The 72,089-nt window shown below is 40.9% G+C and overlaps 3 protein-coding genes and 1 long non-coding RNA gene across 4 annotated transcripts; 2 read left to right on the top strand and 2 right to left on the bottom strand.

Annotated features, from left to right (window-relative positions):
- The first annotated feature begins 233 nt into the window (after positions 1-233).
- fbxw9 (F-box and WD repeat domain containing 9) lies at positions 234-4,813 on the top strand. Its single transcript, XM_044332342.1, has 8 exons — positions 234-1,034; positions 1,126-1,273; positions 1,773-2,790; positions 2,978-3,126; positions 3,243-3,446; positions 3,562-3,627; positions 3,915-4,031; positions 4,427-4,813. The coding sequence occupies exons 1-7, from the start codon at positions 946-948 to the stop codon at positions 3,987-3,989; spliced, it is 1,749 nt and encodes a 582-aa protein (XP_044188277.1). The 5' UTR covers positions 234-945; the 3' UTR covers positions 3,990-4,031; positions 4,427-4,813.
- Positions 4,814-6,999: 2,186 nt separating this feature from the next.
- LOC122966455 (deoxyhypusine synthase-like) lies at positions 7,000-16,624 on the top strand. The gene is made up of 10 exons (XM_044330694.1): positions 7,000-7,165; positions 9,029-9,228; positions 9,408-9,563; positions 9,688-9,809; positions 10,368-10,464; positions 10,627-10,713; positions 11,216-11,321; positions 11,413-11,516; positions 11,855-11,980; positions 13,146-16,624. The coding sequence occupies exons 2-10, from the start codon at positions 9,034-9,036 to the stop codon at positions 13,239-13,241; spliced, it is 1,089 nt and encodes a 362-aa protein (XP_044186629.1). The 5' UTR covers positions 7,000-7,165; positions 9,029-9,033; the 3' UTR covers positions 13,242-16,624.
- Positions 16,625-17,763: 1,139 nt separating this feature from the next.
- LOC122966456 lies at positions 17,764-25,096 on the bottom strand. Its single transcript, XR_006398398.1, has 2 exons — positions 24,453-25,096; positions 17,764-24,319 (listed from the first exon to the last, which is right to left on the bottom strand). It is a non-coding gene; the product is annotated as an uncharacterized LOC122966456 (long non-coding RNA).
- Positions 25,097-36,135: 11,039 nt separating this feature from the next.
- On the bottom strand, positions 36,136-66,696 carry LOC122967438 (Na(+)/H(+) exchange regulatory cofactor NHE-RF2). Its single transcript, XM_044332100.1, has 6 exons — positions 65,775-66,696; positions 64,443-64,736; positions 44,541-44,762; positions 38,873-39,026; positions 38,674-38,792; positions 36,136-38,571 (listed from the first exon to the last, which is right to left on the bottom strand). Exons 1-6 carry the CDS (start codon positions 65,979-65,981, stop codon positions 38,407-38,409), a joined length of 1,161 nt encoding a protein of 386 aa, XP_044188035.1. The 5' UTR covers positions 65,982-66,696; the 3' UTR covers positions 36,136-38,406.
- Positions 66,697-72,089: the final 5,393 nt, after the last annotated feature.

Below are 72,089 nucleotides of genomic sequence, written 5' to 3'. Positions count from 1 at the left end.
TTCCTGTTGGATTTAGGTCAGGGGTGTCAGCATATGATTTGTAGGTCTTGATGAGACGAATAATTGAGTTTTGGTTCAATCTCTCTACGACATTCCTACGGGTCCTAGGGGGTCAAATTAAGGGTTGAAGTGGCGTAATAATAAAGAAAGAAGAAGAAGAAAGAAACAAACACACGAAATACAATAGGGTCTTCGCCCCTTTGGAGCTCAGGCCCTGACAATAGGGTCCTCGCCTCGACTACTGTTTTACAGTAGTCCTCTGCCTTTTGGGCTCGGTCCATAATAACAAGAATTTAAGAACTATGTAATTCAACAGTTGGTGGCGATAGTGGTTCGAATGTTGGCAATTCGTCATTAAACCGGAAGTAGAAGAAAAAGAAGCTGATTTGAATTTGTAGTTCGCCTTGATAACAGCTGACAAATGACAGTTGATAATCCTTCATTACATGGGATTTCAGTGTTAATTTGGGAACCAGCAACATGTTTATATCGTAACAGTGGTCACCAGCTGACTCGGGCGACGACTTTCGACCAACGACTGGCGTTGTCAAAGAGAGGCAGGGCTTGTTATTAGTAACATTTAGCAGTAGCTTCTTGAAGCTAACGGTAACTTGCTGTGTTACAGCTTTAGTTCGTCGTTTTTGCTTTAACGTGAGGTTCCTTATATGAAGTTGAGAGACATATATTGCCGGTAGCTAGTCAATGAAACCGAAAAGAAAAGGACTGTGGATTGTGTTTATGGCAAGTCGCTTTGTTCATGCACCATTTGTAATGTTACTAATGTAGCTTACGTTATAAACCTATAACAGCTAGCATTTTGTCAGTTTTCACTCTCAAAAATAGTTGAGGTTTTATGTATGAAATTACATGAAACCAGCAATAGAGAATAGAGGTAAAGTAATGTTGCTTTAAAGTGCATAAGTTAGTGTACTGAGAGGAGAAAAGATGATGTCTGAGGCAGGGACAGATGGTGAACAGGGCGGACCCCCTGTGAAAACCCAGATAAGTGAAGCTTCCAGGCCTGACCTGCATGGGTGAGGCTTTCTTTTATCCTATATTAACGTGCTGTTCATATGACAAAATGACATGAGATTATTAAATAAATCTTCTTCATATTCCTTTCAGTCTTCTGCCAGGTGGCCATGCATCCTCAGCAGATGTTAGCCCCTCTCCTGCTGCAGAGACCAGTGGCTTGTTGTCATTACCATGGGAGATGGTGACCCACATTGCCTCTCACCTTCCTGCTGAGTGTGTCATCACAGTGCTGCCAAAGGTTCACTTTAAAGATTTTTTGACCCATAACTTCCAGAAAAATCTTTTGGAGTCAAAGTTTCTTGCTTATTTGTGTTGTCTCAATGACTAGATTATACATTCACTTATTGATCCTTAAGTTTGTTGTTTTAGAGTTTACTGTTTGTTTTCCTTGACAGTTTTTAATCTATTTTATCTAGTTTTTAATCTACTTTATTTTATTACATGTCCGTCATTATTATTTCTTGTGTGCATTAGTCTCATTGTTTTTACTGTTTATTGTCTACACTTGTTCTGTCTTATTATTGGCCTATCAGTCATCTGTCTTTGAATTGCACTAACCTGTATGAAGTGTTATACAAATATAAGTTTGATTGATTGATTAAAACACAGGAAAGCAGGTATAAGTTTCCAGAATCAAACTGGCTTAGACTTTCATAATGATAAGTTAATATAATCAATTAAGCCATATCTTGATGATGAAGGAAACTCTCTTGAATCCCCCCTCCTCATTTTTTCAGGTCTGTCATGCACTTAGCAACGTGGGCAAAGACAGCACTGCTTGGCAGCTCCGGGCACGCAGACTAATAGGATCCCAAGCTGGCTTTCCGGTGGGGCCAAGGGAGGAGTTTGACTGGCCCACTGCTTGTCTGGAGATGGAGCAGCTGATCACCTGCTGGATGGGTCAAGCACACCTTGTGGCCAGACAGACCCAAGAGGATGAGGAGGAACAGGAAAGAGTGAGGCAGCAGCAAAGAGCAGGGCAGGATGGAGAACCAGTAGCAGAGGCACAGGAAGCTGGGAGAGAGGGTGTTGTAGAAGGAGTCGCAGTGCAGGAGGTTGCATATGGTGTTGATGAAGGAATGGAGGTGGCATTGGAAGGTCAGGATGGTGAATTGCAGCCTGCTGCAGGTGAGGACCAACTGGCAAGACTGAGGGAGGAGTTGGAAGAGAGACTAGAGGATGATGCAGGGGCACTAATGGAAGGAGAAAGGGACCACAGGGTGGTGTTGGTTGATGATGAGCAGCAAGATGGTGCTCTTAATCACCAAGAGGACATGGAAGACCCCAGGTATCTGGGTAATGAAAGACATGTAGAGATGGAGCAACGTCAACCCCCCAGAAGTCCTAGCCCACCCCCAGCACTAGAGTGTATCACCCTACCTTCAGGTCACATTGCCCAGGTCAACTCAGTCCTCCTTGTGGGGGGTGAGGGGGCAGTTTGTGCCACAGGGTCCAGAGACTGGAATGTTAAACTGTGGGATCTGCAGGCAGACTCTAGTAGCATGCTGCTACACACGTTGGGTGGGCAGGGCCACTTCAGCACCCATCTGGGCTGGGTCTGGTGTCTGGCATCTCAGGGACCTCTGCTTGCATCAGGGGGCTTCGACAGCACAGTGAGGCTGTGGGACCTACAGGCAGGTGGGGCAGAGAGGGGCCTGATCAGGGCTGGGGCTGCTGTCCTCTGCTTGTCCTGTCAGACGGATGTGTTGCTGGCTGGTACATTTGACAAGAAGGTCAGCATGTATGACACCAGAGGTGAGTGGGTTTAACATAAATTGCATTTCAATTTAGTGCATGTAAAATGTGTGTGCATAAAGTGCCAATAAAAATAATTCCTCAGGCAATATTCTTACAAATTTATGTTATGTTTTTTTGTCTTAGCAGTCAGCTAGCATAGTTCACTTAGTTTCTGAGATTGATTATGTCATAATTTTGTCTACAGCTGCTGAACCACTGGTGAAAAGCATCCGTCTCCATGGCAATGCTGTAATGTGCCTGGCTGCAGATGACAAGTACATCATCTCTGGGAGTAAAGACTGCACTGTGGCTGTCTATGACCGCAGGGCGGACAAAGGCTTGAACAAAGTTCGGGTAGATGGAAGCACACAGACACATTTGTTGTTTCTGAAGAAGTTTGTGTGCAGATATGCTCAGATACACTCTTATACCTGCAGTAGACTAACTCCAACCAACCCCTCCATTTCCAGCTGGGCTCTTACTTGCTGTCCATGAGCCACAGTGACAAAGAGGTGTGGGCTGGAGACAACAGAGGCATGCTCCACTCCTTTTCCATGCAGGCGGGGGTCTTAAAACCTCTGTCCCAGTTTGATGTGGGACACACAGCCTTGGTCACTGGCATCCACAGGACCCCTGGAAGCCTCTACACCTGTTCATCTGATCGTACTGTCAAGGTAGGATGAGGCAAATGCTTTGTTGCTTTGTTTCTTTAGTGAACTCCACCACTGAACATTCTTAAGTTGTAGTTTCTCTCACAGCCTTTGGTGTTTTTTCTTGTCTGTGTTGCAGGTACATATCCCCTGTGCACCTCCGAGGACGTTATGCACTCTGCGTCACCAAGCTGGAGTGAATGGGGTTAGTACTTAATACCACATCTCATGGACATTCAAAATATCAATTGTTAATTAAATTATATAAAGATGAGTTTATATTTAACAACATACGTAACTTGAGAGCAAATTAACAATTTGTACAATGAACAGAAAGTTAAGAAGTATCAGGTGTCTGTGAGGATGTAGTTTGTGGGTTTTCTATGTCTTTTAAATATATTTGTAGTTGATTCATTCAGGTTCATCCTCATTTCTGAAATGTCTTTCTCCCTGTGTCTTCTCAACCATACCCCTCCTGTCTTCAATTACCAGCTGAGTGTGGAGGCTGGAATCCTGGCTGTAGCCTCAGGGGACATGTGTGTGGAAATCTGGAGGCCCAGAAAATGAAAGAACAAGACCAGCACACTTTATGTCAAGACTTGAAAGCAGGTGGTGACAAAGCCTGATGCCATTCAACACTGTATTGGTCCTTCAGAATTTGGAAAACCTGGAGTGTAAGATGTTGAAAAAGGAAAAAAAACAAAAGAAATGTCTCTCTTGCCTTGCTGGCTGGCTGGCTATATCAAGAGAGATGTAAGTAGTAACTTAACAAATGAACACTAGGAGGTAGGACTGGAAATGAAGAGAATCGAGCCCCTTGTTGCACATGTGGGCAAATTAATTTATTTTGCTGCACTGCCAAACACAGATGTTAAAAAGTGTCAGTTGTGCTTAAAGTCTCTAGAGTTTTTAGAAATATTTGCTGCAGTTGTTTAATGGTAATTCATTTTTCAATGCATTTTTAATTTCTTGTTTGGCATCCTTTGTTCACCTTTATTTGACAGTTGAAAGTGTATCTCCGAGGCTTGGATCTAACCACGGCGGATATGTGGTATGAGTCTTAATCAGTAGGCCACCAAGGTGCCCCTTGTCTGACATTCTTCTGCAAACAAAAACGTGTGTGTGAACACTGGCATCGTGTTTATCGCTGATGTTTGTCCCGTGCACTCATTTGCCATTTTGTGCCAGTACTCGAAGCTCTCATAGACACTGTTTGAAGAAGTGTCTGTCTAGCACATTCAAAAGGTGTGGAAACTACAGACATTTAAAGGCTTCACAGTACTTGCATGCTCTCAAACTGACTGAATCCATTACAGTTACTGACATTTTATCAAAAGCATTACAGTTACTTGTCATGTATAGTGAAATAAAGCCCTCTGTGACACACACGATTGTATTTGTAAAGCTATTTATTGGAACACAATCAGCAGTGCTAATGAATATTATTTTACTTGTAAGTGTGTCTGGTCCTGCATTGTTCCACTGCCTCAACAAAGCAGCAGTGTGTATGTATGTGTGTGTATTTTAGTTTTAACAATTATTTAACCGCTTGGGTAAATCTAACTATAAGTAATTTACACAATACTTGACAAATGTAAACAATAAAACACATTAAACAACTATTTCCACAAATGATGTAATTAAATGGCTCAAAGTCTTTGTTCACTGCCCTGTGATGAGTTACGGTGGAGCATAAAGATTGTTTGGATTGGACAAAACAGTTGTTAAGATGTCATATTGTCTACTTCATCTATGCAGCTTTTGTATGTTGAACTCTTTCCCCTCTCAGTCAGCTATAATCTGCTCCTCACCTATGCTTAGTGCTGACTTTAATTTACGTTTAAAGGGCAATGTAAGAAGTATGAGCTGCACTCTGTGAAGATGTTAAAAGCACCAGCCCAGTGATTCATGTTCACTGCTGGCAGATGAATTTCTGTGCTAAAAGGTTTATCTTGTAGTCCTTTGACAGTAGAAAATCATTGATTTCACTCATACAGAACCTGTCCATGTGGCTGTCAGTTATGTGTTAGTCACCAGTAGCACTAGTCTGTACTGAAGACTGTTGAGCAGCACACAGGTGTTCTTAACTTTGAATGGGTTGGATGAGGCAGCAGTCCTGACAGTCAGAGATCTTTTGGGACAAAGGGAGACAGGATGACATTTTACAGGATATAAGACAATGTAATAATCAAGAAAACAAGTTAAAATACTCAGTTGACATCCTGTGTTGAATAACAGACCTGGAGCATGCCAGTAGACACTGTATATTCTGAATCATGTGAATCTTCAAGCATCTTAAGTAGGGCAGTTCAGATACATGGTGATGTGTAGCTAGAATGCATGTAGTTGTTCAGATTATTATATACCTTAATTCTCTCCATGCTTGCCTCCACCTGAAGTTGGTCCAGCAGTTTTTGTGCCTGAACAACACTGTTACTGCTGCACATCTTTCCAGACATTGGCTGTAGTATAAGACTCCTATTACCATATGTTGATTCAATATCCCCCAAAAGGAATGACAAGAAAAGCATTTAGAGCAATAGTTTGCTTGATCCAGAGAGTCGGCTCAGGTTGTTCAAGAGAGCATAGTCAGAGAGGCTCCTGACTCTCCTTTTTGACCCGTACCCCCTTTTTATTCACTGTTGGGGCCACTTCAAAGGCCCTGTGATATTGAAGGTCATATAACACAGTTCTGGAAATGTCACAAACATCACAGCCAACACTCATGAAAATATTACTGGTAAACGCATTATGTTATGCTTCAGATATGCTGTCCTTTAAGCTACAATTATAAATAAGTTTAAAAAAAAGGTATATGATTTGTCGATTTCTGCAGTAATAGCAAGGTGGGACATTTGAGGTCTTAATCTATTAATTTGGTTTTATGTGTTCTTAGTGGGCAGAAGTACAAGGTGTAAAAAAAAAAAATAGGCAAGCATACATTTTTTATTAGATGACTCCAGACAAGGAACTGTAAATGGGTGTGTGACACAGTAAGTATGCAAGAATGTGTTAATTATAGGAAAACAGTTTGAGCACTTCAGCAAGACTGGTATTAACTTAGAAGGACAGAGAATGATGCTCTAGATAAGTATGTTTACTAAAGTTTAGTTGTAAAGTAGAGATTGCACCTTTTTTTTATACATCGTTAGTTTGTTGAGTGGGCGGTTATTTGCAGAGTAAACAATGAACTTATGGATATTCAACACTTTTTAAGTCTAAACAAGCCAGCCAGAATAACATCTACACCACACTGAGGTGTAGGTGCAGGTGAAAGTAGTCCTGCCTAAATAAAAGGCTTAGGTATATTTTATATAAAAATCAATGACATTGTTAGTGAGTATAATGATAAAATAATGTCGCCCTGTGTCAGTAGGGTTTTAGGTATTCTGTGCTCCTCCTTTACATAGACTATACGTGGGATAGGACAAAACATTAGCAGCAACACCTTTTTGACATGGTGTTAATAAAAACTCAGCATTATGAGCTCCACACATAGACAAGACTTTATGGAGACAACAGTACTGATTAATGAGGTAATACTTCAATGGGACTTGCGCAGAATGCAGTTTGGTCAAGTTTGTTCCTTCGCGGTTTCCGTAGTGTGAGTTTCTATGCGGCGTCCCATGCGTTTGTTTACAGGAATGCAAACAACCAGTAATTGTCTTTCTTCTGTCTGCTGACAGCTGCTTAGTACCCAACCACCTTCTTCACTTCTTCACCCATCACCTCTTCAAGAATAGGTACGTTTTCATCTCTGTTTGTGTTATTTAACCAGGATCAAAGTCGGGACGTAACCAGCTCACAGTTAGCTTGTCTCAGCTAACTTACAGACCACGTGGGTTAAGTGTTTTATATTATTTTTTGTCCAGTCAAACACTATACATATTTTTATGCAGGTAATCCTCTGTGCAATGAATTATTGATGTGAGGAAACGAAGCTTTTTGAAGCGTTGAATCAATATGGGGCCGCTGTGATGAAAATGACTCTATTATTAAAAGGGCGAAACCTGCTGGTCAACTCTTGATACTGCATTTGTATTTGTAAATCGATTGGACATGATTTTAGGGTGTCTGCAGGTCTTGAGAAGTCTTAAAAACATTCGATCAAGTTTCCTCTAAAAATCCCAATTAAGATAACAAAGTGTTTATAGAGTCTGTACTAAAACACTTAAATATTGTCACCATTAACAGCTGTAAGCTCGTCTCTAATAATAACAGGCAAAAGTTGGTTTTAGTAAGAGATGAATGTCTAGCATTTTGAAATGCATTTTGAAATCCATTTTATGCGGTTTCTCTGGGTCCATGTCGCACTAATTTAATTGTGTCATTAGAAATTGTTGTTATATACTGCAGGGAAGTACTGAAAATGTGAAATAATAATAATAATAATAATAACTAATTCGAGACCATAAACCTACTGGTTTTCCATCATGCTTTAATTTTTTTTTGGCCAGTATGATTGTGAAACAAGTATAAAAATGCATTCTGTGTGGTATCAAAATATGAAAGGTTTAAAATGCCCACATAAAAAAATCAACCAATGGAATAAAGTGAAATCCAATGCACATTGTTATTTGTATTTCCTGTTATGTATTCATTTACTGTGCAATAATTAAATGAAATAACATATTTTACACCAAAAAAGCCAAACATTTCCAAGTTCCAGCTTCTAAATTGTGAGCATTTGCTGCTTTTCTGTCTTATGTGATAATAAATAGAATTTTTAGATTGTTGGTTGGACAAAACCAGCAGTATGAAGACGTCACCTTGGGCTTTAAGAAGGGGGCATTTTTCTACAGTGGCCAAGAGAGCTTAATGCACTGCAACCCAAGAAAACCACCTGCATGTCTGTTTGCTTGTCTTTTCTTAATGTGCAGTGTGTTGAGCTCTCTCAGCCGCTGTACTGGATTAATTTAGAAAACAGTTGTCAGATTAATGCATAATGAAAATAATCTTTGTTGCAGTCCTGCTCAGAAGCACTCTGTCAGTCCTCAAGAAGTTGTAATTGCTGTTGACCTTCTTCAAAGTATTGAAAACGTACATAAATGAGAGATTTCAGCGTTTGATCAGTTTGCACAAAAAAATTGTGTAAATTGATTTACCGGATTAAATTGAACTTGTTTTAAATTAAACAACACAACACAAAGACCACAAAAACAAAGGGGTCTGACTAGTTTTTCCATTTTTTTGCTCAGACCGGTAAAACTGGTTATCCATTGGTGTATTACAGCTGTGTCATATTACATAATCATTAAATATGCTAAGAAAACTACTTACTGGCTCCCTGCTTTCTGCCTCAGAATCTTCTCTATTGCAACAAGCACATCACAAAATGTGCAGTGATGTAAAGTTCAATGTCAGGCTGTTATATAATATTATTGGATCATACCATCTCTTTTCAACTGCTCATTTATCAGATACATTTTGCTCAACAACTGGGAAGCTCTTGGCTAAATTTTCAGTATATGTCAATCAGAGATCACATTAGATCCATCCACCAGACATGTGACAGTGACAGTGTCCTGCTATTTTTACTTGATCAGGGCTCTACTGGGCATCTCTTTGATGATGACCATCCTCCTAACACAGTTTTGTTTCTGCAGAAGAGATGGCAGACCATGCCCCCTCTGTTGCAATGGAGGCCGTCCTTAAGCCCAGCTGCAGCCTGCCAGAGGACATGCCGAAGATCAAAGGCTACGACTTTAACCAAGGGGTTGATCACCAGGCGGTGCTCAAGTCCTACCTTACCACGGGTTTCCAGGCCAGCAGTTTTGGCTTGGCCGTCCAGGAGATCAACACCATGGTGAGAGGACTGGGTGTGTGGTTTCTTATAAAAAGCTCTAGTAGCCATACAGATAGTTTTGGTTTTATTGGTGCAGATTTTAAGATGTTTGATGAATGGGAACCAAAGCTTTAAATGATAGTCTGTCAGTGTAGATTTGCAATGTTGACCATTGTTGTCTAATAACTGCACACCCACAGATAGAGAAGCGTCTCGAGCCAGTGGAGGCAGATGAAGGAAATGAGGCCAGTGAATCCTCCCACGGCTCGGGCTGCACCATCTTCCTGGGGTACACCTCCAACCTCATCAGTTCTGGAGTCAGGGAGAGCATCCGCTACCTGGCAGAGCACAAAATGGTACAAACTTATACACTATCATAATTATCCAAGTCTGCTCACAGTTAAATGTCCCTGTTGTTTCACATCTAAAACAATTTGACAGGAGAAATGCATTAGTTTCTGTTTTGTTACGCTGTGTTAGGTGGATGTGATTGTAACTACAGCTGGAGGCGTAGAGGAGGATTTGATCAAGTGTCTGGCTCACACGTACTTGGGAGACTTCTCCTTGCCTGGCAAGGAGCTCCGCCAGAGGGGCATCAACAGGTTGGCTGCTAGTGATTCAGTACACCTCTCACATTGACATCCTCAGAAGGATGATGATCAGGGTTCCAGCTATAAACGTGATACCACTCTCATGTCTACATGCTAAATATGAAACTTTAGTCATCCAGTAATCGCAAGGTTAGTGGTTTGATCCCCAGCTCCTTTTGTTCACATGTTGGAAGTGTCCTTGGGAAAGCCATTCAAAGACGACCATTTATGCTAAGCTAGGCTAACTAACTGCTGGCTGTAGCTTCGTATTTGGTGCACAGACTTGAGAGTGATATCAATCTTCTCATTGAGCTCTTGGCAAGAAAGCAAAAATATTTCTTTAAACATGGAAATGTCAGTGGCAATACCATAAACACAAGTGTACTTGTTTACTTATTCTCCATTATACTGTATGTCAACATAACATCATCAATAGCAGATGTGCTACGTGCTCAAAATGACAAACACATGATGCAGGAGTATCATAAGATACCCATCTTAGAAGTCCCTGTTCAACCTTTTCTCCTTCATCTCTCCCACTTCTACCTCCTCTGGCCTCGCTGCATGCAGGATAGGGAACCTGTTAGTGCCCAATGATAACTACTGTAAGTTTGAAGACTGGCTGATGCCCATCCTGGACCAGATGTTGTTGGAGCAGAACACAGAGGTGGGATATTGTTTGTCTATTGCGCCCAAAAACAGTGGAAAGTTTCAGTAGCTGTTAGTCCAATATCCTTACTGACACACAGCTGTGCAGTTAGGATGTTCCAGACTTTTATCTTATTGTTTGTATCATATGACATGTGATTTGTGACCTCTCTTGTTTCAGGGCACACGCTGGACTCCTTCCAAAATGATCCATCGGCTTGGCAAGGAGATCAATAACACTGACTCTGTCTATTACTGGGCGTATAAGGTTAGTTCATACTGGTAGTGTATTGTATCATAAGTGAACAGGAGATAGAATAATAACTATGTATTTACAATTTTACAAAGTGATGTACCAAGAAGACAAGAAAAACAAAGGAAGGATGCGGAAAAATTACTTAAAACTCAGAAAATAAAGACGAGTTGCAGCAAAAATGGTCTTGATTTTTTAAAAGATTGTCTGAAAGTGGTGTTAAACTGAATTTGTGACAAGTCTGAAGTTAATTAAAATGAGTCGCAAGTCAAGTCTAGAGTTGATTTTGTTTTTTAAATCCTGGATACAAGTCAACATTTCTAAAATTCTGTCCACGTTGCAGTATATGGATTATGATTTAAAAGTGCGTCCTGTGCCAGTGAAATCAGCGGACTAGTATGAGTTGATTGAATTTACTAATTCTGTTACGTCTGTATGTACGGTGTATTTTTGTCTACGGTGCCTTTTTGTCTGATCAAATCAGTAAATCAGTAAATGTCCTGTTCTTCCCTTTCAGAATGACATTCCAGTGTTTAGTCCCGCGCTGACAGACGGCTCTCTGGGCGACATGATATACTTTCACTCTTATAAGAACCCCGGCCTGATATTGGACATAGTGGAAGGTAGAAGCAACATTAGTGGTCCAGATCACGATCACCAAAACTGCCTCAGTGTTATCAGTTGGTCATGTCATTGATGTGTACTTTATGTCAGATATTCGCAGGTTGAACAGCAAGGCGGTGTTTGCCAAAAGAACAGGAATGATCATCTTGGGAGGAGGGCTGGTCAAACATCATATAGCCAATGCTAATCTTATGGTAACCAACTTCTTGTGATCTTTGTTGCTTTGTTGGCTCTACATCAGATTTTGTATACAATTCTGGAAAGTTAAGAAAACTCTAGATTGACACAGTTCTGTGAGTTTTAGTTAAAAACCCATGATCATTTTCCATGTTGCAATATTTGTCATTGAGAACAATCTTTTGACTATATATGGACATTATGTAGTTGACTGTTATGGAACCACCGTCAAAACACTTGAGGCAGAACAACAGTCGTGGCCAGCAAAGCAAACCAACTACAACATGCAAAATCCTCTGTCTCCTGGGCTCAGTTTTCTCTCTGGACACACTGTCTCTCCTTTGTCTGTCTCCAGAGGAATGGAGCCGATTACGCAGTGTTTGTGAACACGGGTCAGGAGTTTGACGGCTCAGACTCTGGGGCCAGACCTGATGAGGCCGTGTCCTGGGGCAAGATCAGAACAGATGCCAAACCCGTCAAGGTACCGACATTTATCCGGGCCATATTTGCCATGACCAGACCAAGACTAATGTCAACATTATGTTTCATTTATTACAGATATATCTGCAGATACTCTTGTTTAATAGAAGTTATTTTCAGACGTCTTCTGCTTCACTTTCAAATATTTCTCAGCCCTTACATAATGCACCTGAACTGTTTCAGATGTGGATTTTTTCCTGCATGACTATTGAACATTAGTGCAGACGCAAACGGAATCAGCTGACAAACAGACAGTTGATCTTTAACGGTTAACACACACTGCTGATGTGTAGGTGGTAGGTGAAAAGTTTTCTACACCTACATCATGTGACAGATTTGAACTCCGCTGAGCAACAAATGTTGTCCGGAACCACACTTAAATGTCAGAAGCTGGTGATTTAACACACTTTATCATCTATACTCTTGACCTAACATCTCATTGGGTGTTGTGGCCATTTTAAATATCAATAAATACAACAATTTAAGTCAATTTTATTTATTTATATAGCACAAAATCAACATAAAATAAAAAGAGACAATGCAAACAATCCTGACTTATTTATAGATGACTAATCTATCAATTGTGATCACATTTTTATATCACATCTGATTCAGGCATTGGCAAGGTGATGATCAGACAGGCTTGATGCATACAGTGTATTGAATGGCATTGACTGTCTCTTAGATATAACATACTGCTGAGAAACATCAATAAAACTTCTGCTATTATTTTTTATTATTTATGCCGTCAAGTATCCACAGTTAGGATTGTTTGAAAACAAAAGCAGTGCCTTAATTAGAAGTAACTGTGTTTCATTGAAATAAATTTCATGGGGATAAATGTGTTTGGACATAGTTTGATGGCACATCAGAAATGCAGCCAAATGACGAGGCTGAGTATTATTTTGGGCCCCTGAAGCTGGAAAGAAAGGCTGTTTCTAACTTCCTAACAAAAGGTTTGAGTGGTAATCAGGAGCTGTAGTCCGCGCTTGGGCCTCAAGATGGCGATATCTGCTCAACGTTAGATCCAAGGGTGCAGCTGGGGCCAGGACTTCTGGCATCAGAGCACCAAAAAATGAAAATGAAAACCAGGGACCGCACTCATTTAAGTGTTGTTAGTGTGCAACATTACAGAAATATAACAACGTTGCATTCTTTGTTCCCAGCTGTACGCAGATGCCTCTTTAGTCTTCCCTCTGATAGTGGCCGAGACCTTCGCTCTCCATGCTGACAAGATGACTGCGAGCAAGAAAAAAGATTAAACGGTTGCCTCCTTTAATGCTCTGTTAGAAACACCAACCAGCTTTGATCCTCTGATTCTTCTCCTGTTTGTCTAATTGAAAATAAGAGTTTTAGCTTCTGAACCTTTCTGGAAAAAAACCCCCACATGTTTAAGGTCAGGCAACTAAGGTAACATCACAATGTTCTCATACATACAACGCTGCAATCGAATAACTCACTGAATGGGAGTCAGTGGGAGGGTTTCCTGTCTTAATGCTTTCCATACCAATATTTACTTGTTAAAACAAGTACTGTTTTTTTCTCTCTTATTCAGATAGCTGAAATAACATGGTTGCATGCTATAGCACGTACCAAAGAGACGATGTAGAATGCGTCAGATTTTAGCATGTGTGTGTGAGAGAGAGAGAGAGAGAGAGAGAGAGAGAGAGAGAAAGAGAAAGGATAAATACACACTCAGGCAGTTTTATTTAAAAAGAAAGTTTGAATTTATTTCAGTTTAGTTGTGGCATGATACAGTCACTTTAATATTATTTATGTGAAGAATCCTTTTTATATTATTAAACTTACTGTCAGGGGGGAAGATGTCTTTGTTTAGTTTAATAAATCATAAACTGATCATTTTTCCTTTTATTCAATGAGCGTTTAGTGGACAACTGGTGTTTGTGCAGTACGTCTATGTCAGAAGTCCACAGGGGGGTCCTGAATGTGATCTTTTTGTCTGAAGTGATGAAAAATAATATTTAGAATATTAAATACAATTTGAAAAAAACCTCAGTTGCATCTGAAATATGTCTAGAAACAAAAAAGTGGACTACACGTGGCCACAGAAAGTGTCTTGCTATTGAAGGCATAACCAATTTTCCAAATAGACCACCGAGAGATACATTTATCTATAAACGTATATTTTTTTTTGAGTTGTAAAAAAAAACTCAGATATCTTTCTGTAAACTCGGATTCAGCTTCCATCCTTTTGAAATGTCTGTTTTTAATAAACAAAAAGACAAAACAAACGCACAGTGCGGTGTGATTCTGCAGCCAGAGTTTGTCATTGAAACGTTTTACGAGTCTGTCTGAGATTGTCTGGAGAGCACCTCCAGTCACCTTCATACCGTTTGTGAGATCCTCCCTTCAAAGCATGTACTCCAGCTTCTCGTAAGAGCAACTCTCAACTGATGCATGTGTGTATTGTTACTGCTTGCTCATACACAGACAAGCAGTTATAGGTGGGACTCTCAGCTCCTTCCCCTTCTGTTGTCAGCAGAATCAACCACATAATCTCGTAACAATGATAAAGACATTTCCCATCACAATGCATCAGTCTGCTGTTGTGGGAAAGGATATTTCCTGTGGTTAATCTCTGTTCCCATATCCTTAAGCTTTAGCCAGTGTTATATTCACAACCTGGTTATATTTGCAGCTTTTAGAATGGAAATCTGTGTGTTTAGTAAATTAACTGAACCCTTTGTGGGTTGAGTTGTTTAAAGTTTCTTTTGTAGTGGGAATATTGACCTTTTCATTTTTGGAAACAGAGATGGAGAAGTGGAATTGGAACTGGGATAAGGTCAACTTTCCCTAAACCTCAGCCCTGTGTGTCACACACACACACACACACACACACACACACTCACGAGTTGGGCGTTCCTGTCTTGGTACAAACTGCTTTTCCATTCAGTCCTTCTATCATTTCCTATTGGCGGTGGCACAGTGTGTGTTTACCCAGGGCTTGACAATTAAATTTTTTTTTTTTTTTTCAAAGGCAGCGGTGTATGAATTTTCAGCCTATAGAAACTCATGTTTGTTCTGTGCTTAATAGAAAGATTACAGGGAAACGGAGAGGGCTGAAAAGAGTGAGATAGAGACTCTGTGCATGTGTGTGTGGATGAGCTGTAGTCACGCTATGATAATATTGTGTGGCGTCTGCACAGAGCAGACAGTGTTTGCCCCCTCCTTCTCTGCGGAACAATCAGTACACTGTGTGATGTGCAGGGCCACAGCAGTAATAATGGCAATTATGTCTTCTCCAGGGGCAGATTGGCAGCTTTTTTATGGTGAGAAGCAAAGAGCCAGACACGAAGGGAGAAAGAAGGAAAACACAGGAGGGAGAAGGGGGGGGGGGGCTGACCTGCTGCACAGCTGCAGGGTGGGGCGAATCTGTGAGAAGTGGGGGGAGAGAGAGAGAGAGAGAGGGAAAAGAAAGGAAATACACCGAGGATAGATTTGTGCACATTTGCATATTTATATCACTTTCTGATTAGGTTTGTGTATGACTGTGAGATTGGGTGAGTGCTCCGTCCGGTTGCATTGGCCCAGCTCCTTATCTCCACCTCTGTTTACCTGTTATGTTGCCATAGGAACTCCCATCCTGGGAAGCCTATTGGCCAACCCGAAGAGGTTGAGGCAGGTGAGGGAGTGCAGGTGCGTGGGAGGAAGGAAGAAAGAAATTTTTTAGAGTGAGGGACGAGACAGACAGATAAACATTCAGATACAGAAGGAAAACAATAAAGTAATAAATGTATGAAAGGCGGATGAAGATGATTGGAAGCAGGACAAGCTGAGTAAGACGGTGTTAGAGAGACCTCATGCTGCTTTCTCAGAAACAGGAAGTTGTCAGTTGAACCGCTGTCTCCTCTCCTGACGCAGCTGATGACGACCATGTGTCACTGTTGCTATAGTAACCACGTAGCAAGGACAAACATCCGGATGACAACTTACTGTTGTGACACCATTTAAAAAAACAAAAAAACCTAATTTGTTATAAAAATAATAGTGAGAGGATGTGGTGACAAGTTCCCCTTTTGCCTTTCGGAAGTCCAGGTACAGATGCATAAGAAATGTATCTCTTGTGACTTTTCTCTAAAGGAAATGCATTCGGATGTCACTGATCTAAGATTATTCAGTACTGTAAGAGTAACTTTACCATTATGTCTTCACATTTCCTCCATATTTCAAGGAATGAAAAAAGCACGGCTAAGAAAGAGAATTGAAAGCCGCATGATCATTACTATGATGTAATCCAACTTCAAGTCACTGTGAGATATAAATTTACAATATCAAAAATTACGCAGAAGTGAAAAAATAGAAAAAGTTGGTTTCGCTTTCCTCATTTGACCTTTTAATATGTAATTGAAGCATCACTTGTGTAAATGTGAATTTATATTTTGCGAGTTCTTTCTCTTATTTGAATCTAAGATGTTTTCTGTTTTGACTTTTCTCCTGTTTCTGGTCTGCGCTTCTTTTCTTGATAATGTGAACATGTGATAGGCCTTCCACTGTCCTCTAGTTGATTACCTTGATTTGTAACACATCTTCTTGTTAGTATAAATGCCGGTCAAGTGACTGTTGTTCCTATCCTGATGAAGGTTTGCTGATCTTTATAAGTGGAAAAATAAATGCATCTGAATTATGTGTGTGTGGCTTTCAGTTCTCTCTTTCTTGATGCCTGCCTGCTAGTCAGCATCTCACAATGATAGCTGTGTTTTTATTGACAGTAAAACATGGTGTCATGAAACTTTAGCCTCTTTGTTTTCTTGATATTTTTTTTCTCTCGCTCAATGTCTCATGAAGACTTTCAGATATGCATACGTGTGGGAAAAGTGTCAGACTGTGCAGCGCTCACAAGAGACAAAGGGTTAATGTTGCAGAACTGCACAGCAAGCTCTTTGTGAAGTGACAACTTTTGATCAATCTGATTTTTAATGTGAAACAACAATGGAAACATGCTGTGAAAAACTTTTACCATCAGAATTTAAGGTCAGTAACAGGCAACCAAATGCAAACTTTCATTTCAGGCAAAAGACAAAAACCAGCTTTATTTACTGATAAACACAAGCAAGGAGAGGAACTACTGTTATTCAGTGAAATGTCCTGGTGATCTGTGTTTGGACTGGAAACCAGGAGATTTCCTGTTCTTGACCTCAACAAAGAGAAGTAGACAAACAAGGTGATGAAGAGAAAGTTAAGATATGACCCATAATGCACGTATGCATTCACATACACACACGAAGGATATACTCACTCTCTCTCTCTCTATATATATATACATACACATAGAAACATAGATGTGCTATATGTAATTCAGTCTTAATATTATGTTAGTGATTTTGTTTAATTGATTCTTGATGCTTCGGCAATATTGTGACATTCATGCCATTAAAGCAAATTTGAATTTGATAAAAACTTAATATTTTAATATTGCATTTGTGATGTAAGATTTATTGAAGATATGATTGACAAAACAAGACACAAGTACTGCTTTTGAAAAGAATTTCATTTTATTGTAATGTTCATGAAACCACATTTGTTTAATTTGTACATTTTGTTTGGAAAAATAAATACAAGTGAAGAAACTGCAACACAGACCTTCTTTCAACAAAAAAATAAATCATAAATATACAAAAAAACACAAGACACAAGGCTGGTTTGGCTTTAAATGAACAAAAAACAAAAACAAAACATGAACAAACACTGAAAACAACGACAGAAGTACTTCGGAATCTATAAATATATTTTTTTAAACTTTTACACTGATTTTTCATTAAAAGGAGCTGATATGGTTTCATGCATGAATGTAGATTTTTATGGTCTGTAAATGCTATAAGCAGGCATGAATCCAATTGAAGTGTTTCATTACAAAATATGAATGTTCACATCTGTTGTGGAAAAAAAATGCAGCTGCGGATTCAGCGAGACAAATCTTTAATAAACATTTACATACTCTTCAACACAAACATAGACTTAAATGAAAGTTTCATAACTGTAAGTCATTTCAATGCAGGTTTCTTTAAGTCATTTTAATACAGGTATTATAATGATATTATAATGATAAAGAAGTCAGCTGTGTGTATGTGTGCGTGTGTGTGTGTATGTGTGTGTGGAAATGAGACCAGTCCCCTGTTCCTGCTGAACTGAGCCAGCCGACGTCACACACTGATTATCAGCACAGCAGGCACAGGAGACCGACCCAGCAGGGGGTGAGGGCAGGGAGGGGGGGGCAGACAGAGGTGATCTTACACACACACACACACACACACACATAAATTAGACCAACCCGTACACAAGACAGACAAATACACACTGATGCTCATGCAGAAATCAACAGGTGGAAGCATAAACAAAACATGAATGCACGCGTAAAGTTACACAAATCTACACACACACACACACACACAGACACACAGACACAGACACACACTGCCCCCGAGAGATCCTGGCAGCCGCTGATACAAATGACGACATAAGATAGCATATTGCTCGCCCAACAGGAACAGGAGCAGTCTTCGACACTAATGAGACAGCTGACATTTAGCAGACACTGACACACTGAAGCCGCACAATTTCAACTAATTCAACAGATTACCAGTCATTACAAGAAGCTCACAGACAGTGATACCTACTTCCATAAACCCCTCCTTTACCACAGTGCATCACCCTGACAGTCTCGCACCATGGTAGTGAGTCACCCATGAGCCACACACGCACTTGGCTACGCATGCTGTCGAACTTCAACACATACTGTCACAGCACAGGCCTGTAAAAAGAGTCTAAGAACAGTTTCAAAAGGCAAATTAAGTCATCAGCTCTGTGCCTTTGTTTACACACCTACACAATATCTACAGAGGTATAAATTTAGGCCTTTGCTCATCTGGTGTCGATGTGAAGGGCGGTGGTTTGATGCAGCGCAGCCCCTCCCTGACCTTTACTCTCCCTGCTGCAGGCTGTGGCCCTGTGGCGGCAGAACTTAACCACTGTGAACATGGCAGACACTCACTGTTCACATGTGGGTTAAGTCCTGCTGCCGCACAGCCAGGCTGTGAGCATCTGTTCATGACACAGAGCGAGATGGGCGTGTGTGTGTGTTGTGTGCGAGTATGCAAATTAGAAACATGGGTGAGACTGTGCGCGAGTTAGCGAATTAGTGTGTGAACGAGAAAGAGTCGCTCTTATTCGTGTCAGCCATTGGAAATCCCTGGCAATGTGATTCAGTCCTGTAGTCTCAAAAATCACTCTGCCAGGAATTCCCCTGGCCAACAGAGACCACTAGACAGTTTGTGGTGAGAAGATGTCAAAGCATGCAAGAATACTAATAAATAAATTGACCTCCGGCATCATTGTTACCTGTAATAGTTAACATTGCTGCCTAATTAGCTGTATTGCGCATCTAAAGTGGTCTGATTCGCTACATCTTTGTCATCCACAGGTCATAGCCGCTGCGCTCTCTCTCTCTCAGTCCTGGGTGTACTGTATGTGCATGTTCCTCGTCAACTCCCAGACTTCCCGTGGCCTCTTATAAAAATAGCTTTTCAATGACAGAATGGAGAATTAGGCTAGAAGGAAGTGGCCAGTCAAGTGGCACTCCCTTTAAAAGACGTTTGCTCCGCTCTATTCTGCTTCTGCCCCTTTATCTGTGCCCCTTGTGTGAGGGAAAAAGGCTGGAGATCACTGGGCCGTGTTTCCTCTGCCGCTAAGCTACTGCTAAATGTCTCAAGAAATGATCAGGAATTTTCATGTTGTGTAAAGGAACTGATACTATGTTTTTTTTAGGTTATTGTCTAATTACTGTCTGTCAAATGATACCTGATAACATCCTTCACTAGCAAAAAAACAAGGACAAGCACATACACTCATCACGCCTGGAGCAGAACATATTATTGTGAATTCCTTTTTGTTGAATTTTACATGTCTGGACAGGACATATTTAAATAATTGAATGTCATTCCGAGCTCCAGATCCACACTGAATGCTGTTTTGCCATCCCCTTATTTTCAGCAGCATGAATATTCCACCAGGCACAAGGTATGAGTCAGTGGGACGCTTTTGGGGAACTCCAGACTCTAAATAAGTTTGAGCCGTCTGTTGTCGCTGTGTGCCTGCTGCAGAGCTTTGCCAGGATCACAGTGAGCTTGGGCACCGTCACTAATGCTGTATCATTGTTGTCACAAATCTGCTGCAGCCAGGTCTGAATGTTTGGAAAGAGCTTCCCAAAATAGTAAAAAAAGACCTACTTCTCATTTGATACCGTGTCTTTAACAGAATTCAGTATTTTTTTTTAATACCACTCAACTAAGCAACTTGCGCTAAGCAGCAAACATAAAACTCAGCAGACCGTTTTCTAATTTCCTCCAGGCCAATGTTCTTTCTCTCAGTCTGTGGTCCAATCAGCCAATAACACTAATTTAGAAATCGCTCAGAACACACAAATTTTGGTGCCACTGAGAAGAAATTAAAAAAAAAAAAAAAAAAAAAGTTGCTTCTTTCTCTGTGTGCTCTCTCTTTATATAAAATGTCTCTCTTTTACTCTCTCTCTCACAGATTACAGTACAAGAAGCATTTTTGAGGCCCAGGCTGGATCGGCATAATTTTAGGGCCAGGTTATCTGAGATATTATTATCACATTGTGGCGCAGCTCAGTCTTACAAAGCACTCCACTGTTTAGTCACCCAGTTCATGGAAAACTAAAATATGCACATGAAAGTGTCTGTTTCCACATGGTCACAATCAGAGGTGCCGTCTTAAGAAAGAAGGTCGTTTAAGGTCCCAGCACCCATCAAAGACAGCACGCTAACTCCTCTTTAACTCCTCTCCATCGACCTAAAACCCTCTATCCCGCCATCCTTTCATCTGGCAGTGGCTCATCTCGTGTGTTATTTTCTCTGCCTTTTCATCTTTTCCATCGGTTTCTCTCTTCCCCCTTGCGTTCCCCCGGTCGAACCCGCAGCCGTTAATGTCTATGAGCTCATTCCTTCCCTTCCCCTGTAATGACGGCATTCTGGTTGACGCATGCTGTCCAACACCTCACCTCAAACACTCGCTGTGAGGATCTCAACATGTCTCACTTTTGCGTTTGGCCTGTCTTGTTTTTTGGAGTCCTACATTGGAGCCAAGCAATGCTGTTGTTACACTTTTCTCAAATTGGATGTTTATTATGGTTAGAAATAATCATAAGGTTCTGCAATGTGGGCTGCAACTCATTGGCAGCTCATAATTGTGCCAACGTGTTGCATCCTGACGGAGGCGTGGAATAGGAAAATTAGTATCACTGAGTGACGATCGCCAGCAGATGTACCCTAGTAAAGTACATGGCTTTCGGCCTTGTGTGTGGGTGTTTTAGACCAGCGTGTGTGTGTGTGTGTGTGCTTAGCTCCTTTTAGGGTGTACAGATTTTAGGGTGTACATTGTACGCTATGTGTGTGTTCTGCTATGTTGATATTCGTGCACACGACGTACGGAGGTCCAAGTGTAGACGTGGCCACTGGCTGTTTTCACAGACCGTCTCTCCTCTTCAGCGTGAGTTCAGAATTGACATTGCCGTTTACACAAGGGCAAACAGTTAAGTGGAAGAGCCTCTGTTGAGACAGCTGGATCTCAACCCCTTGTTGTTTCAACACATATCTTCTCTCTCCCTATGCCCTTGTATGCACGCACACACATGCACACACATGCACAGGCCAGACACAATCTGGCTCTTTGCACACAATATGCTCACTATCAATAAACAAACACAGTTATGTCAGTGGACTGCCGGGCAAACACGGCATGTGCGTTAGCTGGGTTCTCACTCTCTCACTCTGTCTCATAAACCAGGAATAGTACAAATACATACCAATCTGACATCATTCGCACCTCCAGGCTGCGAACTGCTTCACAGAGCAAACAGTGAGCAGGGTAACCCCACAGGCTGGCTGTCCGCTGCTATTGTGCACTTTATTAGTAATTACTTATCAAACTGAAACATATGTCATTTTTATATCTTTCCATTGCATCAGAGAATTTCACAGAGGGCAGCTTGTTTCCAACCACAGCTTCATGTGAAATCAATATGTCTAAGTCTAATGGTTCAAGACATTATGTCAACATTGCACAAGGGTTACAATAACGTCTGAATTCCCTCCTTTAAGTGTAAATATGCCACGTTTGCTTTTCATAATTGCCGTCGTATCTATTACGCCTCTTAAAAACACTTGCCCTGATAAGTGCAGAATACGTCTCGCAGAGGAACAAAAAAGTAACTGTGAGTACCTCACCTGAGCCTTTTGCTAAGACCAAAAAGGTGAAGACCTGAGCGAGCGTGAGGAGGAAGGGTGCCTGACGCAGCAGAAACTGTGGTTGCATTTTCACTGCAACTTTTTTGCTTTACTTACATTTTCAAGACAATGTTTTTGAGTCTTCAGTCGGACCAATAACAGTATGAACTCAGAAGTGGAAGAGCAGACATCTTGACTTGGCCTTCTAAAATCTTTTGGATGGATGCTAATTCAACCATCTTAGTTTCTTTACCCCAAATACAGCAAAACAGTTGAAAAATATGTGAAAATGTGTGAAAATGCAGTACGCATCCCACCCACTAAAACCTAGATCTTTGAACCCACACACCTTTCACAGCACCACACCCTATAGCTCCCTGGCTTCCAGACAGAGTGTGTGTCTGGGTATGTGTGTGCATGTGAGTAAGATTGTATTTGTTTCATATTGCGTGTGAGGGTGTAATTATTGCTGGGGCTGTGACATTCAATGACATTCAAACAAGGACTCGTGATCTACTATGGTCTATGGGCCTTCTCTGTCCTTCCCTGCACTTTTCCTGAATCAAAGAGGAACGTTCATTGGCTGACCTGGAATCAGTGGAACGCGCCACATGTGGGACATTAGTCTGAGAATAAAAAAAAGTTTTTCCAGCTCCATATTAAAAAAAAAAAAAAAAAAAAAAGAGAAAAGCTCTAAGTCTCTTCAGGCTGTAAAGCTAGCCTCAGCAGTGAAGAGCCCAGCCCAAGCTCGTGGTCTGCTCCCTGTAGCCCAATGCGTGTAACCCTATCCTCTGCCTGATTCGTTGCCAAACACCCTTACCACCACCAGCCCTGTACTTAGTCCACAGCCGCACTGCTGCCACTGAACCACACATGTACAAATGGATGCAGAAACTGTGCACACACACACACACACATACACACACACCCACTTTTATTCCACTACGCCACGGTTTCCTGAGCCTGGGCCCATTCCTACGGATTGCTGCCGGGCATAAGCCGCCCCACCAAAGCCAAGGCTTGAGCCCTGGATTCCAACCTTCTCTCATCCTTCTGCTCCCTCTATTCCACCTTTCCTACATCCATCCATTCATCCACCCTTTTGGCCTTCCCTGGCAGGATTTACAACGTCATGATACCTCAATGTTAAAGGCAGAATAACAATATCTCCCACCTCTCTTGCCTCTCTCCCATGTCCTTTGCCTCAGAGGTTATCTAATGCCACAGTCAGTTGCATAGAGAGCAAAGCAGAACATCCCCTTTCGTTGGCCCAAATTAACTCTATCATGTCTCTCTTCTTTGCTTCACCCTCATGTTAACCTCATTCAGCTCCATTTTTGCCTTCTGCTGCCCAATTTGGCCAACACCAACACTCCCAGAGGGGAATCAGACAGCAGGACAGCGGACAGGAAGACGGAGGCGGCCGGACCTGAACTGTAGCTGAAACTGGGTTACAGCTACAGTAGCTGCTGGATTCCCTTCCTTTCATGGAGGTTTGGGAGCTCACAGACTTACAGGGCCTCTGAACAATGAGAGGAATGTTTGAGCGACTCCGGCCTCGTTTCACTACTACCATTACGTATCTCGGCTGCTTTTCTAGAACTTTTTATGACCTCTATTCCCGCATTGTGCTGCCAGCGACACCCCACGAAGAAGCACACAGAATGATGGACATGTAGACAGATAGACCACACACGCACGGGTAAACGGATGACAGACGTACACGGCAGCGTACGCAGACAGTTGCATAGGAAGAAAGACAAACAGGTAGAGGCAATTATGCAGTAAATCATTCAGACGGGTGGAGATATAATCCCCAAATCAAACAGACAGACAGACAGACACGCAGACAGGCAGACAGAAATTAAGCCATCCCATTCAAAGAAACTATTTACATCTGACCTTTGTAATGGAGCCGGTCCACAGTGGCAGACCGCAGACTCAGATCGGGGCAATATTCCAGTACCAATATTACAGTACATTTGAATAGCAGGCACATATTGCTGTCACTCCATGTGGACGTCTGTCCTGATCAACAGGTTGCAAGATTTGCTGTGAAGTGAGTGTGAAGTGCCTCTCTGTGGAAGACCAGTGGTTCGAGACAACAAAAAAAAAAGAAAGTCAAAGAAAAGTGTACAGATTTGCCGGGTAATAAAGTCATAAAACAGTAAAAAGGTAACAATCAACTTCTGAGAAGAAAGCTACACCTACCTGAGAGAAAACATTTTTTTTTTACTCCTTTCCTCCCGTCTCATTTTCACTCTCCTCATGCTCTCCAGTGTCACAAAGTTGAACTTCACAGTTGCCGGCCCCTCTCTCACCCTCTCTCTCTCTCTCTCTCTTGCTGTTCTTCTGTGTCTCTTGCTCTTTGTCTTTCTTGTCAGTCTCTCTCCTTCGGCTGTGCAGACAGGAGTGTGTGTGAACGGCGAGTGTGTCTGGGAGCCAGACAGGGTGAGAGTAAGCGAGTGGGCGGACCCTGCCCAGTGCAGGGGATTCCTTTATGACGATGTCAGAGGAGAGGGGCCCTCCCCTTCCTTGTCTCCCCTTTGCCTCCCCTCTCTTCCCCCTCTTCCCTTGTGCATGGCCGAGGTTGCTGCTGTTAGAACACAGGAAAGGGGGCAGGGAGATAATTGGCCACACAGCTGCTAATAAACGAGCAGAGGCTGTTTGAGTCAATAGCAGGCAGGAAGAGCTAAATGTGCAGTGTTTCAATGGACAAACATACTGAGGTGGTTTTGTTACAATGCTTTGTATGTTGAAGATGTTCTGTACAGAGGTGAGAATAGCAAGAAGTTACATGTTTTAAGTCAGATAGTCATCATATCTCTCTATGTCTGACAATGATCAGAGTGAACACATTTATCCTGCTGAGACACTGTTTATAAAAGCACTATAATAGCTGTTTCTTAGATGTCAGAACATGCTTTTAATATCATTTTGTAAAAAAAAATTGGAGACGTTTGTTACCTTTTTTCAAAAATCTAGAAATTCACAGTTGTGTGCATACATACGGATAAGTGTATTCATAATTTAATGATTTTTAATTGCAAAACTTTTAAAAACAGACAGAAAGAAGGGTAAAAACTATAAAAGCAAAGAGAAATATTGACAAGGTTAGAGCTAATAATTAACAGTTGTTGCATTTTATGGTGCAGCGACAAAAAAAACTTATTTAACTTTACATACATATACATCCATAGCGTTGGTCAAAGTCTTAATCTGATCAGTTCAGTTGTGGTAAACAATGCAGCATTAAGTGGTCTTGTCTCCTGTTCTTCAAGCTTTTTTTTTTTACACTGAAAGAGTAACTTTCAACTTGGGAAGGAGTTACAGTAATCTAAGCAAAAAAAGACAAAAACATGGCTGATTTTTTTCAGATTGCTTAAAACTAGACAGTGATTCAATCTGGAAAACATTTTCAGCCAAAAGTTAAGAAAGAGTGGGAGTGAGAGCTAGTGGAATGAGTCAACAGGTGTGCATAAAAGTTTAAATTTAGCAACTCTGTGTGATCAGGGCATCACATCTTAGTCACTGTAGTGACACTGATGTCTGTATTTTACCCATATAAAGAACAATAATAAATTCTCAATAACAGTGATTCAAATCAACTGACAGCAATGGTGGTTTCACTACTCAAAATGAGAGAACAGCTGAAATGTCACAGTATTTATATCATGGTCTTTACAACTTCAGATATGGATAAGGCTGGCACCAGTTTGGGATCTTTTCTGGACTCATATCACACTGATTGATAAGCCTGTAGTATGAAAGTTGTCTCCTGATAGTAATTAATATCATAATCTCTTGCATGGATATTCTTCTTAGTCATGTTATTATTTTTATGTCCCTTATACTACTGATTTTATTTCTATTGTGTTTTTTGTTTTTATTTTTTATGCCACTGTTGTTACATGTGTTGTAAGCAACTAGGAATGTCTCACAATGTGAAACACTGTACCAAAGATAAAAGCAATAAGAATTTGAATTACAAAAAAAAAAAAGATATGGTATAAGGCTATTGTATTTGTGTGTGTTTGTGAGGTGTTCATATCCAAGCTTGGTTTGATCTGCAATCTGCACCTGTCAAACATAGGACCCCCCCCCCCCCCCCAACACACACACACAGAGGGACAGTAACACGAGCTTCTGAGAGGTGCTATTAGAGGCTTTACGACTTCCCCTTCTTCCCCCGAAGCCTTTGGGTGTGTGTGTGTGAGCGACGAAGTCCTGCACAGACAACCACGCCCCTGTGAGAGCGGACGTCACACATTCCACACAAGCACACACACACATACACACTTACACGTATCTTAGCAACACATGCATTCAAGCTTAGTGAAATGACTATGCCAGTAAGACACATGACTACGATACAAGGTTTATCTTCAGATGGGATAATGTTTTGTTTATGGACCTCAGTTTCTATGTTGTCTTCATAAGGGATTAACAACTTTGCATAACAGCCGAAGTTGATGAAGTGTGACGAATGACTTAAACTTTTTGATTGCTGGTTAACAAAGATTAATTGTGTATGAGAGAGAGAAATGTTTCATTGAATTTCTCCTTTTCCCCACTCTCTCTGTCTCTCTCTTTCTTGCATATCTGTACTACTGCATGAACTCTGATCATCTCTACATACCATGTACAAGGTCAATGTGAGACTCAATTGTCAGATGAGCTGATAGAGAGAGAGCTAAATGGGTCGTCCATGTCATAAACTCATCACTGGTAAAAAAAAAAAAAATTCCATCTCCATTCTGTGGTCAAAACCCTGGTGCATGGTATGTACACTCCTTTCTTATTTTGCCTCACAGAGATGACAATTAGCATAGCCGCATGTAACACCAGTACTGTAATGACTGAGATGATGCAGATCGCAAAGAAAGATGCTCTCAAAAGCTTTTCATTACAAGGGGATTTAAGACAACTCTCAGTTCAGGGTTGGTTCTTTCAGTCTGGGTGAAAAATGATGCAAATAAGCCTGGTATGAAACTGTAAAAGGGAGACCATATCGTGCAACTCTCCCACCAACGCCAGTTTATTGAGAGCAAACTTTGGTGCGGAATGTTCTGCAATCATTCCTGCTGGCAGTGAGGGTAGTGGTATTTGGAAAACGGTGCTGAAAGAGAGCTCTGTGCTTCTTCTTCACCTACGGCCTCTGTTCTTTATGGTTCTGTGAAATATTATCAGCTCTTTGTAAAGACAGGTGATATGTAAGCACTGTTGTAAATGTTCCCACTGTGTGTGTGTCTGTCTGTCTGCACGTCTGTGTCTCAACTGATGAGTCCATTCTCAAAAGATAACAGTGACAGGTGTAGCTGTACCAGACAGTGGTGGAAGTACTCAGATCCTTTACTTAAGTATTAAGTATTTAAAATATTATAAGATTGAAATATTGACCTGATGTCAGTGGTGGAAGAAATACTCAGATCATTTACTTAAGTAAAAGTATCATTACAGCAATGCAAAAGTACTCCATTACAAGTAAAAGTCCTGCATGAAAAATCCTACTTAAGTAAAAGTACATAAGTATTAGCAACAAATGTAGTTAAAGTATTGCAGTAAAAGTAGTGGTTTGGTCCCTCTGACTGATATATTATTATATATGACATCATTAGATTATTAATACTGAAACATCAGTGTTAGAGCAGCATGTTACTGTTGTAGCTGCTGGAGGTGGAGCTAGTTTCAACTACTTTATATACAGTTAGCTAGTTTAGTCCAGTAGGTCCCAACCTAGGGGTTGGCCCCCTCCAAAGGGTCACCAGATAAATCTGAGGGTCGTGAGATGATTAATAAGAGAGGAAAGAAGAAGAAACAAAGTTCTGATACACAAATCTGTTTTCAGTTTTTGGACTTTTTCTCTAATCTTTGATTTTTGGTGAAATATTGGATCATTTGAACATTTATTGAAATGAAACCATGCAAGAAGTCTAGAGGGAAAAATCATTGTTTGGTGGAGCTGTTAACAACTCACAGACATCTGTAATGTGACCCTGACTACATTCTGCTTTTTGTAAGATGTCACAAGCCAAAAAGGTTGGAAACCACTGGATTCATCTTTAACAATGTGTTGTATTTTAAAAGCTTGTTATATTATCCATTGTGTCAAATCTTCATCTGAAAAGTAACTACAGCTGGCAAATAAATGTAGTGGAGTAGAAAGTTCAATATTTCCCTCTGAAATGTAGTGGACTGGAGTTATAAAGTGGCATCAAATGGAAATACTCAAGTAAAGTACAAGTACCTAAAATTGTACTTAAGTACAGTACTTGAGTAAATGTACTTAGTTTCTTTCCACCACTGTGTAGTGGGTTAGGTTAGGTAGGGTTAGGGTTAGATAGGGTATTTGCATTTGTGTGAATTAATATGTATCCATTGTGCACATGTGAAATAAAGAAGTCATACATTGCAGCACTGACCTCAGAGGCTGCTCATGAGCTCCAGTGAGACTTGTGGGTAAATTTGTGGTGTCATAGTGGAGTTGGGTCATCTTTACTTAATAGTTCATTGAGAAATATACTCCATAGTATGTTCTGTTCTGGTCTCTTACCACAGAGGTCAGAGTACAGACTTATATATATATGTGCAGGTGTTCTTATGTACATGAGAATATTTCAAAAGGTGTTATTCTGTGTATGGTCATACACTTTACATGCTTATACGTGCATGTATTTCAGTGCATATATATCAGTAAAAATGTGTCTTTAAGTTGCAGTGTGTACTATGCATGCATATATGTATTTGTGTGCGTCAACTGGTCACACGGGACATTCGGCTGAGTGACCATCTTAGACAGTGAGTCAGACAACAGTAAGTGACTCTAATCTGGGCCACAGGGTCTGGGAAAAAAAAAATCAACTTCCATTTGGTTGTCATGGTGAGTCAGATCGAATTATGCAACAAGCAGTGGAAAATGGTTTTGGAACGAGAAAGAAATGCAGGAGAAGGAGAGAAAGAGCTAGTGCCAGCTGATCCGTGAGGTATCAGCTTTACCCAGCTTTAACAGACACGTTGGCGAAGAACAAATTTTCATTAACGGCAACAGTTACTGCAAACTCGTTCACACATAAAGGTTTGGCAGTTTGACAGTCCTCTGCTCCTGGTCAATGAGATGCTCTGCCAATGCCTTGCCCAAGGGTATTTAGATAAGTTCTTACGGGCAAGGAAAGTGTTCACTTTCTCTGCCCATAAATTTTGTCATTTTGAGTGAAATGTCTCAATGACTATTGGATGGATTTCCATAAAATCTGGTACACACATTCATGTCCATCTCAGGATGAATAGTAATAACTTTGGTGAGCCTCTTACTTTTCATCCAGTATCATTATCAGGTCAAAATTTTAATTATTTATGCAAAAATAATGACATTCCCATCAACCTCAGCTACTTTGTGTTTAGTGCTAAGTCTAGCATGCTAATACACTAAACTAAGATGGCAACCACGGTAAACTAATATCTACTGAACATCAGCATGATTGTCATTGTGAGTGTTAGCATTTTCATTGACGTACAGCCTCACAGAGCTGCTAGCTTGGCTGTAAAATCTTGAGTATTGATTCCCTCAATGAGTCCTCCTCTAGTCAGAAATATATTTCTCTTCTTGTTCCTTCACTGTGATGTTTCAGCTTCACTGTGCAGAATGATGTATGGGCAGAGTTTGTCACTCGAAGGCTGTTTTCACATTTGTCTGCTGAAAGTGGAAAGTTTCTCTGTGCTTAAGGGATGAGTGGGTTTAAGGGATTGGCCTACTGCCATGATTTGTGACGTCATAACTAGCTTGGAGTCAGTCGTGGTCCAGTATGCAACTTATAAAAGTGTGATGTGGAAACTTGAAGCCTGCACTGCACATAGACTGAGAATGGACTTTTCAGTGAAGTAAGAGACATATTTTGTCCAGAAATTAAACTTCTGAATTGAACAATATTATTGCATATTCATAGATTCTGGTTGTTTCAATGAGGGAGAAGGAGGAGATTTTAAGGATTTTTTGAAGGACTTTTAACAGTTAATGGTAATTTTTATTGTGGAAAAACCATATGAGACACAATTTACTACACCAAGCAGAGGGTTTTTTTATGTCTTAGAACATGACTGGAGGGAATCTTTAATGTTTCATGCAACTCAGTGGAGCAGAATGGTAGGTAATGTATATAAATAGATATCTTGCTTGGGGGATCTCCAGCAGTATTGGGTAGCATTGCTAAAGAAGACTGAACCAGCAAACTTCCAGCTAGAAGGTGGCCTCCCTAATCAACCTGTCAACCCTTCACCCTCTCCTCATCCTCAGTTCCACCCTGAATTAACAGCTTCCAGCACTTTCCCCCCATTCCCAGCCTCTTCTTACCCTATCCACCCCCTGATCCAGTCCTGGGACATTTGAGGTCATAACTTTTCTACACCTCACGCACGCTGGACCACTAGAAACCAGTCCAGAACTCAGTCATAAAGTCCACAAAAAGATCTGCACGTCCTAACTCAAACCAGCCTGCTAGGAGGCTCCGAAAGGATCCACTTGACTTTGACTGTTCTGTCCTTATTTTCTCCTTCCTGTGCTCTCTCTCTCTCTCTCTCTCTCTCTCTCTCTTTCTCTGGTATTTATGTGTTGGCAGTTACCGTGGAGACAAGACACACAAACACTGTGGCGGTAGACAGGAAGTGCTGTGGAACCACAATGGCGTCACTGCGGCTCAGCACACCGCTCTCCTCTCTCTCTTTCTCTGAGTCTACCCCAGCCAGCATGCATGCTATTATCCTTAGCAAGCTATATGGAGACCACACCACTCTCTCTTTCTCTCTGTGTTCTCTCTCATTTCTCTCATTATTATTAGCATTGCTTTTTCAGCTGTGTCTTCCTCTCTCTTTCTCTCTCTCCCTTCAACTTTATACCACATTAGCTGCTTTAGTATTTGGAAAATCGCTGTCTGATTTGCGGTGTCTGGAATGCCTGGTGTTAGCTGATGTGCTGAAAAGCTGTTGAGCATCGACCCTTTCAATGTTCGACCTGTCCACAGGGCGTTCACTGTCGAAAAGCTACTCCCCTGTTTCAAAACTGGGTCAAGAATGTGTGTGTGTGTTGTATGTTTTGGAGTGTGCTTGTTTGTGAGTGGTTTGTGAGTTTGAGTTGAAGGGGGAGCAGGAAAACATCAGTGTGTGTGTGTTTTTGATCTGTAGTTGTGCATAAAACTATACATATATAATGTATGCGGTTGTGGCTTTACATATCCTGTACGTGTTCCTCTTATATGATCAAGTGAGTCAACAGGTGAATGAGTAAGAGGGCAGTGCCACAGAGAGAATAAAGGAATGTGTGTGGTCCTATTGCAGACTCTTACATCAGACTGGCAATAGTGTACAGTGCACATCCCTCCTGTTCTCCCTCTGTCTTTTTTACACATCCCAACTCTAAATATACTCCTCTGGAAAAACCCCTTAAGAAGATACCGCCCTCTCCCACTGCACATGCTAAAAATACCCAGGCAAGACCACCTTTACAACCCCACCTCCTTGCTCGCTTTTCTTTCTGTCTGCATTCCCCTCATTCGCTTGCCTGCTGCCCCTCTCACTTGCTCTTGCACTGAACGCCAGTTCATGATCCTACACAATCCCAGCTCTCTAACTCATCATTGTGTAATGTGACTCCTTTCTTTTGTTTTTTTCCCTACTCATTTAATGGCCTTTTCTGCTCCAATGTACCTCCTCCTTCTATCTCTCCCCTTTGTGATAGCGGCGCCTCCTTCCAATTCCCCGAGGCTGCTTACTGTTTTTGCTGACACAGACAGCCAGTCATCCATCCATCCATCCATCCATCCATCCATCCAGGCAGCCAAACAGTCTGTTGACTAACCAGCTGACCACCCGGCCGGCCGGCCGGCCAGCTGGCCAGATGAAGAGCGCTGCAGCTATCGGGGTCTGGCTGCTGGTGAAACACGGTGAACAGATGAGTTCTCAGGACACACAAACACAGAAGAAGCAGAGATGGATTTTCTTGCAGTGAGCTCATAGCATGGGAGCAAATCACGGAGAGAGAAGGGAATATTAAAAACAGATATGCTGAAGTTCACAGTGTCATCTATCTGTCACCCCTCTTTGTCAGTTGGAGGATAGAGGTTGAAACATCAACACAAGTTTTTGATGGCAGTAACATTGACATTGATTACTATATTAATAATTGATTGTGCAGACAGTGCTGGTAGCATGTCTATGTGTGACTGAAAAAGAGGAAGAAGAAACAGAAGTGAACCATCAGGAATAATTATTGAGAATGAGATAATGGTGCAACTGGCCTATGGACACATTTTTCTTTTTTCATTTAGGGAACTGTTAAAAAAACTAGTGTACTGTACATGGAAGTGGAGTCATTTTCTGTTTTTGTTTGTGGTGGTCAACGAGAGAGGAAGCCTATCTGTGGCCACATGGTGTTTCTGTTCCTCTCCTCAACCGCTGACATCATCTGGAGTGACACACAGCCGGGTGACTTCCTACATCCCATTAATCACTTGCGTGTTAACAGGCGCACACACTCTCCCCAATTCCTGTACCCCTTTACAGCTCTACACCACAGTCCACCCTGCCTCGTTAGCTTCCCGGCTCCAGCATTGGCCTCTAACGCTCTTTCCCATCTGCCTGCCCACTTAGTGCTGACCTTTGACCTTCCTCATTCTCCCTCATAAAACCTCCAACCACCATGCCGTGCTTTCTCCACCTGCTGCTCACCTGCCGTAGGGGGGGAGGCTAGATGGAAGGATTAAACCAGATGGGAGATGATGTGGCTAAAAACATGCTTGTAGAAAAATTTTATCAAGAAAGGCATCTTGTTTTTAACTGAACCCTCATTTAAAGTCAGAGCGTGTACTTTGGCTTTCCTGCTCTTAAGTTGTGAACCCCCACAAAATATGCGAAACAATCCACAGCCGTTGGAGGACAGGTGATATATCTATTGTGTTATCTCTACTGCGATAAACCTGACATGAAGGATCATCAAGTGGGCTGTGATTGGCTGTTTTGCACTGAACTTCAGCCATTGGAGATGTAAAGCAAGAGAGTCAAAGTAGGGGAAAGTTGCACTGAAAGAAAGTAAGAAAGGAAAGAGACATTTACATGATTTGTTCTAAATTATGGAAGTGATTTTATTTAATTAATAATTAAGATACTATTGATTATTTCTGTGTATTACATTTTGAATTTGAATTGTAAATATATACAATATATAAATAGTAACTAAGCTGATCATTATTTACTGTATTAGTACCAAGGCTTTGGCAGTGTATCATGCCATTAAAGCTGAATTTAACTGAATGGAAATGGCAGGAAAAAGATAGAGAGAGAAAAAGAGAAAGGGAGTCATAAAGCCACTGGGTGGAAGTGAGTAGTCAGCTTTGTGAAGTGGAGCAGTGAGAACTTGCAGTATATCAACTTTTATGATACTGTAAAAACACATATTCTTTGCAGTGAGAATAAATGGTCTGCTTAGTGGTCTGTTTTCTGCTGTTATATTACATAAGATAGCTCTCTCTCTCACACACAAACACACACACAAAGAGCCACTCAGTCAGGATCAACAGTGGCCAAAACACACATTTGGTGTGGGATAAGCAGTGGTCAGTAACTGTATGTAAATCATAGTGTACACACACATAAACCTGCCGCCTCATCAGCGTAGTACTCAACAAGTCATGGGAAAAGAAACCCACCAGTCAGAAGGGACGGAGATGACGAACATAAGGATAATCTTGCTTCTTATTTTCACAATGCAACAACATGAGCTCTGTAGTCAGATAACTCTAAAAGACATATACATCCCAGCTCAACTTTGTTAAACTGGTTACTTTTTTCCAGTTTGTCACCCAAAAAAAGTTTGCAAAATCAGATAAATGCATTTGTTTTTTTGTGCAAAACCAGGTGGCCTTACTATATGTGTAGGCGTCAGACAATAAATGGGTGGTTTAGCAAGTTAAGCCAAGGTGTGCACAAACTGGGTGTGTCTGTGTGTGCGTTTCCGCTAGCCCCACCCATGCAAAGGGTGCTCTTGGGAGAGGGTATGTGCCCGTACTCGTGCCCTCTGGCTCTTCGGCTTCCCTCCATTTTGTGGCTTGCACTCTTCTGTCCCAGCTCTTTGCTATTTTCATCTTTCTAACTTTCAACTTTTCCTTTGCTTTTGTTTCTTTCTTGCTTTTTTTTTTTTTCAAATCATCCAACTCGTTCCCCTCTCTTTTCTTTTTTCTGCCCTCTCTTGCTCTCCCTCTCTCTGTGCATGTTGGTGTAGCTGTCCTTATTTGGCTTCCCTTTGAGTGAGTGGGAGTGTGAGTATGAATGTGACTGTGTGTGTGTGTGTTTCCTCCTGACTGTGAGTCATTGCTTGTCTGACTCACGAGCGCTAACAAAAACACACAGTTGCCATGGGGACGCTCTTATTCCCCCCACCTCCCTCATCTCTCTCTCTCTCTCTCTCTCTCTCTCTCTCTCTCTCTCCCCCTCCCTGTCAGTCTCTGGTTTCTCTCTCCTTGCGGGCACCGCTGCATCCTAGGCAGCCCTGGCACTGGTAAATGGGTGCCACTATTAACTTGGGTGGGATGATGGTGGCTGGGGTGGGGATGTGGGTATGGATACTGACAAAGATCGAAAGGATCCAGAGACACAAAAACAGAATAAAAGTGAGACTGCAAAACCACAGGCGAAAATTGTTCATACAGAAAACTTAAATGAAAGTCCAGGAAGCTGGAGGAAAACAGAAACCTAGGGTGCGAGACAAGCAATCATCTATCATCAATAGTAAGTAGAAATGCCTGCAGTGGCTGAGACAGGCTAAACAGAAAGTGCCCACCTGTGGCTCTATTCTCTGCTTCTGTTCTTTTGCTTTTACTGCTCTGAAATTGCAGACTGCTTTGAACTGGGCCTGTCCTTTGATGTGCTGGCGTCACTAGTCGGCCTTGCCATAACCTCCAGGGAGCCTGATAATGTGCCCACGTGTGGCATTACGTTTCGACAAAGATCAGGTAGGGCACTGGATGTACCCACAGGCTCACGCTACCATGGTTTGGCCTACTTCCTGGATGCTGAATGCTGAAGGTGCGCCACCTAGTGGACTGACAGCACTTTGTTTTTCTTTTGGAGAGATTACCTCTCTAAACACGCAGATTTAAACAACTATTTGAGCTCCAGTTATGTTAAATGATCCAATATTTCATAAATTTGTGTAAAAAAAAGAGTTTTTCTTGTTCCAACACATTATGCATCACTATTAACAATCTTATAATGTCATATTAAATACTATATGTCAGCCATTTTTCTATAAAATTAATACTTTCAATTTTTTAAACACATTTTTCTGATCATACTTCTGTACTTTTACTTAAGTTGACTTAAAATGCAGGACGTATTTGTAAAGGAGTATTTTTACGTCACTGTATTGGTTACTTTTACTTAAAGAATCTGAGTATTACTTTCACCACTGGATGAAAATGTGCAAACGTAGAAAAAAAGTCACATACTGTGTACCTCCAGGCAGACCATGAAGATACACATAAAAGCACACATACACACAAACACACATGCACGTTTGACCTCTGTTTAACCTCTGTGTGGCCTGAAAGCTCACAGCAGCTGGCTGGTGGAGAATTCTGAGAACAGGCTGAAACTGAAACTGTATGCCAGCATAATCCTCGGCTGGAGAGAAAAAGAGACGCGGGTTGAGTAGGGAAGAGGGAAAGAGGAAACTGCAGCAAATGAGAGATACTGTAGAAACAGCAAGTCCCAATAAAAAAAGGAGGAATGTGGGAGAGGGAGAGACAGCGAGTTTCAATCCCGCAAAGAAATTCAACACAAAGTGCTGCAATCCCACACAGAGATATGAGAGCGATGGAAAACAAAATGATGAGACGAGACACAAAATAAATAAAAGATGAGATGACAACAATTTAATATATTCAAAAAACGCCATTGTCACACTTTATTGAAAATGCAACCTGCCATATATACTGTTAGCTTTTACTGTATATACATCAGCCATGATGAAAGAGAGTTTTTGTTGTGGGTGTCAGAACATATAACACGAGCCCTACTGCACACGCATGGATGCTAGATCACAAACTGATGTTCAAAGATGAATCAACACACTCCTGCTAGAGTGTTTGCGCTGTGGAGCAAGTGTAAGAGTGTGAATGAATCCAAAAAAAAAAAAAAAAAAAGAGACAAGTTGTCCACATAGATGACATTTCTCCAACCTGCAGTCCCACTTGTTCTACATTCTCTACACACACACATTGTGCTCTAAATGTGTGTGTGAGCATGTGTGTGACAGCTGCCCCAGTGTGTGTAATAATCCTCAGTAAGCTCCATGGCTCCCACAGTCTCTTTCGCTAGATCCTCCGGAGCATCTCTGACCTCACTGTGTGCACTTCTCCTTCTCTCCCTCCACCACAAGCTGCAACCAGCTCGCACTCCGCTCATATTATTGCTGGTCAGATCCTGAGACTTGAGCCTTAACCTCGTTTTCTTTCCTGGCTCTCAAAAGCTCCATTTTGTTCTGTTGTGACAGATTCATTTCCTCATTGGGAATTAATAAGTTATTGGATTTAAGTGAACTCAATTGATCTTTTTGCTTGATTTTCCACTAACTTTTCCATTGAAACCACTGATAAAGCAAGATGATACTTGACCTTAATATATTCTTATCCATTTATTTTTTTAGAGATATTCACTGATGAAGAGTTCGCTGTAGTTGGCACTTAATGTTATTAGCTCCTCCATAAACTTCATAGTCAGGATGATAATTAATTCTGACTTATTACAGCCAGTACATTTTCCTTCATTAAATCATAAAATACTTTCTACCTTTCTATTTATCAACCTTCTTTCAAATCTCAGTCATACATGTAAATACTGTATAACATCACATTACGTCTGAATGATTACCTCAGTTATTCTTGCCTTCAGAGCCAGCTCACACTACTGAGAATAAATCTTCTTGGGTTTCTTTCCTCTGCCTTACCTGAATTCATTCTTGTTTCAGGGACATTGTGAATTGACACCTGGATAAACATCTACTCTGTTTTTTTATGTGATACCATAGTTGAGGTTTAAATGCTAAAAGTGGCCTCTATTTGTGGTGTAAGTTTGCCCTCTACTGTACACATCAAGTCAAAAATAAAAAAAAATACACCTTACACTGTTTGCCCTGAAAAACTTAGATCTTCCTATCCTCTAGGCTCCAGTTTCCATTATTTGTTTGTAATATATTTAATGTTAGTGGTGCTTCCCTTTGCATTGGAGCACTTCGGTGAAAATAAGTTAGTATGGATACATGTGTTATGACAGAATGCTAAGTGACAAGTCATCTGGTTTGTGACGTGGTCTGAAGATGGTCAGTTGATGAGCTCATGTACATGCAGGATACATTATACACAACCAGGCATTAACATGATAATTAACCAGCAGGTAAAGATTTGAAATTTCTTTTCTTTGTCAGTGGTTCCTATCAAACATCTGTGTGGACTGGAGGCGGACGGTTTCAACTCTTTCACAGTGATCTTCTGCCAACTTTGAGCTTCCTCTGACTGATGGGCCAAAACTCCCAAAATGTCCACAATCATTAATGTCAAAGTGTCCATAAAACTCCTTTAAAATGCAGTCCATGTTGATGTGATACTGTTTTTTTATATAGTTGTTTATACATTTTAAATAAAAAAATAACTCTCCCCCATGTGTTTGAAACAGTTTTGAAAGAAGTCTCTAGGAGTAGGGAGAATGGGATAACTAAAGTAGCGTAAAAGTGACGAGGATCTAGGCAAATAAGTGAAAAACATTTTTGCAATACTCCCATCTTACACAAGCACATGTATGTAAAGCTTTTAAAGCTCTTCCTTCTTCTCTCCTAGTGCGATTTTAGCAAAGTAAACACTTCTTTTTGCTGTCAGTCAGTTGTATTGATGAGGAAATGAGAAAATAAGCTGTTAAATAGTCTTTGAAGTGGCTTAAAAAGTAAAATCCACAATTTTATCCTTTTGTCACATTAAATTCCAGGAACAAATGGTCATCTTGGTTCTTTCTGTAAGAAAACACCTGTTCTGTGTAGTAAGAAGGACATTCTCCCACAGCACAACCTCATCCATGCGAGAGCTCTTATCTATGTGCTTTGGTGTTTGAAGTGTCATTAGAGGGGGATGTCTCAGAAATTGCTGAAGAGCTCATATTTCTTCATCCAGTCCATCTGCGGCGCTTTCTTCTTTTCTTTGGCATGGACCTTTATCTTTTCTTCTGCTGCCGTAGCGCTCAGACTCAGGCCCGTCTCAGCAAATGGGTCCAACAGCCGGCCGGCGTCATCGTCTGCCAGCTAGACAGGAGATATGAAAGACAAAGATGGATTGAGGGTACTGACTTTCATGTGAAGGACCAAAGACCAAACACAGTAGCATACATCAATGTCCACACCCACCTGTGTGCTGTTGCCCTGGCTGCTGAGGTCAGAGTGCGTGGACCTGATGGACTGTGTGGTGGAGCTGCCGTTGATATGAGGGCTCGGAGACCCGTTGGATATGGACGGACCATCATAGTCTAAGAAAACAAACAATCAGTCAATGCAGTGGTGCATCCTGAAAGTTCAAAATCATGCACAGCACACTGCCTTTCACTACCTTTGACATGGCTGACTGAGGGGACAATGCCCTTCCTCTTAAAGTGTTCGTCTGTTTCAGGGTCCACCACCAGCAGCCAAGTCTCATCTCCACCTTTCTTTATGAAGGCCACCACCTCCGCGTGCCGCATGCCCTCGATATTCACACCATTTACCTGAAGAAGACAGAGACAAAGAAAAAGGTTTTTGGTAGGAAGGGAAGAGGCTCTTTTTGACGGCTTTGAAAACTATTGCTGCTCCATCATATCTTCCAAATACAGAGAAAGAAACGAAACAGCAATACTACAGTGCAGTATCCTTGACATTTAACGTCCTACTTTTACTGGTACCACTTCATTTGGATTTCTGCTTAGGAATGATAAAAAGTCAGATTTTCTAGGTTATTGAATCGTTGAGTTATATTCACTTGTATTTTGAATATAGCACCTGAATGAGCCTTCTTCCCCATCACTCTTTTTTTTGCTGAAAGCCTGTACTATCTCATTCACCCAGCAGGTGGAGCCGTGCAACAACATACTGATTTTTTACGTTCAGCATTTCTATCAGAGGCCTGCAACACTCACATACAAAGTTGCTCAAACGCTTGTTATGACTTATGAATCCTTTCAACAGTGATGCAGGAAAGCACGCAGCATTGAATGAAGACTTTTAAGTATTTTCTGAAAAGGATCTGCAACAATCAGACATCATTTATAGGACCAGAAACAGCAAAACAGAGGGCCAGAATCATAACGTGTGTGCATATGACTGACATCTATGTGACAATATTGTCCCTGGCTTCCACACCTAGCTGATGAAACACAATAGCTTGTTACTGCTTGCTCTTATCTAGATGCTGTGTGCATTTGGAGGCCTCTGTTTTGTCTAGACCTGGGCTTCTCTGAGGCAGGTAGCTTCGCACCACGCCAAGTTAGTGTTGGAACACAATCAATTATTGATGGCTCTCCTGGGCTCCGGCTATAGTGCGGGTTTCAGGTGTCAGTGTCCTGAGGGGGAATTTGTTTGAAATTCACTGCTCATGACAAGAGGGATAAGAAGATGGGGAGAGACAAATGTAGAAAATAAGAAATATGTGCATTGAGACAGACTTTATGGGTCTTTCAGGGAAGAAAGGAAGGGAAAACTAGATCAAGAGAGAGATAGAGTGGAAGGAAGGTAACATTGTAAAGGAGCTGGAGGAAAAATTAAGAGTGGGATCAACACATGTGAAGTGAACAGCTCCTCCCTTCTCCTCTCTTCTCCTTCACAAAAAGAAATCTCAAATCTGTTCTTCCCAGGACTCATGACAGACAGAAAAAAACAGACAGATCATCAGTCAGTCGGTGAGACAGACAGTTTGATTCAGAGAGAGCAAGCATCTTAGCATCTTTGTATTCAGCCAAACAACAGGTGTTGTGTCATGTTTCACAGCTCGTCATTAACAGTCCATCCCACACATGACAATACACTCTGTTCTCTGCCCACTGGGCTAATTAATACATGCTGGCGGAACACTACAGAAGCCAGTTTCCCATGGGACTCTTCCTTGGGAAACCTCTTGATAGTAGAGCGTTTGTATGTCTCATCAAAGTCATAGAGGAGTCCAGTCACCTGAAGTCCACTGGTGTACTTTGATGAGGTTTGTGTGTGAGTCTGTGTGTGTGTAAGAGCAGTCACAGACTAACCTTGGATTGATCAAAACAAACTATTTTCATATGCATCTGAATATGACGTGTGGGATTTTTAACTCATAGGTCTCCAAAGCTCAGTTTTCACTTTGAGATTTTTGTCTAATACTGAGAGTTCAGTGGCTGGAAATTGGACCATGCAGCTAACTGTGAGAGTTGATTTGCATGATGACCTGCTGAAACTCCAGAGCATTGTTAAACAAGCTGGTACAGATGACACATGATTCTGCAACCGCACGGCCTATGTGTTGCCTCAAATCAATTCAGAAACTGGTTTTAGTAGATAATTTAATGAAATTTGAATTTAAAAAAAGGACATTTGATGTTCCAAGAACAGCTGTCATGTCTTTTTTCCAGTGGAAAGAATTTTGTGGTGAAGTGTCAGCAAAAAACAGCTCCTGTCAACCATATTTTGGTTGATAGACCATGCCTAGAAAATAATTTTAATCTTTGTTCATTGACAGTGTCCCTACATAAATGTCTATTGATCCTTGCCTGACCAACATTAGATAAACCAAATTTCTGAGTTGCCTTTGTAAGGTTGTCTCCAGTGTTTTGGGCCTGAAATATTGAAAATGGCGAGTCTCTGTACAACAGCGTAGGATTAAGTGTGTGTTTTGTGATGCATGTGGGAGAGTGAGAGTCTCAACTGATCATCATGCTGGGGTCAAATCACTGTAATACTTTAATGTAGGCTATCATGACATTAGTACCATTGGAAAAACGAGCGTTGTGTGTTTGTGTCCTCTTTCAAAAGCACAGTGTGTCTTTTACACTCATGTTTATGAGAGGTTCAGAGTACGCACGGTTGAGCTCAGGCAGAGCAGAGAGGCTGATGAGGCATTCACCGGTGTCAGTGCTTCTGCCAAACATCGTCAGAAAGCTGAGCTCTCATCATAGCCTTTTACCGTGCGAGCTGCTGATACACCTCCAGTGTAATGGGGCATAGTGAGAGAAGAAGACAGCGAGAGACAGACAAGAGGGAGATCTGTCATGGTTGTTCACCTCTGTAACAAGCTGCTGACAGATAACACAAGCGCTGTCTTGACGCATGGTTGCAATTATCAGCGCGTGCACGCACACACACACACACACACACACACACACACACACACACACACACACACACACACACACACACACACACAGACACACAAACACACACACAGACACAGCAGCCAACAAACCCAACATGGGCTCAGATTTTTAAGGTCTGAACAGAAGGAACACACTGAGAAAAAGTTATTAAGCTGGCCTGCAACCAGATTTACCAGAGATCCATAAAAAATACATTACAGCAAATAATACACATTATGTCCATTAGGAACAACTAAACAAACTATTATCTTAATATATTTTATTAATGACTATGTAATTTATATTCAATTCTTTGCTTTGGCAGTTTGTGCACATGTACATTAAACCAATAAAGCTCCTTTATTTGAACTGAACTTGTCCTGACACTGACCTGGACTACCTTCTAACTTCATTTGCGTGTGTGCATGTATATATTAGTGTGTGTACTTCTCATTTTATCTCTCCATGGAGCGATGAAGGGAGGTGACTGACTGTTACTGCCATCAGTGACCTGCTACAGGATGTTCCCACACACTCTCACCAGCCATCTAATGTTGCAGTGGAGCATCAGGACATCAGTTGCTTCTGATGCCAAGTCTGCAACATTTTGTATCTTACAGACTTTTACTTCATATCATACTGATGGTTTTCCATATTTTGGTCCATTGACTACATATTGTGTATTAGTTTATATTACTGTAAACTATTTTCCAAAGTTTAGACATGTTTTCTACCCTCCAGGCTGATACTGGCTTCCATTCAGTTCACTATGAAAACCACAGACTTAAAATCATCCCCAGCTCCTTCTTTCCACATGTCCAAGTGTCTTTGGGAAAGACACTGAACCCCAAATTGCTCCCAATGGTCAGGCCAGCAACCTTGCAAGGTATTTAGCTGCCATCAGTGTTTGAGAGTGTGTAAATGCAGCACTTTACCATTAAGCACTTTACCATTATAGTGAACAATTCTTCGCTTTTGTAATTTCTCCCAGTCTCTGGAAGCTCCACCAGCAAAGACCCGAGAGTCTGGCTGCTGAACAACCCTCTCTTTAATCACAAAATATCTTGTGAATATATTGTGTTTTAACAGATCAGTTAGAAATTGGAGAATTCTTGAAAGCACCAGCAAAGAGACATTTTCAAAACAGGCCCTGCTGACATTTTGTCATGAACTAATAGCTGCCTGGAGGGTAAGAAATCAATCAAAAACTCAGGGAATGATGTCCACTACATGCACACAACCACTAGTATGTTTTTGACCCTTCTAAATGTACTTTGTTTAACCTTTTTATCAGACCCAATTGGAGTCCTGTTAGGCCTGCTCTGGAGTCTGGTCTGGACCCTGATGAACAGCCATTGAGGGCAAAGTTCATGGGAATGAAGGGTGAATACTGTGTGAGTAAACTTAAATGAAAAACTGCTAGAAAAATGATGATGATGGGAGGGGAAAGTTGACTGAACCCCCATGCTCTTTTTCAGCACACATTACACACATTCACATCAGAGAGATGACCTGACATTATATCCCTTCACTACCAATTTCGTCTACCATTTTGAAGATTTGAATGACCTTCAACTTTTATGCGACTGCCACTTAAATGTACGTGGGGTTGTGTGCGACAGAAATATTATTTGAATTCCAAAGTTTCTGCATATTCGCTCTCTGCTACTGTCTTTATCTTACATCCACTGCACACGTGTCTGTCTCTGTCAGTGCTTTATAAGAAGAGACATACATATACACACACTCCTCCTTCCCTCCTCCCCCACGTCTCTCCTCCTGTCAGCCCCTGCGATCAGACTGATTCTTTTCTCCCCTGCGACCGGCCTCTTCTCTCTCTATAGTCTGACACACAGTAAAGATTGAGTCCAGGCCTCAGATCCTGTTATCCTTAGAAACAGGCACCCCATAGCAGACACAAGTGTGACTCCTGCTTTTTTAATTACACTGGGGACAGCTGTAAAAATCTGAGTGATAAAGAAATTTGGCAAACACACACACAAAAAAAGTGCACACAGCTTTAGTTTGTCTCAAACAAGCTGTCGCATTCAGGTGGTCTCCCTCTGTATCACATACTTATTTTGTGTATATATAAACACGATCAGATAAATTAAATGAAAATAAATGTTCTGATGCAAAACCCTAAATGAAGAAATCTGTTGACTCATGGTGATGTTGTGAGCAGCCAGCAGCTGCTTTCCCTGGAAAAGGGGTAGGCAGCACTGTGTGTTGGTGTGCAGTGGAGTAAATGCTCAAGAGAAGCATCTCTACGAGTACATATAGGTTTATATGGAGTTAATGGATTGGATGGTTGTGTGGAAATGTGGGCACATGTGCAAAATCAGGTGAGTAGGCACACAGTGACATGCATATCTATAAAGATACGGACAAAACCACACACGCTGTGCATAAACACACACATACGTGTTACTCCAAAGTGGCAAGATGCAGGGTCACAAGACTCGAAGTCCTCAAAAGGAATTTTCTCACAACCAGTCAATCATGGTACTTTTTCTTTCCTTCAGAGAGCTTTATTCTTACTAACTCATTTATCAGTGATCACCTCATTAGCGTGTGCACATTTTCCTCATCTCCTCATTCCTCTTTCCAGTCCGCCGTGTTGACCGAGTGTATATATGCATGAAAACACTCACTCAATACTCACTCGCTATTTTGTGTTTGACAGTACCTTCAGCTTATCACCACTGCTGTGGAGGCTCTCCCTGATCACTTTAACGTTTCATTAAGCATGCACATAAAAAACTCCTCACTGCTAGAGACAAGCTAATGCAGTCTAATACAAAGTAACACCTCGCAGACAGTGTCATCTAAAATTTAAATTGACTAGCTTTACAGCAATTTACTGCAGGACTTTTGTATTGGATTACATTATATTGTCAGTTGTTCATCCTCCACCTTCCTTACCTCGATGAGCCTGTCTTGTGGGCGGAGCCCGGCGTGGTCTGCAGGTGATCCTGGGTCCAGGGAGCGGATGTACTGTCCGGGCCGAGATCGATCACTGTGGAGGTTGAAGCCGTAGCCTATCTCAGACCGCACCAGGTGGCACAGACGTGGAAGAAGCACGGATGGGTCAACATGGAGCCGTGACTGGGATTGGGTCTGGGCTTCAGTCTGGGTGAGAGTCTCCTGGAAGACAGTGAAAGAAGTATGTTTTTCTCTTTTAATAAGTGCCATTGAGTTTAATTCGTGTGTTAGCATCTCAAATTGTACTACAGTAAATGATTAGTCAGGGTAAAAAGTCTATACGGTACATTTTTCCTACCAAGATCATTTTCTTATTATTTTGGGGTCTGGATCCTTCTCAGTAGGAGCTTGGTTAATAGAGAAGATACGCTAGAAAAATAGGCATTTAAATTGCTTAAAAGCCCATAAAAGAGGTTTTAAATGGTGCAGCATGTGTGGAGGGACAGGGCAAATCAAAATGACATGCTACCTTCTGCAGGGCATGTGACCATTTCAAGAGACAGGTGACTAAAAAACATAGCTGAGTCACTATGATCATTTATAACAACAACCTTTCAATCAAGCCTGCAGGGCGAATATTTTATACAGAACCTTGTGGGTGCAATATCACTCACTGATGATAATAATTCTTGTGTTGTATAAAGATGCAATTTTACAAAATCAGACTTGAAATATTCTACCATGAATGTGATAAAATAGTTTGGGAAAGATTACTTAAATCTTTTGTTGATTTATTTAGGGCTGTAGTCTCCTGGTCGACTGGTCGATTAGTTGGTCGATATGCTCTCGTCCAACCAAATTCTCATTGGTTGAATAATCTCCGTGTTACTTTCATAAGGAGAGAAGTGCTACATCAATAACTTTCCAGGATTAATCCATTATTTCCTGTGGCGGGAGGGACAGACCATTGTTTTCACAGCTTTGAACTTGCCCAACCTAATAGAGACTGCTGGGTCTAACTGTACTCAACGTTTACTGAGTGTTTACTGAACGTACTGAATGTCTACTGAATCAGCATTTCTTGTGTAATAATATCAACGAACCCCTGCCAGGCCAAAAGATATTTTTTTAATGCCAAAAATAACGCTAAATATTGGTAGCTAGGAATAGGGCTTTGCTTAGTATGTGTGCGTAGCGAGTGGGAAAGAGCGTCAGGAAAGTGACGGTGGATGCGAGCGGAGTAGAGGAAAAGGTTAGCGATAATTTTTCAGTCTGGCAGTAAATGTACAGTACAGACTAAAGTGTAACAGTTAATAAATGCTAAAAAGTCAGGTCTGTTGTTTCCCCAAGTGCTGGAAAAGTGAATGGGGTTAGCTCATTAGCCCAAAGTTAGCAACAATAGGTTAGCCTAAAGGCAAAACAGAGAAATGTGAGTTCACTGTGCACTCCTTTCTCTTCCTTTCTCTATGTTGTTATTTTGTGCTGTCATTCGGTCCAAGAACACTGTAGGTGTCACATATTATAGAGTATATTTCATTTTGGAGCGTAACTGTCCATTTGCAGCATATCACCAACAGCTCTAACAGCATGGGTGAAGACATTTATAGAAACTGTATAATTGTGCCTTGAGCGCTACAGTGTGATCACACTGATTTACCACCTACACACCGGGGAAAACAATGTGCAGTGAGAGGGATGATAGCTGTTGGCCAGCTCCGTAACCTCAGCTGATATTAGCAGTGAGGTAACAGACAGGTAAACTGGGTGTTGGGTGACCTACTGGGAGCCAGTGAATGCAAGTCCACATACCGTACACACACTGAGAGCATACACAGGACTGATCTGCAAAACATATTACACAACTGGAGAAGTCTATTGTTTCCACTGCATATGTGAAGCTGCCATAACAGTCCAGCTTGTGCCTGCTAAAAATATATATGGAGTATGTGGGCAGGGTGAGAGAGCGAGAGAGAGAGAGAGAGAGAGAGAGAGAGAGAGAGAGAAAGAAAGAGAGAAAGAAAGGTACTATAGAGGGAAGATGGTTGATGAGCTATTCTGACAGAAAGACAGAGGACTTTTTTAAACTTATCATTTATTTCCCTGAACTCTATCTCCCCTTCAACTTCCTGTGCGATTATGGCAACTTAGAAATTATGAATGAGCCTTGAACACCACAACAGTGCCTCCCATTTTATCCCTCGACTGTAAAAACATAACACAGATGGCAACGTATAATTTCATTTCAGGCACCAAATTCTTCAGGGTAGCAGTGATCTGGGCAGGTTGCCCTGAGAAGGAGGGAGAGAGAGAGAGAGGGAAAGAGAGAGAGAGATAGAGAGAGGGAGAGAGAGAGAGAGGGGGAGAGAGAGAAGGGGGGAGAGGTAGGGGGGTCACCCGGCTAGACCTGGAGTAACAACAGAATAATTAAGACTTGTTCAACTTTCATGAATTTCTCAAGATCCTCTTTCCCCTGGCCGGGGAGGAAGTGCCTGGGTTGGGCAGCAGGGGTGGATCTTCCAAGGGAGAGAAAACATATGAATATAAAATCAAATGTATTAGCATCCTGGGATCTGGGCAAAGGAGAAAAATGGCAGAAAAGAGGGAGAGGAGGAAGGGAATAAGCAAGGACGGAGAGAGTGCGTGGGAGGGATAGAAAATTAGATGCAGCGAGAGGATTGAGAAAGAGTTCAAGAAAAAAAAAAACAGCACAGAGCAACTGAAGAGGATACAGAAACCTATCAGCAGACTGATAAACAGACAAACAGAGAGACAGAAAATTAAGACTGCAGAACTTTTCAGTATGAGACGACAGGGAGGAAAAGAGTTCGTAGTGGAACTCCTCTAAGATAAATAGTGTGAGCAGCACAGCTGGGAGTTATTATGCGGGGGAGACGCAAGTGTCTGCCAATCTAACCTCCGACTGCCTCTCAATGCCTGTCCGCACCCCACTAATCACCCCATGGGGCCTGTGCCATCTCTTAAACTCTGTGTCGTTCATGGCTGACTTTTGATTTGGTTTGTTTGTGCTGTAGGTTTGATCTTGTACGAGCTTAGTGATGGAGGGTGACAACATGACTCTGTGTGTGTTTCTGCACTGTGTCGAAGCACATTCATCATTGTTGGTGGGGGATTGATACAGATGTGTTATTTGTGTGTTGGTGGGTTAAACGGTAAACAATAGAGACTCAAGGTTTGAAAAAGTGACAGCCAAAGAGAGCTGAGGTTACTACACAACCTCTCCGAACTGAGACGCCACCAAATGAAATGCGGTCACCGTGTTTGTTTGAACTGTGGGTGCTGAAAACTTCATGGTTTTTGTGAAAAATATTTTGATGGGAGGGTGAAAAATGAGATGTAATGTTTTCCCTCTTTGTCAGCATACTAGCTTGTCATCAGGAAAGCTGTCGGTTATCAGCATTGGACATTTTTCATTTCGAAGCGGGAACGCTGCATGGGAGGAGAAGCAGTTGGAACTGCTGGGAAAACACAGAAACCATGTTTTGTTCCAGTCGCATGAATGTAACTGCAGCGCAGCTCAAAACAAGTTCACATGGAAAATTCAATAAAAATCAGGAAAATAATATGGAATATTTCACGCCCACTGCAGAACATTATAGAGTTTAACACACACAAACACACAGATGTACTGACTGGGCGTTGTGACTGTGGTGCACTGAGAGGATGTACTGTCAAAGGGACAAGTGCCTCCCATGAATTCCTTTAGCTTCCTGCCACAATCAGCCTTTGTTTCTGTTAGTCTGTGGGGGAGAGTGCCCTATACACACAAGACTTGTGTTTGACTCTGTATATAGATTATGCAATTTTGATTACATTCAAAATTAGACTGCAACTTTTTTGTTGCTTAATATGGTACAGAACATGAAACTCTACAGGTTTTGTACAGGAGCAGAAGCTTTGACTCTTGGGATGGTGATGTCAGTCTGTCAGCCAGTCCACCTCTTTGGTCCACACAGAAGTATCTAAACAACTATCGGATAGCTTGCCATGGAATTTTGATTCATAATCCCCAGTGGATCAATTCCACTGACTTTGGTGATCCCCAAACTTGACCTTTAGCACTATTACAAGGTTTAATTTTTTGGCTTTTATTGGCTATTGACCATTTGCTATAAATGGTTAATTCCTGTCTCTGACTGATCACAACTGAAAAAACATCCCTGTTTTACTGCTGCTTACAATTAGTTGTAGTTGAGTGTTCCTCTCTGCTCTTAAAACATCTGTCTATGAACCTACAGCAGGTTGTGCTATATGCTGTGTTTGACATTATGGTGATTGGATCAGAGATTGAACCCTTAATGTGGTGGGATGATACAGTTCAGGAGACACGTAAACGTTTTTTTTTTGATGTGTGAAACTGATTTGTCATCAGGCAGCCATTAATGTAGAAAATAAAGTAAGCTGAGTGGACCTTTAAGTTTTCTTTTTTATCATAAAGTACATTGAGCAGTGTTTGTGACTGTATCTGTGAATAGAGCAAGTTTGAGGTTTATGTGGTGAATGACTGAGAATGACGACATACCCGTTTGCATGTTTAATTTGTGTGTACTGTATCTGTGCACGCAGACGCATGTGTATATTTCCCTCTGAATGCGACCGCTGGCAGTGACATTGGCAGTTGATGAAACTAGATCGCAGCTTGTTGAATAATTCAGTGATGGCCTACTGCAATGGATGGTGCTGCTCTTAACCCTTTCACAGCCAAGGATCATTGGCTCACTCTTGTCCCACAACACAATTAATTGTGTTTGGGCATGCATGCATGTAAGTGTGTGCATATGTTTGTCCCCCAGTTGCTAAAAAGAAACTTTAAAGGGCGGGTCCATTATTTTTAGTTTTTTTTTTAGTTTTTTATATCTTTCTGTAGCTTCTCACTAGTGTTCAGTATGTATTCAAATCTGAAAATTCAAATTTCTGTCGAAGTACGTATGTTTTAGTGTCAAAATGCTATTTTCTCAAGCCCAAAAAAACAATTCTGAGCTCTCCTCCTGACAGTAAATGGCTCTGGATCAGAGCAGAATCTGGTGTGACTCGCGGGTGTTATTTGTCCCAAAGCTCCGGCTCTGCTCCCAGCTCTCTCCTCCAGAGCTTCCGGCACTCAGCAGCTGTCTGTCCCTGTTCCTCTAACCCACGCTACCGCTTTTTGCTGACGGCTGAGTGGGCGTTTCCATTTCATCAACCCGCAAAAAAACGCAGATGGAGTCATCCTTTACATCCAGTGTGTATGTGTGTATGTAAGGCATTTTGTCAACAATGCTCTCACTTGCACGCTGCCCATTGGGTATTATCGTAAACTTAATATCCTCATTCTAACAAATCAAGAGGTCAAGTTTCCTTTGAGGCCTGAGTCAAAGGTATGCAGTTTTTCCTGTTGAGTTTGGTTTGCTTAGAGTGCCAACATGTCATATCTTATGAACTTGACCAGAGACACTACAATTCTGGATGCATCTACTGAACTCAAGTAATCGGTAAAGTAAAAGAAAACCTTACAACAAGCATGTAAACTTACTAAAGGAATGGGAAGCTAGTTAGTTAGTTAAACAAAAAAGCATTGTGTCAAACCATTTAGATTTTCTCTCATGCAACTGAAGGAAAATCCAATCTGCATTTGTCAGTTTTTGTTCCATGGCCCTGATCTATATTTTTATGACTTTCCAAAACTCGGTCAGAGTTCTTCCATGACCTAAAAACTGCATCCCAGTTTGTTAATGTTGTTTCTCAGCTTGGAAAAATTCTAGTGTGGTAGGCAGCCAGGTTTCCAACTGGGTTTGCTATCTAAAAATGACCATAAGCCTCTAATCTTTGACTTTTAATGCAATAAAAATGTCAAACCAAGTTTAGAGTATACGTTCTGGTGTATTCCTGTAAAGTGAAACAATTAGCTGCTAAAAGCGACAATATGCTTCTAACTTTTACAATGTCATTAGTATCTGATGCATCAAAATTCTGATGTCAATACTGAATTCTCTATGTTTCTAAGTTTTGAATCAAGGGAGACGTCAAATATGTCAGTATCTTGAGATGCTGTGCAGGCTGCAGGGTTAAAAGAAAAACTAAAACAATACATCTCTGCATGACAAGATGACTGTAATATCCACAAGTGAACATTTCCTGGAAGCAGCAGTAATGCCTGCTGGCTGTCAGCCTAAAGAGAGTCAGTGTTTATCTATGATATCTACACAATCTAATTAAAAACTTAGCAATGAATGGAAATGTTGTTGACAAACAACAGCAGCACATGGGACTACTGCTGATGTCATGGTTGACAACCGGTTACCATGGAGACAGCAGTGGAACCAGTCTAGCCAGATCCGTCTGTCAGAGCCGGCTTAGACATGTGGGGTAACTTTTCAGAGTTTTCAGAACTAGGTGAGAGAAAACACATATATGCATACCGTCGATTTCATGCAGATTTAAATCTTTTGTAGAGTTCTGTGTGTCCTGACACATGTTCTGTGCCTGTGTGACTGTGTGACGCACAGACTTTAGAGCCTTTCAGAAGTGCTTTTCAAAAATCCTTTATAAGTTCTTTACCAAATTAAGAATGCGGTGTCTCAGACATTCTGACAGCCCACATGCAGCTGCTGCAAGTGTTGCACAATCCGAAAGGAAAAGAGTAGATCTGGCCAGATCACAGTGGGCCCGAAAGCGAGTGGAGTGGGACTGGAGTAAGAGAGAAAGGAAATGACAGACGGCTGGAGAAAAGCAGAGAGGGATTTGAAGCTTGTAAAAATGAAAATGAAGGAAAGGGGATAGGGGAAAAAAAAAAGTGACAGGAGTGAGCAATGGAAGAGAGAAGTATGAAGGAAGATAAAGAGAAAAATAGGGCAAGCAGAGAAGGAGATGATGCACAGCATGTGAAAGACAGGAAGAAAATAAGAGATACAGAGAGAACATGAGAACAAGCGGATTGGCCCAAGATCTCGTTAACCAACAGTTTTTCCCACTGGTGTTGTGGTGTATTGCATAACAGCTCTGGGATACACAGGGTGGCTGTGTGTGCTTGTGTGTCCAGTGTTGTTCTACCAGCGCAGGCCTGCTGAGATCTGTTTCCAAAGAGCCCTGCTCTGCTGCAGTGTGTCCGCGTGTGTTACGTGCAGTACCCGCTGTTAAAGTGATGCTAGAGATCACAACTCAGCAGAGAGTGAAAGAGAAAGAGAAGTGTTACAGTGGAATGTGCGAAAATGTGAGATAATGCACCTACTGGAAAAAAAAAGATGAAAGGATAATGTAAGGAGCAGGAGACGAGGAGCAACATGATCAGTTTGATATGCTGTATTAGTCATGGTTCAGGTTGTCATACCGTGCTCGGCTAAAAAGAATCGGATCTACAGAATTTATCACGACAACTAATTGAACTCTATGCAACAATTCTGGGCTGATTGATATCGCAGGTTCAAGATTTGATGTTTTTTATGTTTTCTGATAGCTAGCTATTCGATGTATTTATACTCTGTACTTCCCTTTCTCTATAGCTTTGGTAGTTAGTGGCAGAATCCGCTATTCCTGGCTTGGATTCAAGTTGCCTTCTCACGCAGAAGAGATTCAGTGAAAATGATGCATCATTTGATTCAGCGTTACTGTTTCTGATTTTACCTCACTGATATCAGCCTCACTGTTTACTGTTCATTCTCCCACAGCTGTATCAGACCTGTATTAAGTTACCGCTAATGCAAATTGAATGTATCTGTTTAACTGGTGAAACACGGGGTGGCTTTTAATTGTGAAGCAGTCACAGGATTCATAATGCATTCTCACATTGGTTTAGCGCTGACATCCAAAATACCTCTGCAAAAAAAAGATGACAGTCATTTTCAGCATTTTTAAAAAATTTTTAAAAATTTTTTGCAATCGAGTAATGCAACAAGAAGTTGCAGCCACAGTGAGCTGGGAGATTTAGAGCTGCAGCTTACTGGTGAATGGCTGCACACCTCCAACTTCTAAGCAAGGTGACCAACTATATTGTGTGTGGAAAAGCACTTGAAACTATGTGCAGCATGAAATCACACTGCAGTTAAACTTGAGATTATTTGGCTGTGCTGTTAACAGACATACCAGTTATTGTATTTCTGACAGAGTAGCTATTGAAAGAGTGTTTGCTGTAGTATTAAAATGCACTTCAGTAACCATGATTGTAACCAAATCAGCCAGGACTGAAATCTTAAGGATTACATCTTTAACATAAATTTAGAGGATTAAATTTGGTGTAATCTCAAAATAAAAAGGTAGAAGCTACTATTCCTCTTTTCCTAGAAAGTGCAAACATGGAAAATAGAGGGGAGACAAAATGTTATGTCACTGGGCTAAATCCAGAAGAAATTGTAACCATCTCCTTGCGTTAACTATGTGAACTATGAACACAGCTAACGAGAGAACAAAAAGCCATTTATTAGTCTGCAATTACACTGTAATGTCGAGACAGGTCTGTCATGCTGACCTAAATATCTGATGAAGCAGAAATGGATGTTGATATCTGTGGTCATTTAACACCTGCTGAAGGTGCCTGCAGCTCAGCTGTCGGGCTGACTGAGAAGCTGAGGGGCTGAAACAGAGTGTTGCCACCGCAATTAGCTGCAAACGTATTGTTGAGTGTGTCATGGCTTGAGGCTGAACTGTCACTGAGCACAGATAACAGCGTGATGGATATGATATGAAGTCTCTCAGCTTGACTTAAATAAAAAATTAGCACAGAGGAGCTTTGATGTGGAGACAATTGCATTCTGCCTCTCAGCAACCCTCTGAAGTGTCACTTCATGCTGTAAAAAAAAAAGTCTGTCTTGTACAGGAAATAATCACTTTTCTCTCAATTTCCCAACATTTGACAGCTAAAAACAATAAGCCTTGGTGATGCCAAAAATAAGATATATTGAAATAATCATGTTTCTGTCCTTTGAGAAAATTATGAAAGTCATAGCAGACATTGCAAGACTCATACCCCACACACTTAGACAAGGCTTGTCAAGGCTTATCTGTCCCTTGGGGATTCAAAGACAACAACTGCTGAAGTACAAAATCCAAAAAATGAAGATATTTTGACTGAGTGACCCAAACCCACACTTGCTGTGTCAAAGACTAGGCAATAGTGATGAAATATGGGGGGAGAAACTACTACTTTATTATGACACTCAACAATGAAACTTGTAAAAACATACTGTACATGTACGTAGAAGTTCTCTGATCAATGCTTGCAGAGCTAAAGTACGCTGTCACCCACCGCTGGTATTTTTCACCCTATTATCCCATTAGCTACATGAACTGAATGCTCTCCTTTGAACAGGAGTAATGTAAATAACAGTGTAGAGAAACACTGCTGTTATTCCTTAATGGTACCACTGCCAGTCACATTAATCTCATCTCTGGGCTCTGGCTGTTAACAGGTCAGCTGCTGCTCTAAACAGGCCATGTTTGAAATCTGTGAGAGAAAAAAAGTATTGTTGCAATATATCAAGGGATCTGCACAACATACTGCACCAACAAAATGAACCCAAGCTTTTCTAAAGACCACACATTTATTCCACATAGTATTTTGCACATAACAGTGTTTTTGCCTGATTTAGCTACAAAAATGAGACAACCTATGCTTAAGCTAACTGTTTGTAGTAAGTTTAAACCTGAAACAACTATATTTAAGACTACATTGGACAATAATTTTAGCTCATTATTAACTTCTCTCCCACTGAAATGAATCTACAGTCTGTGTATCATCCTGTCTTCTAATTACAGTATATGCTGTATTTTATATTTAGTACACAGAAGTATATCTCACATTTATTCTAGTGCTTTGGCAACATGCAACACAAGTGTACTTACATGTCATGCAATTACAGCCATTCTGTGAGAGAGCTTTAGTTTCCATGAGAACCTGCTGTATGAAGTTGATTCAATTTTCATGGACCTATTTCATGCTACAGAGGCTTGTGGAAAATGCAGAAGGAAAATGATCAAAAGCACTGATGAGGACAAACAAACTGTCCAAAATGATACTCAATATCTGTGTCCACATCACTCACCTACTGTACATCTACAATGACTCTTCTACTCACCACAATGACTGGTTATCAGCCATTATTTCAGCCTACTGTATAATAATGGATGTTAGTGGAAGTATAAAGACAAGGAGACAGAGAGAGAGAAAAGAAGACAAACCCACAGGTGGATTAAACCCCCCTCATACATTTTTTCCATCCGTCTCTTACTATTTTCCTACATTTCATTCTTCCTTAATCTCCTATTTTACTGCTGCTTCACCCATCCACCCTCCATGTCGTGGCATTTCATGTCTTCCTGAGCCCAAATTCTTTAACCCTTTCACTCTCTCTTATTTTCTCTCCCTCCTCTCTTATCTTTGAGTGGAGTGTGAAGAGTGAAGTGGCTGCAGAAGACAACATTTATGCCAATTTGCATTTAAATGTCAATTTAAATTGTGTGGGCTGCTGCTGGCGATGCTGATATATTCAGCAGTTAAGTGCTGCTATGTGTGTTTGTGTATGTGTGTTTGTGTATGTGTGTGTGCGTGTGTGTGTGTGTGTGTGTCACAGATGAGAGGAGTTAGTTTTTAAAGGTGATTATTCCAGTCTTGTCTTTGGTCGTTTCAATCTATCTTTAGATTTGTAGATTCTTTTAAATGTTTAAAAAAATCAAATTCTTGTCAGTTTCTCTCTCTGTCTATGTTTTTTACTTGTGTGATGGTAGTGCAGTTGATGTTGATGATGTAATGAGTGTGTGTTTATGTGTCCACACCCCTGTTATCAGTGCGTGGCAGATATTCCTCGTCACTTGGTTAGGACTAAGAGAGAGAGACAGAGAGGAAAGCAATAGAAGCAAAGAATCTGAGGAGTAGTAGGCGGTGGTTGTGTTTGTGTGTATATTTCTTAAGAAATTCAAGCTAGAATGATAAATTGGCTGGGCTGATATATCCGCAGATACAATCATATTGCAGATACACTGGAATCAGTGTATATGTCAACCGATAAGTAGTGAAAAATTGTAGTACAGAAATGCCGAACAAATTTTTGAGGTCATCTTGGTCACAATTCAAATCTAATGTTGCATATTGATATCAGTAACGGTCTTTGAGCCCTTGGTTGGGCTAAGAACCAAGGCAAGAAATGTGTGCATATGATATGCGTAACAAGTAGGCTAATAGATTAGTTTTTTTGAGTGAAAATGATCAAAAATGATCTATTTTCAAATCTTCAGGTTTTGGACCGTTGGTTGGACAAAACAAGACATTTGAAGACTCCACCTCGGACTTTGAGTGTACTACGATGAACATTTTTAACCAAAGGACTATCCATTTAATCCAGGAAACAGTCAGCAGATGAATTTATGGTGAAAAAAATGATTAGTTGCAAGCTTATATGTATTTAAACAGGCTGGGCCCCACTGTATATGTGACAGCACGCAGACACAAACATACTCTGGGCCTCATACTGTAGATGACACCAGCCCAAAGCTTTATGTAATTCTATGTGTGTGTGTGTGTGTGTGCAAGAGACAGCAGATATGTATAAAAATAGCAAGATAAATAGATCGCTAAGATTTCTGTCTCCAACTTTCCAAAGCATAATGAATCAATTAGAGGAGATTCCTGTCTGCAATGTCACATCGTCTCTCATACTTTAATGGATATTCACCTCACACACATAAACTAAATCTCCCCTTCTTGTTTGTCAAATGTTACTCAAGCACATATCGAATTCTCAGTTCATCCATAAGGATACAAATCCTCTCCTACATCGCATCTACTCGACTCCCACAAACAGAGCAAAGGACGGCTGCAATTAAACCGATCCAAGGTACCGATTTGTGACAGCAGAATCTAATCCAAGAACAAGGCCAGTGAGACATTAGAAAACAAATGCCTGAGTGTGTTTTTTTTCAAGGTTTGTGTGAGCACTGCGTGGATCAATGTGTGGGAATGTACGCTGGCTCACAGCTGTGCGTGCAGCTACAAAGATACAAACCGAATATGTGAAGGGACTGAACATGGGTGAGTGGGAGAGTGGGAATAACATCTCAGCACCACTGTGGTTAAACCTGTGAAACAGCACAGTTGTGACAGCGAGGCTGATGTTGAGTGTGCTGCTGCTTGTCAAATGATAGATCACAGATAACAATAGCAAGACATTCGGTACAAAGCTCTCTTCATTGCTTTTAAGGACTTCTAAAGCAGCAGTGATGGGGTAGAGCGATGGAGAATTTCTTACTGCCTTCCTCCTGAGTTCTCTGTCTTTACAATATTTGATTCTCTTTTTTCTCTCTCTCTCTCTTTGTTGGCAGCGCTGTGTGTGGGCAGCACATTGATCGATCCTCGGCCTGGTCACAGCCGACCTACGCTCCACTGATATTCTCACATCCAACAACTGATAGTTAATAGATGAGATTAAGAAAACAGAGATACAGAAGCAGAGCAAATCTATGTTTCTGCAACAAAAATCGTTTAATAGGAAATCAGAAAGAAACTGACAAAATACTAGTGTCAGGGGTTCCAAAAAAAGGATTTCAGACATCAGTCCCGGATGTTTCAAAGACAGCAGGAGGTGACAGGCTTGTATTCCCACATTCTGACCCAGTAAAGGTTTTACAAAAGTAGTGCAATCTATATATAATGCTGAAGATTTGGGTCAAGCTTCTTAATTGCTATAGAAGCAATTTGTGGATATGAAGAGTTCAGCTTCATATTCCATATAATTATGATTTGGGTGATCACTTGAGATCATGGTGTTCTTTGTTATTTTACAAGTATTTCAACTTAATCCATGACACTGTGACTTCATCGTTTTCTGGGTTAACGAGGGCAGCATCTTTATTTACTTTATTATCAGCTCTGCACAGGGAGATAGATATAATACGCAGAGACACACAGCTGTGTTCACTCTCACACTCACACACCCACACACTTTTCATACAATACACTCAGTTGTGCATGTCTCTCCTGCATTACCCACCTTACGAAATTCCACCCTTTCTGCTCTTTAATTCCCCAGACGCACACACACACCCGTTCCCCACTTGTGACCCTTTCACATCCTACAGGCCATGTTTTTACTCCAGGAATTTGGTTAACTCTCTCTCTCTCTCTCTCTCTCTCTCTCACACACACACACACACAGAATCCAGACCTTTGCATCTTGATGTAACGCAGTTGGTATTCAAAGGAGGGGGGAGGAGGTCTTGAACACCAGCTCCAGATGTTAGCAAAAAGAATTGCACACTCACTCGCTCTCACCAATGCACAGTCACTTAAAAATCAAATGTGTGAAAACTCATATTTTCATCTGATGTCTTACAGGGATAGGTTGCTCTTAATAAATACTCACTTTAACCACTCTCACATGTTGTTGAAGTGAATATTGGGTGAATGTTGGTTGATGAGCCAGGTTAAATAAAGCTTAAACTAATTAAATGCCTCTTCTTTGCCAGAAAGAGAGAACTGAGGAGGATTTCTGACATTGTTTCCATGCTCCCACATCAATGTCGACTGTACTGCTACTGTTTGTAGCGTACACAACCTCAAACGCCCCGTTTTCTCAAAGCCACAAGAAACAACCTCACATTTGTTCACCTCTTACGTCTGGGTGGCAGACAAAAATTGTGCACAGATGATCACACAGGCTGAAGTGCTGACTACCTCCAGACAACTTGCACTGTGCCGTGTGTTGTTATATTAGAGGCGACAGACAACATCTTTTTTCCCTATTATTATTATAGGCAAAATGAGAAACTGAGCCAGGGAACAGGACAGAGATGTGGCTCTATAGAATCAGGGAGCCTGAGCTGCCATTTCATCTTGTACTGTTATAAACCAGAGATGATCCTGTTTTGGTAGCAGGGGCACATAGACCACAAACCAAGAGAGCATTTAAAGAATAATGTACCACACAATAAATTAGAGCCATTTGCCTTGTCATGACAGTTTTACATCTGCAAACAGACGGTGGAAAACTTGAGACAGGTCAGAAAAAAAAGGGATGTTACTATATGTGTTTATTCAATCCTGACCCCATGACCTCAACCCCTGACCGTTAAACATTGTGCTCTCTGTCCATGCTTTTCTCACGCTTTCACTGTGATACCACAATCACATCTCTTAAAATGTACCGAGCCTAAAGATGCACATGTGTAAGTATTTACAGAAGTTCTCTGTAGGAAGATGTTGTGAAAACTGTTAGGAATCTCTTGTGTGCTTCTTCCCCATGTTTGTCTTGTTTAGTCTCTGCTGGTGTTTAGATGGTTAGTCAGAGGCTTCACCACCTGTGACACACATGCACAAATATGCACATGTGCCCTTAAATATAAACCAAACTAAAAAACACAATATGTTATGAATCATGTGTCACACAAAGCTTTTGACCATGCAAAAATGTGCATGCACACACAGACCTCAACCACAGATACACACACTCTCCTCTCCAACTGTTTTAACAGATGTGTGTGTGTGTGTGTGTGTGTGCTCTATAGAGAGCAGATGATCTCTACCAAGCCTCTGCAAATCCTACACATGTTGAAGGGAAGTTTATTACAACAAGGTGCTGTTCACATGTAAGTCTGTATGCTAGTAGTCGGGTCAATCGTCTGACCCCCACCAGTCTGGACTACAACAACTGTTTCATGTTGATTTGTGCCTGACTGAGTTTCTAAGCTCCAACGCTATGGGAAATAACCTTAGGAAAAAAAATCTAATTAAAGACAGTGTGTGTTCTCCACACTCCATCTCTTCCATTTTCTCTTTGCCTCTTCATCCCTTCCTCACACTCTTTATAACAGCCCTTAACTTTGCCAAAATGTGCAACTGTATCTTTCCAGCATGGCAATTCTGATGCTGACCATTGTTACCATAGCAACGACTTTCTGAGTATTTCCTAACAAGCTTGGTGTTACCAATCAGGAGTGCAGCAGGACTGGAAAGAACAACAAGGGGCCCACAATATGTCTGTGTGTGGCGGAGGTGTTGCCACAAACTGAGAGGGGAAAAGCAGGCCAAGGAGAGGTCAGAGAGCTGCAGGAGAGCACCAGAATCAACATCTCCCCTAAAATGCAGCACCTTTGAGCCAGGAACATGTTTGTGGAGAAATATATGCTGACTTCTCCAGTCTCTGTTTGTCTGCTTGGCATAGCGGTGAATCAGAATTGATGTATGCCTAAATGCCTTGACTATTTGAGAGTATGCAGATTATTTGCTCTTGTTTTTTATAAATCTGTAAGGCTCGGACTCCTAATTTTAATTAAGTCTGTGGTTCAAGTTCAGGAAAACACATATTTGTGTTACACATTAATTAATATTTTGTTTTCTGGCTCCTCACATGTAGAAAAGATGCTAAATTGACGTGCAGATAATGGTACCGCTTGAATGTTGCACAAAGTTCAGTTTGTGTAAAGATGTGTGCACAAAAAACCCAACACGGAAGTGAATTAATACAAACATGCAATGAAAATGGAGAGATGCAAATTCTGATGTAAATTCTGTGGGAGACTTAGGTAAAATTGTCCACATGGCAGAATATCTAGTCATCACTATTTTCATTTCACAATAGGTTTATGTATGTGTATGAGCATGTGTGTGAGTGTGTGTGTGTGTGTGTGTGTGTGTGTGTGTGTGTGTGTGTGTTTGCAAGTTATAAAAAGGTCCAGGTTAGAAAGTGACACCTTACACTTTATCTACAGCTTTAGTGACAATGACACATCCACAAGACACACCTTGGTGTGTGTATGTGTGTGTGTGTGTCTGTGTGTGTGTGTGTGCAAAAGGGAGAAAGACAAGCGCAGAGGCAGAGCACTGACACCTCATGTGTGTCTCGAGGTAAGACGATACATCTCAAGCCAGAGTCATAACGTTCTTCTCCTTGAAGCATCTCAAACTGGCACAGACAGACTTAAGCATCAATCATCATTCCTGTTATTTGTGTTTGCTGTAGTCTGCTGGCCACTTTCATGCCTTGTGAGCGAATGATTTAAGAAAGTGAATGAAAATTGTTGGAGAGAAGTGACTGAACTAAGCTCATGTCTCAATTTAATACAACTTCCTCTAATCTTATCACAGAGAGATGGACTGCAAACTGTGGCTCAGTTCAGGTCTGTTTTATTTGGCCCAGTTAACTTTACTTGGATTATCATTTCAATAAACTATAAAATTTTACACTTAACTATGACATACTCTAAAGTAATACAGAATACACATATTTAATGTTACACTAAATATAATACAAGTTCTGTTATAATTTTCAAGGTTAAAGTGCACTGATTTACACGCTATTCCTCCAGAAAGTCACTTACACAACCATAGTCAGGCAATTTTTTTAAAGATTTTTTTTTCTAGTATTTTTTTTTACCTTTATTTGAAAGCTGAAAGTGCAGAGAGACGGGACACGTGGGTAGAGAGAGAGAGATGTGACATAAAACAAAGCCCCTTGGGTTGAATTAAACTGCAGATGTTGTGGCTATGTGTGCATCTTAACCAGCAGGCTACTGGGGCGCCCTGTCTAGGGAGTCTTTCAACGCTCCAAAACACTGTTACATTGTTTTATCAGCTTGATACTTCATGAATTTTCCAAATTTTATGAGAATTTCTTATAAACATGATTTTGATTATGACATATTTTAGAAGTACTCTATAGCAAATGACAAATTACTTTGTTTTGGCATCTCAGAGATGCTCAGCTGTAAAACATGGTTAAGCACAGATACCATGGATTTTCATATGCTCTGTATCTGTGACAGTACTGTTTACACAGAACTGTCTCCTAAATAACAAATAACTTTATTTGGATTTCTGTTATTGGAGTTTCATAACAGTTTTATAAGTTTGTTAATAAGAGCTCAAACTGGGAGTTAGACCTCTCTTGGGTCTAATGTCCCCAAACATAAGTAACGTCATCTTCATCAAATGTTCAAGCATAGTTTGTGGCAAATAATGGAATTATCACTTCAATACTTTCCTACTTGTTGGGTTTTAATAAGGTCAAAAAATGAAAAAAAAAAGTATTAAAAGAAGATAATGAACTGAGTTAGAAATTGAGTTAACATTTCTATCTATTGAGTCAGTAATGCATTACGAAGATGGAGGGTATAGATACACAACCTATGTATCTATGTAGACTATATACTGTATATGAACACAAGCACAGACACACAGGAGCAGTGAGTCTGTCGCTCAGCAGACTCTCCTGTCTGTATCACAAATCAAGAGGAAAGTAAACATGAGAGGAATGCAACAAAAAAGAAACCTGGGGGATGAGTGGCCATAAAACAGAGGAAAAATACAGGCAGTGTCATGTAACCTGGGGAACACACACACACAAACACACACACAAAACCCCTAGTGGGGATATTTACTGGGTAAATGTGCAAGTGATTATAGTTACAGAAAAGGTTCATGTTATCCATGTTTCTGCTGTGACCATGAACATACTACATGTGTGTGTAGAGTCTGTGTTTTGTGTCCTTAAGAGCTTTTGACTGACATCTGTAGCTGCAAATAATCCTGTTGCTTTGAAAGTTTTAACCAACTACAGTCACCGAAATATAGAGAGCAGAGGAGAGGTGAGGAGAGAAGAAAACAAATGGTAAAACTCCAGACGTTCTCAAGCTTTTGCTTTTGAATCCATTGCTATAATTCTACTGTTGAAACACTTAAACATGGTCCTCATCTTCTCACTATAGTTACATTCAATCTTCAAATCTAATCTGCTCAAAGTAAAATGAAATGGAAGCAAAAACACACAAAATAACAACAGTGTGAACCATGCTGTGCAGCTCACTTTGTCCTATTATCTGTCGATCTGCTGGTCGAATGTTTACAGACTATTATACAATCTTTAGCATCCTTACTGCTGAAAACATACAGTTACAAAGGCAAAACCCCATTTGCACACACACTGACGTACTGGCACATGTACAAGCAGTGTCAAGCATCATATCATCCACAACTTTTGCTTTCTCCCCCTCCCCTGCCCCAGTGAGGGGGGCCCACTTCCTGAACCTCCTTCCAACAAGTCTACTAGGTTGTTATTGGCTGCTCAGTTTTGGGTTCCCTCGGTCCAACTGCTGCTTATTGCCTGCTGCTTCCCTCATTCTTTTTCTCCTGCTTTAAAATATGAAAAGAAATCCGCTGCTCTCAGCAGTTTCTCTCTGCTGTTGATCAGAATAAAAAGAACAAAATGACATCTCACGACCAACTGAGGCGACTATTACAGCTGTGAAAGACAAGCAATGAATCTATATTTTTTTTAGCTACAATAGTTCAGCGATTGTTTCCCTACTGCTTTTGTTGTGGTAATTATACTGTGTTGATTGCCAGAGCTCCTTGCCAAACACATGGACTACTGACTACTACACACAAGACATAACATGCTGTATCAGCGCGCAGTGTCAACACTGAGACTGCATATCTGTGGTGGAACAGCTTCCTTTGAGATGCTAAAGGAAAGAGAAACTTCCAATCATTTACAGACTGAAAAAGTGAGGTCAGCAACTGAATCACATCGCCGTTCAACCAAGTGAGTGAAAGAGGAAGGTTTTAAATGCTCTGGACCAGATGGGAAATAAATGTTTGCTCCTTCTTCAGCAGCAATTGTGGTGATGAACAAAGCATGAATCCCTTAAGTCCATTAAGTTAAATGTCCATCGGCAGAGAGTGACTGAAGTGAAAACTCTCAGTCTTACCTAAAACAGCAGCTTAGACATTTTCCTCCAATTTTTCCTGCTTTTCATTTTGAACTGCTAAAGCCTTTTTGGCTCATCCTTTCTTTCCATTCTTTCATTAGAAACGATTAAAGTCTGCGAGAAAGAGAGAAACGAGAAACCTCTAAACATTTCCTGAGCCTAGCTAGGGCCAGTCCGACCCCACCAACCACTGCGAGTTCTCCCCACAGGTCACAAAGCCAGAGCTGAACAAAGACACACACACACACACACACACACACATTTGAGATTTAACTGATTGGCCTTGTCACTGCTCTTGTAGAAAATAGTGCCTGAGTGCCGTTCACATATTGGCAGGGCGACCCTAAGTGGAAACACATGTTGTGTAAATGCATACAGCAGAAGTTTAGCGGCCTCGTCTCGCTGATAGGGACCATGTGAAACCAAAGATGATCAGATCTCTGGGTTCCAGGGGAGACAGAGACAGAGCGGAAACACATCCTGTTTTCCATGTCAACATGGAATAATCAAACAGTGAATTAAAAAAAATTGAAACAAAAATGTATCAAATGTCTATTTTGCATTATGCAATTCAGCACAGACCCCTAGCTATTACAATATGCATAAAAATAAACACAGGAAGATGAGATGTGAATGGCCTGTAAAACTATTCCCTCTAGAATATCATTTCACAATGCATGATCTATGGGACAAAGGCATTCAAAAAATCTCATAGCCAGTAGTCCTTATTCATAGATTTGTTTTTATGATTTCCATGAATTTCCTGTTCTGTAGGAGAAGAGTCACTGTGTTGTCCCTTGCCAGATTTCTAACTTCTGACCGGTCCCGCCCTCTGACCTTTCTAGTCCTCTTTGACCCCTAACACAACATCTGGAAGCTTTAAACTGACAAAACAAGTCTGGGGTGAAAGCATGTCTGAGCTTAGGTGAATCTCAGCAAGAAAGTGCATGAGCGTATGTCCCAAAATGTCAAACTATTGCTTTAAAAGATCAATTCTCCTTACAAATTCACATGTTGATTCCCTTTTAGGGATCACATGCTTTTCTGTGCAATTGTTTTTACCAACAAAAGCATTACAGAGAACCACACTGTTGGAAGCGTGCAAGAGTGCACATGATAATGATAAGTTGAAAACAAATGGAGATGATCATGACTGTAACAATATTGATGTTATTATTCTTAATCCCACGTGTCCTGCCCTGGTTGGGGGGGTCAGTTTACCTTCTTTGCAGCCTTTGATGGTGACCTCCTGGTGGGCTTCTGCACCTGGCCGCTCAGTGCCACCGGCTGCTTGGACACCGAGCCGTTCTCCTGCTTCTTGCTGGGGGAGGATGGGACTGAAGGCGGAGTAGGGGAAGGAGACACTTGAGGAGAGGAGGAGGAAGGAGGCCCAGTCCCAATGATGGCCATCTCCTCTGTTGCCGTGAGGCGAAGGCTGCGCAGACTTTCATGTGTCTCATGGTCCACCACCAGCAACCTGGTCTCGTTGTCCACAGCCTTGATCCGCTGCACCACCTGTGGAAGGGGACAGGATAGAATGACACTTGGTTGTAATTCAGTGGTCATTTCCTTAGAAAAGTAATAAAATAATCCTGAAAAATAAGCAAAAATGCACAATAAAATCTCAATCTGTGAACTACAGACTACATTACATCTACAAAAGAAGAGTCCCATCACATCAGTGACTGTATAGAAACACTGATGAAAATATAAGGCTTTATATCCAAGAGGATGACAACTGTTTTGATTATATTTAAGTTGCATTATTCAGATATCTTATGAGGGGAAGAGTTCAAAACACGCTCTGAATCAATCATTCACATCATTCATTTACATAATTTTGTGAAAAAATCTAGAGACTTTTTTTTTTAAATGAAAGACTTTCTAACAATTAAGATACAAATGGATAGATTGTAACATTATCTGACAACACAAGCAGCTGAGCACAATTAGACAGGTTTTGTTTTAATGTCTGTTGCAACAAGGTTACAGAGAGGACCCTAATACACAAAGTACACAAAGGTAGGTGGTGCTGATGTTCCTCTGTGTCTGTGTGCTTGGGAAAATGATTATCTGAGCCTACTGTCTCTATCTGAACACTAGCCAAGTCACGGAGCATCTTAGACAGGCGTCCTTGGAAATGAAACAAGGCCTCATGCAAACAGAGGTGGATACACTTAGTCAATAATGCATTTTACATTGACTGACTGAGGCTATATAGATATTTCTAAGCATTTAAAGTACCTAACGTGTAAACATTCAGAGGTGACTTGCTGATTTTCACTTGAAACATCAGTGAGAGACGTGAATATGTGAAGATAAGTTTTAAATAGGTTAAAAGCAACAGGTGAGTGCGTGTGGACAAACTGTCAGTGAAAGAAAACATACACCAAGAAAGTTTCAACTGGTTGCCCGGCAGGCCTGATAGTTATACAAACCGTCCCGTACCAGTGTCAGGACTGATGCATGCAGCGCAGCCAGTGTGTCCAGTTGATGTACTCCTGCAGCTAACACTCGTCCTGTAACTTTAAATATGAACGAGAATCTACTTGCCTGGTGGTGTGTCTCTTTCTCCACGTTTACACCATTCACTGCAATCACACGGTCCCCGGCGCACAACCCCGACGCTTCTGCAGGGGAGCCATGCTCCACTTTGCGGATCAACTGTCCGCTCTTCCCTTTCTCGCCATGCAAGTGAAATCCATACCCGTTGTCCCCTTTTGTCATGATACAAAGCCGTGGTTTCCGCTCGCTGGCCATTTCCCCCCTGTCGTTTAAACCCTCTGCAGTGTTCAGCTGAAGTATGATAATTAAAATGCAGATATGGGGAGTTTAGGAGAGCAGGCGCAGGGCTAAACTTCCACGGAGCAAAAACATATCTGCCCGATACGCACGCTTTCCACCATATCCGAGCGAAAATACAAGCCAAACAAATCCAAATGCATTTGAAAATAAGAAATCCCACTGTAAGAAATATGCATGCAAAAAGGCAGGGATGCTAAACTTTATGAAAACAATGCGACCAGTCCAATAGATCGTGTGTCCTGTGTACAAGCTGAAGCGCACTGCTGGCGACTCCAAAACAGATGCGGTGCAGAGTCTTCACAGCCTCCAACAGAGCATCATTACTGTTAGTGCAGACTTGTAAAAGTCGAATAGATCACCAGGCGCTCACCTCTCCCTCGATATTTATCCATAACAAGCGGTCGGAGAATGTGCATTCAGTTATACTGCAGCTTGCGCAGGGTCAGCGCCTTGTGCGCAACAGCACCACCTCCTTCTATCCGGCTACCTGTTTGTTTCTGTGAGGGAACTGAAATATTAAGGGGAAAGACCAGAGGATTCAAAATAATACAATACCGCCCCTATGTGGCAAAAAATGATGTTTGGACAATGTCCTCAACTAATGTTGGGATGATGTTTCCAAATACGCCCACATTTAGATATACAGTATGCTAGTATAGCCCATGAAAGTATAGATGAGGATTAGGCTACACGCGCAGCTGGAAATGGTCAGCTTCTCTCAAATGACAGAGATTTAAGATTAATTAGAGGTTTAAACCAGTTTAAACCTGATGCCTGTCCGCGGTTTTCCGGACCTTGAGTAAATTAAAATTCACTGGAAATATTAGCCTAATCGAATCATTAGTTCAGGGTTGCTTTGTCCTGGTCTGAAAAACAGTCCTCCTTCTTTTCTCCCTCATTTTCTCAATTGACCGTAAACTGGGTTACTGAGACTTAAAATAAAACAAACAAAAGTAAGAAAGGCCCACTTATGGCTAAAATGGTCTTAGTTTGCTGCATAGGAACGCTTCAATTACACTGCAGCTGAAAATCAGCTGACCACTTCAATGTGGTCACATGGCTACATTTATTAGAGAGTTTTCACTGGAAGTTGTAGTATGCTATCTCATCTGCCTTGATGAAGGTATGTACCGCTTCTTTTTTTGAACTCTCATGAGTCTAAATACGCAGGTCAATTTCACGTGGAGTCAAAACTTACACAATACCACATTAAACTTATCACATTTTCCACCGCAAGGTAAAGTAAGAGCATTCACAAAGGTAGTAGCTGTTTTTTGCAGGACTGTTCAGTGGTACACCCATCATAACAATCTGAGCACATCAGTGGCAAAAACAAACACTTGAAGTGGATGTATTTTGACGGGGCGCAATTGCCCCAAAAGATACATTGAAGCCTGTTTCACGGCTGCTGGCTGAAGTGCTTTTGTTCAATAGTGGACCAGTTTCAAAAACTGTTGTGCCCATTAGTCACTTAGACACAAAATGATGGGAAAATAGGGTCCAGGTTGAAAAATCCCAAAGTTTCCCTTTAATACTGTTAGTGTTGTTACAGTTCCTCACTGTGACCTCTGAAGAGCAGTAAACACTAATGATGTGTGAACAGTCCAATCCAGCTGGATCAGCTGGCTTCAAGGCAGAAAAACTCCTGACTAAAACTTTATGTTAAAACATTCTGATAAAACTATTAAGCGAGAATTGTGCCTCTAAAATCCTGTTCACCACAAGTGTTCAAATGAATGTGAACAAAACATTCACACAGATTGGATTAATTGCTGGACTGTTTATTGGAAAACATTACATGATGCTGTAATTATCTAAAAAACTTTCATATAAGCCTAAATTATCTTCACTTTGGACTGTTATCATTAGTACTAACAGTATGAATACCAACAACAATCAGTAACAATTAGTTAATGTCTGTCAGTGTAATTACAGCTCTATACGGACCCACAGTACTGATGTTACTGTTGTTGTTTGAAAAATAATATTAATAATGGGCTGTATATATTGATCGATAAATATATCAATATCAATAATGATATACAGTATGAACACACTGTGGGTGAGCGATTCATTTAATTTGGTGTTGTAGTTCCTCACAGTGACCACTGGAGGGCGATGAACACTCAGGAATCTTAATACACTTGTTTTCACTAATCATACTAAAAAATTAGTAAAAACTTAGAACAATCCGGTAAAAAATTAAAAAATAAGAAAACTTCAAGAAAACTTTGACTTGAGTACTAATTAATGAAATTTATTATTTGATAACAAAGTGTTTACAATAAACACAGATATTGTTAACATTAGTACTAACATGAATACCTTTATTTATACCTCTAAATATGAATTATAATCAGTAATATATTATTCCCACTGAAGAATCTGAACTAGTTTCTAACTATGTCTACTAAAAAACGATGAAAATGGCAATTTCTCGATCATTTCTGTTTATTTCTGCTTGGATGAACACCTTTAACTGGTTAGACTGGTCTCCAGGGCAGAAAAGTGAGATTAAAGCAGCTCATTATTAATACAGTTATAGCAGCCATGTTTGTAATTAAACTCAGTTTGCTGCTGAGCATCATATTTGCAGTTTTGTAATAGTGATCCTCTATCCTTCATCGTTGATACACCACAAATATCAGTGCACATCCAGTTAGAGCTCACAACCTTGAGGCACTAAAAAAACAAACAGCCGATTTCAGTTTATTACCACTGTGTCATCATGCAGATCTTCCTGTCCGCAGCTATGGTTGTGTTGGTTCAGAACGGTCATTTCCTCTCTCAGCTCCTCTGGGGAACACACACAAGCAAATCATTGTTTGTCTGCTTTTGAGTATGGACTCGCTCAGTATCTTTTTACCCGTACGCCCACTCACTGATAGATCGTCTAATCTTGATGACTGCTCCTTTTAATACATCAGTTTCCAGTCACTCAACCTATGAGGGATTATCCGTTTCATTGGGGCACTTGAGTGAATTCAATTTCAGCAGAGCACAACACAAAGACAGCAGCAGTTGTGTTATGTTGTTCCTGCTGGAGGGTTTATTGTATTTTTAGATTGATGTTAGTGTGTCCTGAGAAGCAAACAAATCTCTGAAAGAAAATGTCACAAACTTAGTTGATACTTTTTTTAAAAAATGGTGTGTCCCCAGATGAACCACCAGTGGGTATAAAATCAGTGGCTTGTTACATTTTCTAACACACTATTAAATCTGCACGGGGACACAGTGGATTACACTACATAAGTAACTTAAAACCTCAGAAATTCAAACTAAAACTCAAAATCAGAAATACTAAACTCAGAAATGAGAGGTAGACATAGAGACAGATGTTGTAATGTTTTTCTCTACAGATGTGTTGTCCCCCCTCCTCTCTCTCTGTGTTGCACATTCCAAGAGACCACTACGCCCACTTCGGCAACAACTTCATCAACAGCATTCATCACCCCCCTTGGTGGTACTGAGTACATCACATTCAGCTAACAACATTAGTGGTCACTGTGCAATAAAGAGCCCTTATTGATACCAGCAGGGTATTTTGTCCAACCTATGCCCACTTCCATACAAACTCCAGAGTGTTTTAGGCCATTCTGGTTCTTTTTTAAAGTTGCCTGTTTTTAATGTCCGTTTTTTGACTAACAAGTCATTTTTAATAATGACTTTATCACTTTATACCTGCTAGATTTTATGCTTTTAACAGAGACATGGTTAGATAATAGCAGCAGTGCAGTGCACACTTTTTTAACTGTTTCTAGCGTCGGCAGAAAGGGTGGCGGTGGAGCTGCTATTTTTAATGATACAATTCGATGACAACAGATTTCACTTGGTGAGTTTAATTTTTTGAATCTCTGTATTGTGGTGCAAACCTCAACAAGCATTCTATTAGTTACCATCTACAGGCCCCTGAAATGCTGTGCACACTTCATTTATGACTTTTCTGAAATGCTGTCAATTATATGTACTGATTTTAATTCTTTTATTTTAACTGGTGACTTCAATATTCATATAGACAATCCAAATGACAACACTGCTAAAGAGCATTGTGCCTCATTTGAATCTTTTGAGCTGTCACAGCATGTAACTGGCCTGACTCATGTTAAGAGGTCATACAATAGATTTGGTTATTAGTTATTAGCTCCGTCTGATCACTTCTGCATTTTCTTTGATGCATTAGTTTCTCCAGTTATTCAGACTAGATCTAAAACTGTCAAAAAAGGTACATTAATGAGAATACCAGTGCTCTATTTATGGAAGCTCTATCAAAATCATCAATCACAAAAGTAGAGTCTGTAGATGATTTTCTTAATCATTTTAATTCCAAAATACTCAGGGTCTTTGATGCAATAGCACCTGTTAAGACTTAAATGATTTCTGGCAAACAGAAAGCACCATGGAGAAATGCCACAACATTTCTCCATGGTGCAATACAGCTACAACAGTAGCACATCAGAAGAGAGAATGCAGGAGGGCAGGGCGAAGATGGAGAAAAACTAAACTTCAGAATGACTATGATATCTACAAAGAAAAACTCTGTCTCTACAACGAGTTATGCAGGACTAGGCAGTCCCATTTTTCTAGTGTTATTAATGGAAATATTAATAACACTTATGCTTTATTTGCCACTGTTGATAGGTTAACAAATCCCCCACTGCTCTCACCCCCTGGCTTTCTGTCAGCTAAAAAATGTTTGCGCATTTCTTTCATCTCAAAATTTAAAATATCAGACTGAGTATTGCTCCACTCAGCCCAGCAGAGGCATTACGATCTTATCAACCTCTGCAAAAAGAATGGTCTTTATGTCTGAATTCACTGCAATTAATAACAAAATTCTTGAAGAAATAGTGCAGCATCTTAAACCATCCACATGCTCACTAGATATTCTGCCTACAAGCTTTTTAAAAAGGGTTTTTTTTTAGCTCTTTGGCAGTGGATTTGCTGCATATTGTAAATGGCTCACTACTCTCAGGCATCTTTACAGCATCACTAAAAACTGCAGTTGGCACGCCCCTCCTGAAAAAGAGAAACCTGGATGCCTCAATACTAAACAGCTACAGACCTATATCAAATCTTCCCTTCATAAGCAAGATGATTGAGAAAGTAGTTTTTAGATCTATAATTTCTTGCAGACAAATGACATCCTTGATAGCTTTCAATTTGGTTTCCACCCACATCATAGCACTGAAACTGCTCTAATAAAGAATTTAAATGACATTTGCCTGAATAATCATTTGGGGAGTCTAACAGTCCTAGTGTTATTGGATCATAGTGCAGCATTTGACACTGTGGATCATAAAATACTTCTAGATAGACTGGAAAGTTGAGTTGGGCTCACAGGAATGGTCCTCAGGTGGTTCAGGGCATATTTAGAAGGGTAGGGGATATGTAGTCAGTATCGGCAATTATGAATCCGAAAGAACCACCATGATGTATGGAGTCCCAGAAGGATCAGTTCTTGGGCCCCTCCTATTCAACCTTTACATGCTTCCTCTTGGTCAAATTCTCTAAGACTTTAAGGTTGCTTATCATAGCTATGCAGATTCAATTAAACAAAGATAAAGAAGGAAGGCTGGCATTTGGTGCATGCCTTGATTCTAGAGCGCTAAAAACTAATACTCATGTCAAGAATCTTGGTGTAATCATTGATGAGGATTTAAATTTCAGTGGCCACATCAAAGCTGTAACAAAATCATCATTTTGGCATCTTAAAAACATAGCTAAATGCTTTTATTTATTGTAGGGTGGAGTACTGTAATGCACTCCTTACTGGCCTACCTAATAAAACCATTAGACAGTTGCAACTCTTTCAAAATGCTGACGCTAGAATACCGACAAACACCAAGAAGAGAGAACACATTTCTCCAATTCCTTTCCTTTTCCTCCAATTTCCTTGCACTGACTTCCAGTTAGATATAGAACTGATTTCTAGGCTCTGCTTATTGTCTATAAGTCACTCAGTGGCCTGGGCCCAAAATATATCACAGACTTTTTCGCTGAGTACTAGCTGGGTAGGTCTCTCAGATCTGCAGGGACTAGTCAGTTAGTGGTGCCCAGAGTTCA

The sequence above is a fragment of the Thunnus albacares genome, chromosome 17, assembly GCF_914725855.1.
Source record: "Thunnus albacares chromosome 17, fThuAlb1.1, whole genome shotgun sequence".
Taxonomy (NCBI): domain Eukaryota; kingdom Metazoa; phylum Chordata; class Actinopteri; order Scombriformes; family Scombridae; genus Thunnus; species Thunnus albacares.
Note: the sequence above shows the minus strand (reverse complement) of the source record. Positions and strands in the feature narration are given on the sequence as shown.

What these genes read in the sequence shown, in the direction of transcription:
- fbxw9 (XM_044332342.1), top strand. Translation starts at nt 946, where the DNA reads ATGATGTCTGAGGCAGGGACAGATGGTGAACAGGGCGGACCCCCTGTG. An exon ending in CAGCATGTATGACACCAGAG is followed by an intron (nt 2,791 to 2,977) that starts GTGAGTGGGTTT and finishes TTTTGTCTACAG; the next exon opens with CTGCTGAACCACTGGTGAAA. An exon ending in AAGGCTTGAACAAAGTTCGG is followed by an intron (nt 3,127 to 3,242) that starts GTAGATGGAAGC and finishes CTCCATTTCCAG; the next exon opens with CTGGGCTCTTACTTGCTGTC.
- LOC122966455 (XM_044330694.1), top strand. Translation starts at nt 9,034, where the DNA reads ATGGCAGACCATGCCCCCTCTGTTGCAATGGAGGCCGTCCTTAAGCCC. An exon ending in CGCCAGAGGGGCATCAACAG is followed by an intron (nt 9,810 to 10,367) that starts GTTGGCTGCTAG and finishes CGCTGCATGCAG; the next exon opens with GATAGGGAACCTGTTAGTGC. An exon ending in TGTTGGAGCAGAACACAGAG is followed by an intron (nt 10,465 to 10,626) that starts GTGGGATATTGT and finishes CTCTTGTTTCAG; the next exon opens with GGCACACGCTGGACTCCTTC.
- LOC122967438 (XM_044332100.1), bottom strand. Translation starts at nt 65,981, where the DNA reads ATGGCCAGCGAGCGGAAACCACGGCTTTGTATCATGACAAAAGGGGAC. An exon ending in AGAAAGAGACACACCACCAG is followed by an intron (nt 64,737 to 65,774) that starts GCAAGTAGATTC and finishes CCCCTTCCACAG; the next exon opens with GTGGTGCAGCGGATCAAGGC. An exon ending in GCCAGGGCAACAGCACACAG is followed by an intron (nt 38,572 to 38,673) that starts GTGGGTGTGGAC and finishes TCTCCTGTCTAG; the next exon opens with CTGGCAGACGATGACGCCGG.